Here is a 62,390-nt window from a genome sequence, read left to right as displayed (position 1 = left end):
TGTAAAAATTTAATTGTCATCCCCTCAGTTTCAGTCTCCAAATGTACTTTAGAATCACACTTTCAAATTTCATGAAAAATTGTTTTAGAATAATTTTTTTGATCACACTGAATTTATATACTAATTTGAGAAAATTGAAATCTTTTCTAATATTCAGTTTTCTCATTCATGATTTGATATATCTCTATTAATTTGTTTTAAAATTATTTTAAATTCACAATTTTGCAATTGCTTTTTCCCTGAATGATCTTATGCATCTCTAGTTGAGGCTATTATTAATACTTTCTTATTCATTGAATTTTTAAAAATTATTATTACTGTTTTTAATAGTTTTGACTACTGTATAGGATTATAATTGAAGTAGATCATGAATGTTTGATCAAGCCACATTACAGAACTTTTACCATTGCTAACAGTAAAGGCATTCTTTTTATGTGTAACTCTCTTAAGATTAAACCTCCAAACATCCAAATAGTTTTATCTTTATCAAAGACTCATATGCAAACAGTTTACAAGTCCAATAGTTCTACATATGAAGTTATACATATGAAAACGGGAGTCTCTAAATTCGTGCCATTTCTACTTCTGAGAGGAAGCCAGCTTCAACTCTTTCAACTAATTATTTTAGCCACCTGTCATAAAACATGCTTATTGCTATGTCTTGAAATCTCACTGTTAGGCATTATTCATAGACATCTCAGTATGGAAGCCAGGGAGGTAATATTCTGTTACTCCTGACCTCATGTCACACATGCACATCTTATTCTTTATCACTCTAATATAATTATAATCTTGAATATGTTAATAGACAGTGTCTATGCAATGGCATCCCACTCCAGTACTCTTGCCTGGAAAATCCCATGGACGGAGGACCCTGGTAGGCTGCAGTCCGTGGGTTCACGAAGAGTCAGACATGACTGAGCAACTTCACTTTCACTTTTCACTTTCATGCATTGAAGAAGGAAATGGCAAGCCACTCCAGTGTTCTTGCCTGGAGAACCCCAGGGATGGAGGAGCCTGGTGGGCTGCCGTCTAAGGGGTCACACAGAGTCGGACGACTGAAGTGACTTAGCAGCAGCAGCAGCAGCATGTTATGACTATGAAATTTTTTTTTATATTATAGCTGAGTTTGTTACATTCTTAGCTTTAGCTTATGTTGATCCTGTCTTGTGTATGTTTGTGTAACCACTAGCATGGTCAGATGCAGAATATTTCATAAGCACCAAGTCTCCTATGTGCTAGCCCTTTAAAATAACAAATATCCCCACCAAATCAAAACTCTTGCAAATGCCTTTCTGTTTTCTATATATATATATAATTTGGGGAATGTTATACAAGTAGAGTTAATATTTTGAGACTGGTTTTGCTCACTCAACATAATGCCTTTAAGAGATTTATAATTGCCACACCCATACACAGCTCATTCCTTTGGCTTGCTGAGTAGTATATCCTCATACGGAAAGGTTGTTCACTTATTTTTAAATATTTTGATTTCTTCCACTTTTCTGCTTCAAAGTAAATCTTTTATAACATTTGTACACAGGTTTTGTATGGACACTGTTTTCATTTCTCTGGAATAAATGCCTTAGAGTGTAATTTCTGGGTCATGCAATCTACTTCCTCTCTGTAAAGTGGAAAATTATTCCTTTTTTTTTTGGATTCAGGCCATAGCCTGAATAGTTGTGAGGTCCACATTGCACTGTTCATTTGGGCTAAGTTTTGCCAGTTACATTGATAAAATGTTGGAATAAGAAATCATTTCAAAAGTACATCTGGTTCCATCCCAAAGTTGAGAAGGCCCTGGTGAGCCCCCTTCCTTTATCCAGGTCAGTCAGTAGATCTTCACTGAGGCAGGTGCAGAATGAGACTGAAATCCAGCTACAACCTAGGGTCCTAGAATTGGGACTTCGGAACTCAGCCCCCAGCCACATATCCTTCCTGGGGTCTGTGAGTTTGCCTGGGGCTCCCATTTGGGAGTCACCATAAATGTGGAGAGGAACCCAGGGGAGGCAACAGAGGCCCGGGGTGGGGCCAGAGTTTTATTTCTGCTAGGCCTGTTCAGTCTCTGAAAATGTAAGATGAGTAACTAGCTATATTTTCTGCCTGATTTCTATTTCACATCTGAAGCAGGAACTGTCTTGAACCTAGAAATATATTGCAATCTCATAGCCATTTGACCCTATCATAGGCACTTCCTCTTATACCATAGTGGGTGGGGCTTCTTTCCTTTCCACAGAGCACAGAAGTTCATGTTCTCCCAGCTCACACATTTGGACAGAGCAGATTCCTCAGGCCTCCACGATGCCCATCCTTGCCTCCTCATTACACACTCCTCCTTGCCTGCTAATGATTCTACTGCTGGGATTCATAGGTGAGCATTTCTTGGGATAGAATCCCTTTCCCTGCCCTCTGGACCTCCCCACTGCCCTGCACTTTTAGAGTTTCCATGTAAACATGGGTGTGCCACCAAGGACAGCCGCAGAAGGCCAAAGACTGGGCATTATCTGAAAGCATGAAATCAGGGATTTGAGTGTTTTCTCTGCGGATCCATCACCTCCAGCTGCTTAGCAGAGGTATCCAAATGGATGATGCTTCAAATACCAGCAATGACAAATTTATGTGCATTAACTTGTATAATCCTCACAACATCCCATATGATAAATGACCATTACTCCTGATTTGCAGATGAGGAGATTGAGGCAGAGAGTAACTTGCCCGATATTAACTGACCTAAGGCATTGGCAGCATGAGATTCAAATCTAGAGTGTCCAGCTCAAGCTGATTCTTTTAATCATATCATGCAACTCAGCTTCTCAGAGAATCCTAATGGCAGAAAAATCAGAAGATACTGAGAAATAAACAATAGATTAGTCTTCACCCATCATGCTACTAAGAGAACAGAAGCATTCAAATCGTGCATTGTGTACTCCCAAGTTTTGGTCAATGATGTGTTGAATGGTTCCCATGCGTTGAAGTTTGCACTAAGTCTTTAACAGGTATTGTAATTTCATTTGATTCTCAAAACAACCTGTATACTACAATGCTAGGCTATTCTCTAATACATGTTTGTGGATGCATGTATTTATGTGTGTGTGTGTGTGTGAGTATGAGGAAGTCTTTTCAGACACATGGGATTTCAAAAAGACTTCTTTAATTTTTAAGTCTATATGAAATGATATAAATATATGTTAAGTTTTTGCTTTCAACAACAAAAAAAGTGTTTGCTTTCTACTTCTCTATAAACCTCTCTCACCCAAACAGTTACTTAAGACAAGAATACTTTTCTCCTGGTAAATGAGCAGAATTTTATGCATTGCTATCTTAGAGTCCCCTCTTTCGTGCTGGTTAAGGATGAGGAGGAATGGAGGCTAAAAAGAACTCAGAGACTCTTACCTATATGATCTGTATATCCATATCTATATCTGTAATTATAACCACATCCCTGTCTATAACTTTATCTATATCACCTAATGCTAGTTGAAGCTTCCATTCCTCAGGATATCTAATGAGTAATAACAATTCATTTTCTTAAACATTCATCATGGGCCAGAGTTGGAAATTCCCATGGTTGCTAACTCATGTGATCATTATATCCAAGGTGGATCCTCTTGTCATCCCTACCTTACAGATAATAAAACTGAGCAAGGAGAAGTTCAAGAACACTCAGTGTTACCTGATATGGTTTGAACTCAAGACATCTGATAGTAGAGCGCGTGGGTTTAACCATTGCTCTTCTAGATACTGTGACCCTTCTTCCATCCCAAGATACTTCTGTGGCTTCTGCCAGTGGGTCTGATGAAGGGGAAGGGTGGAGTAGAGGGTTTGTGGTTTTCTTCTCCTTGGCCCTTTTTTTTGCTTCCTCATACAAGCAAGTTCCTTTTTTTCACCAAGTTATTTACATGGAAAACTCAACTTCTGACATAATTTCTACGGAGATTAACTGCTTAAAATAGAGCTCATTGTCTTGGGGAGTTGTCACACTGGGCAGTTCACATATCATACATATATTACTTTGATATTTAGTATATGGCAGGAAGGAACTTGGGGTAAATTGTTGAATCAAAGAGACAAACTAATTGCCCGCATTGATGTTTATCTTAGTGAAAGAAATGACAATAAACAATAGACTTATAATTCAGCAAATAATACAGAATATTAGAAAATGCTACATGTTAGGAAAGAGTAGCTGACATGTAAAAAATGAAATTAGTTTGTTCTTTAACTTCATACCCAAAAATAAGCTCAAAATGCATTAAAGACCTAAATTTGAGACTTGACACTATAAAGCTCCTAGAGAAAAATATAATCGGAACACTCTTTGACATAAATCAGAACAATATCTTTTTTGATCTATCTCCCAGAATGGAAATAAAAACAAAAATAAACAAATGAGACCTACTTAAACTCAAAAGTTTTTGCATAATAAAGAAACAACAAACAAAATGAAGGGCAACCCACAGATTGAGAGAAAATATTTGCAAATGATGTGACTGAAAATGGGCTAGTCTCCAAAATTTACAAACAGCTCATGACACTTCATAGAACCAAAGCAAAAAAAACACTCAAAAAATTAGCAGAAGACCTAAATAGACATCTCTCCAAAGAAGACATACAGTTGGCCAATAGGTACTTGAAAAGATGTCAATGTAATAAAATGCAAATCAAAACTAAAGTGAGATATCACTTCATATTGGTGAATGGCTTTCATCAAAAACCCACAAACAATAAATTCTGGAGCCAGTGTGGGGAGATGGGAACCCTCCTGCACTGTTGGTAGGAATGTAAATTGGCACCGCTACTACAGAGAACAGTATTCACTCAGTTGCTCAGTGATGTCTGGCTCTTTGTGACTCTTGGACTATAGCCCACCAGGCTCCTCTGTCCATGGAATTTTTCAGGCAAGAATACAGGAGTTGGTTGCCATTCCCTACTCATGGGATCTTCCTGACCCAGAGATTGAACCCATGTCTCTTGGGTCTCTTGTGTTGGCCTTTACCACTGTGCCACCTGGGAAGCCCCAGAGAACAGTATGGAGGTTCCTTAGAAAACTAAAAATAGAGCTACCACCCTGCAATCCCAGTCCTGGGCATATATCCGGACATGAGCTACCATATGACCCTGCAATCCCAGTCCTGGACATGATCTGAAAAGATACATGCACCCCAGTGTTCACTGCAGCACTGTTTACAATAGCCAAGACATGGAAGCAAGCTAAACATCCATCAGCAGAGGAATGGATAAAGATGTGGTATGTATATATGGTCGAATAGTCCTCAGCCATAAAAGGAATGAAATAATGCCATTTGGAACAACATGGATGGACCTAGAGAGTATCATACTGAATGAAGTAAGTCAGAGAAGGAGAAATATCATGACATCTCTTATATGTGGAATCCATAAAGACATGATACAAATGAACTACAAAACAGAAACATACAGACTTCAAGAATGAGCTTACGGTTGTGGGAAGAAGAGTGGGGGGAAGGGATAGTGGTACAGTTTGGGATGGACATGTACAGTCTGCTGTACTTAAAACGTAAAATCAGCTGTATAGCACATGGAACTCTGCTCAATGTTATGGGGAAGCCTGTATGAGAGGGGAGGTTGGAGGTGAATATATGCATATGCATATATGGTATATACATATACATATATATGCATATGTATGGCTGAGTCCCTTCACTGTTCACCTGAAACTATTACAGCATTGTTTTTTAATTGGCTGTACCCCAATACAAAATAAAAAATTAAAAAGAAAACAAAACAAAGAATAATTGGATAACTGAATTGGGAGAATTTGTTGGGTGGGATGTATTTTAAACCTGGTAGTCTTGCATGGGCATCACAGAGATGGGGCAGTTTGAAAGAAAGTTCTGGGATGAGCATTGTGGTTATCTCGGGGAGGAGCCTTCCTGACAGGGAGCAGCATGTGCAGAGGCCCTGAGAATAGAATCATCCTCCTGTGCTGAAGGATTTGGGCTTTTGCTCTGAGTGAAAGTATTGCCATTGTGGCTTTGAAGAGAGAAGTGACTTGATCTGACATGAGTTTTAATTTATTTGAGCATTTGATTGAGAATAGACACAGGGAGCTTCCCTGTAGCTCAGCTGGTGAAGAATCCACCCACAATGCAAGAGACTCTGGTTCAATTCCTGGGACAGAAGATCCCCTGGAGAAGGGATAAGCTACCCACTCCAGTATTCTTAGGCTTCCCTGGTGGCTCAGAAGGTAAAGAATCCACCTGCAATGAGGGAGCCCTGGGTTGGGAAGATGCCCTGGAATCGCATGGCAACCTGCTCCAGTATTCTTGCCTGGAGAATCCCCATGGACAGAGGAACCTGGCGGGCTACAGTCAATAGGGTCGCAAAGAATTGCACACAACTGAGCGATGAAGCACAGCACAGCACAGCAGAGACTATGCAGGACGTTGATAGAAGCAACTAGAGCATTTGAAGTCATAACATTCATTCAAAAAAAGTAAAAATGGCTTGCACTGAACAGTAGCTAGTAGAGATAAGAGAAAGAGGTCAGATACTGGATGCACACTGAAGAGGAGGCAATAGGATTTTCTGATGCATGGGACTTGGAATGGGAGAGAAAAACTTCAAGGTTTTGATAACTGGGCATCTGAAAGAAAAACTGTGGCTCAGCTGAAATATAGAGGGTAGGGGGGAAATTCACCTCAGTGTTAGACGTGTTAACTGTGAGATGTTTATTTCTGTCCAGAAAGTATGACAAGTTGATAGTTGGACATGCAAGTTCAGAGTTCTGGAAAAATGCCTGGACCAGAGAGGTAATTGGAGAGTTGCTGACATACAGTTGGCAGAATGTTTGCAATCTCCTGGCGCCTCTCACCCTTCTGACCCCTAGTCTCTTCTACCTCTTCCTGTCCCTCCATTTCTCCCTCCAAAGTTCTCTCACGTTTCTTCCCACTTTTGTCTTAGCAGTTCAACTTCCCCAACCTCACTTCTTCTCTCCAGACTTAACAATCTAAATCATCTGAAGCTGTTGGCACATCATAAGACCTGCCCTGTAATAGTATGTCCCCTCCTTGGGAGGTATGACTGGTTACAAGTAGTGCTGAGTGCATGGGTTTATCAGCTCAACTCTGCAAAGTTGAACTACAAAGGAATAGGGAAGAAATAGAAAAGAACCCAGAGTTTGTTTTGGGGCCAAGCAGCCTGCTCCTCTTATTTACATCCCTGGAATGAAACCCATGCTTGCTTAATACAACATTTCAGATAAGAGGGATTGTGTTTGTATTTCTCTATATCTTCAGAAATTGGATAGTCAATGAGGCAGAGAAATCAAGTGGATAGCTTGAACCTGTAGTGAAATAATTGGCCCAATGGTGACTCCTGGCTATTCAACTCATAACTTGCTGTCCAATCATAATCAATCACCCAGATTCTTTTTTTAAACGTTTGTTTTGTATTGGAATATACTCAATTAACAATACTATGATAGTTTCAGGTAGACAGTATAGGGACTTAGCCATATGTACATTTGTATCCATTCTCACACTAATTCTCCTCCCATCCAGACTGGTGTATAACATTGGCCAGAGTTCCTTGTGCTATACACTTGCATATATACAATGCAATACATTGCATTAACTCTATAAATTACTTTGGGTCAGTCAGTGAGTTCAGTCACTCAGTCATGTCCGACTCTTTCCAACCCCATGGATTGCAGCATTTGAGGCTTCCCTGTCCATCAACAACTCCCGGAGCTTGCATGAACTCATATCCATTGAGTTGGTGATGCCATCCATTTTATCTTCTGTTGTCCCCTTCTCCTCCTGCTTTCAATCTTTCCCAGCATCAGGGTCTTTCCAGTCAGTGAGTTTTTTGCATCAGGTGGCCAAAGTATTGGAGTTTCAGCTTCAGTATCAGTCCTTCCAATGAATATTCAGGACTGATTTCCTTTAGGATTGACTGCTTTGATCTCCTTGCAGTCCAAGGGACTCTCAAGAGTCTTCTCCCACACCACAGTTCAAAAGCATCAGTTCTTCCTCACTCAGCTTTCTTTATAGTCCAACTCTCACATCCATACGTGACCACTGGAAAAACCATAGCTTTGACTAGATGGACCTTTGTTGGTAAAGTAATGTCTCTGCTTTTTAATATGCTGTCTAGGCTTGTCATAGCTATTCTTGCAAGGAGCAAGCACCTTTTAATTTCATGGCTGCAGTCACCATCTGCAGTGATTTTGGAGCCCAAGAAAGTAAACTCTGTCACTGTTTCCATTGTTTCCCTATCTATTTGCCTAAAGTGATGGGACCAGTAGCCCTGATCTTAGTTTTTTGAATGTTGAGTTTTAAGTCAACTTTTTCACTCTCCTCTTTCATTTTCATCAAGAGGTTCTTTAGTTCTTCTTCACTTCTTGCCTTAAGGGTGATGTCTTCTGCCTATCTGAGATTATTGATATTTATCCCCGCTATTTTGGTTTCAGCTTGTGCTTCATCCAGCCTGGCATTTTGCATGATGTACTCTGCATATAAGTTAAATAAGCAGGGTGACAATATACAGCTTTGACGTGCTCTTTTCTCAATTTGGAACCAGTCTGTTGTTCCATATTCAGGTCTAACTATTGCTTCTTGACCTGCACACAGATTTCTCATGAGGCAGGTCAGGTGGTCTGGTATTCCCATCTCTTTCAGAATTTTCCACAGTTTATTGTGATCCGCACAGTCAAAAGGCTTGACATAGTCAATAAAGCAGAAGTAGATGTTTGTCTGGAACTCTTTTTCTTTTTGATGATCCACCAGATATTGGCAATTTGATCTCTGGTTACTCTGCCTTTTCTAAATCCAACTTGAACATCTATAAGTTCACAGTTCATGTACCATTGAAGCCTGGCTTGGAGAAGTTTGAGTATTACTTTGCTAGCATGTGAGATGTGGAGAAGGAAATGGCAACCTACTCCAGTGTTCTTGCCTGGAGAATCCCAGGAACAGGGGAGCCTGGTTGGCTGCCATCTATGGGGTCGCACAGAGTCGGACACGACTGAAGCGACTTAGCAGCAGCAGCAGCAGCGTGTGAGATGAGTGCAATTGTGTGGTAGTTCGAGCACTCTTTGTCATTGCCTTTCTTTGACATTGGAATGAAAACTGACCTTTTCCAGCCCTGTGGCCACTGCTGAGTTTTCCAAATTTGCTGGCATATTGAGTACAGCACTTTCACAGCATCATCTTTTAGGATTTGAAATAGCTCAACTGGAATTCCATCACCTCCACTAGCTTTGTTCATAGTGATGCTTCCTAAGGCCCACTTGACTTCACATTCCAGGATGTCTGGCTCTAGATGAGTGATCACACCATCGTGCTTATCTGGGTCATGAAGATCTTTTTTGTATAGTTCTTCTGTGTATTCTTGCCACCTCTTCTTAATATCTTCTGCTTCTGTTACGTCCATACCATTTCTATCCTTTATTGAGGTCATCTTTTCATGAAATGTTAACTTAGTATCTCTAATGATCTTGAAAAGATCTCTACAGTCTTTCTCATTCTGTTGTTGTCCTCTATTTCTTTGCATTGATCACTAAGGAAGGTTTTCTTATCTCTCCTTGATAGTCTTTGGAACTCTGCATTCAAATGGGTATATCTTTCCTGTTCTCCTTTGCCTTAAGCTTCTCTTCTTTTCTCAACTATCTGTAAGGCCTCCTCAGACAACCATTTTGCCTTATTTCATTTCTTTTTCTTGGGGGTGGTCTTGATCACTGCTCCTTGTACAATGTCATGAAACTCTGTCCATAATTCTTCAGGCACTCTGCCTATCAGATCTTATCCCTGGAATCTATTTGTCACTTCCACTGTATAATTGTAAGGGATCTGATTTAGGTCATACCTGAATGGTCTAGTGGTTTTCCCTATTTTCTTCCATTTAAGTCTGAATCTAAGCGACAGTCAGCTCCCAGTCTTATTTTTGCTGACTGTATAGAGCTTCTCCATCTTTGGCTGCAAATAATATAATCAATCTGATTTCAATATTGACCATCTGGTGATGTCCATGTGTAGAGTCTTCTCTTGTGTTGTCGGAAGAAGGTGTTTGCTATGACCAGTGCATTCTCTTGGGAAAATTTTGTTAGCCTTTGCCCTCTTCATTTTGTACTCCAAGGCCAAATTTGCCTGTTACTCCAGGTATCTCTTGACTTCCTACTTTTGCATTCCAGTCTCCCATGATGACAAGGACATCTTTTGGGGTGTTAGTTCTAGAAAGTCTTGTATTCAGACCTTAGTGGCTTTGTATTCAGACCTTTAGCATTAGTGTTTGGGACATAGACTTGGATTACTGTGATATTGAATGGCTTGCCTTGAGAATGAACAGAGATCATTCTGTCATTTTTGAGATTGCACCCAAGTACTGCATTTTGGCCTCTTTTGTTTACTCTAAGGGCTACTCCATTTCTTCTAAGATATTCTTGCCCACAGTAGTAGATATAATGATCATCTGAATTAGATTCACCTATTCCAGTCCATTTTAGTTCACTGGTTCCTCAAATGTCAATGTTCACTCTTGCCATCTCCTGTATGACCACTTCCAATTTACCTTGATTTGTGGACCTAACATACCAGGTTCCTATGCAATATTGTTCTTTATAGCATCAGACTTTACTTCCATCACCAGTCACATCCACAACTGTTCATTGTTTTTGCTTTGGCTCTGTCTTTTCTTTCTGGAGTTATTTCCCCACTCTTCCCCAGTAGCAATATTGGGCACCTACCAACTGGGGGAGTTCAGCTTTCAGTGTCATATCTTTTTGCCTTTTCATACTGTTCATGAAGTTCTCAAGGGACGAATACTGAAGTGGTTTGTCATTCCCTTCTCCAGTGGACCACATTTTGTCAGAACTCTCCACCATGACCCATCCACCTTGGATGGCCCTACATGGCATGGCTCATAGTTCACTGAGTTAGACAAAGCTATGGTCCATGTGATCAGTTTGATTAGTTTTCTGTGATTGCGGTTTTCATTCTGTCTGCCCTCTGAAGGATAAAGATAAGAACCTTATGGAAGCTTCCTGATGGGAGAACTGACTGTGGGGAAAAACTGGGTCTTGTTCTGATGGGTGGGGCCACGCTCAGTAAATCTTTAGTCCAATTTTCTGTTGTTGTGCCCTCCCTGTTATTTGACCTGAGACCAAACTATGGTGGGAGTAATGAAGATAATGGTGACCTGCTTCAAAAGGTCTTTTGCAGGCACTGTTGTATTCAGTGCCCCTGACGCTGCAGCAGGCCACTGTCAACTCACACCTCTGCTGGAAACTCTTCTACACTCACAGGCAAGTCTGGATCAGTCTCTTGTGGGGTCACTGCTCCTTTCTCCTGGGTTCTGGTGCATGCAAGGTTTAGTTTGTGCCAAGAGTCTGTTTCCCCAGTCCTGTGGAAGTTCTGTAATCAAATCCTGCTGGCCTCCAAAGTCAAATTCCCTGGGGATTCTCTGTCCCTTTGCCAGATCCCCAGGTTGGGGAATCTGTTGTGGGTCCTAGAACTTAACAGTGTGAGAATTTACTTGGCATAATTGTTCTGCAGTTTGTGGGTCATCTGCTCAGTGGCTCTATGGTGGGGTTAAGGGTAGTATAGTCACTTAAACAATATTCATCCTTCCAATCTGAGAATGTGGTATATCTTTCCTTATGTGAAGAACCAGAGATCAAATTGCTAGCATTCATTGAATCATAGAGAAAGCAAGGAAATTCCAGAAAAACATCTACTTCTGTTTCATCAACTAGCCTAAAGCCATTGACTGTGTGGATCACAACAAACTGTGGAAAATTCTTAAAGGGATGGGAATACCATACACCTTAATTGTCCTCTGAGAAACCTGTATGTGTCTCCAGAAGCAACAGTTAGAACTGAACATGGAACAACAGACTGATTCCAAATTGGGAAAGGAGTACGTCAAGGCTGTATATTGTCACCCTGCTCATTTAACTTGTATGCAGAGTACATCATGTGAAATTCTGGGCTGGATGAATCACAAGCTGGAATCAAGACTGTTGGGAGAAATATCAACAGCCTCAGATATGCAGATAATAGCACTCTAATGGCAGAAAGTGAAAAGGAAGTAAAGAGCCTCTTGATGAGGGTAAAAGAGGAGAGTGAAAAAGCTGACTTGAAACTCTAAATTCAAAAAACTAAGATCATGACATCTGATCCCATCACTTCAGGACAAACACAATGGGAGAAAGGTGGAAGCAGTGATAGATTTTATTTTCTTGGGCTCCAAAGTCACCATGGATGGTGACAGCAACCATGACATTAAAATATGCTCTTTGGAAGAAAAGACAGCATATTAAAAACCAAAAGCATCATTTTGCTGACAAAGATCTGTATAGTCAAAGCTGTGACTTTTCCATTAGTCATGCACAGATGTGAGAGTTGGACCATAAAGAAGGCTGAGCACTGAAGAACTGATGCTCTGAATTGTGGTCCTAGAGAAGACTCTTGAGAGTCCCTTGGACTGCAAGGAGATCAAAGCAGTCAATCCTAAAGGAAATCAACTCTGAATATTCATTAAAAGGACTGATGCTGAAGCTGAAACTCCAGTCCTAGATCCTGATGCTGGGAAAGATTGAAGGCAAAAGAAGAAGGGGGCAGCAGAAGATGAGATAGTTAGCATCACTGACTCAATGGACATGAATTTGAGAAAACTCTGGGAGATAGTGAAAGGGGAGCTTGGCATGCTGCAGTCTGTGGGTTTGCAAAGAATTGGACACAAATTAGCATCTCAATGACATGTGCCTTCTTTGGTTTCTTTCAACAGCATCTTATAGTTTTCAGAGTACATGTCTTATATCTCCTTAAGAATGTTGATTTTTTGGTATTGTATTTTTTCTGATGTGATGGTAAATGGGATGGTTTCTTTCATTTTTCTTTCTGATCTTTTGTTGTTGTATAGAAATGTAACAGATTTCTATGTATTAATTTTATATCCTGCAACTTTACCAAATCCATTGATGAATTCTATTAGTTTTCTGGTGGCATCTTTTTGTTCATTTGTTTGTTGTTTTTTCACTTTAATGAAGAGAATTTATTACAGTGAGTTCATTAAAGAGTTATTGAAGGATAAAATGCAAACAAACAAAGCAGTAATATGTTGATCATGAGTGAGTAAAGAAGCTAGTACACCAAGGGCTTGAGAAGTATAAATGGAACAGCTGAGCATTTAGGGCAAAGAGAATTTTACTGACCAGTATTGAGTCAGATGAGTATGGAGTAAGATGAACAGAAGACAGAAAATAGAGCAGTGATTTCACCCCAAAAGCAAAGTATGCAAGTGTGAGTTTGGATCAGAAACAATATTTTAATAGGCTAAGCTCTATAGTGAGGAGAGACTATATGTGAGGAATAATTATCAGAAATAATGGGGAAAACAAGTTGCCTATAGCTACAGTAGGCTTTTCATATCTTTACACCTCTGATCTCTTTAGGTTCTTCGGCATTTGCCCTTGATCACTTAGGGATCATGGCATACACACAGGTCACCTTTGAATGAAAGATCTGACTTAGATCAGAAGTTCTCAACCTTGTAGAGGTAGAAGCAACCTAAGTACTTTTAAAATCCTCATGCTCAGTATATATCCAAGTCTAATTAAATTGGAATCTTTGGTGGTGAGACTCAGTGGTCTATAAACTTTTTTTATATAAACTTTTTAAAATTTATTTATTTATTTTAATTGGAGGCTGATTACTTTACAATATTGTAGTGGTTTTTGCCATACATTGACATGAATCAGCCATGGGTGTACATGTGTCCCCAGTCCTGTACCCCCCTCCCACCTCCCTCCCCATCCCATCCCTCAGGGTTGTCCCAGTGCACTGGCTTTGAGTGCCCTGTTTCATGCATCAACCTTGGACTGGTCATCTATTTCACATATGGTAATATACATGTTTCAATGCTGTTCTCCCAAATCATCCCACCCTCACCTTCTCCCACAGAGTACAAAAGTCTGTTCTTTATATCTGTGTCTCTTTTGCTATCTCACGTATAGGGTCATCATTACCATCTTTCTAAACTCCATATATATATGCTAATATACTATATTGGTGTTTTTCTTTCTGACTTACTTCACTCTGTATAATAGACTCCAGTTTCATCCTCTGGTGGCATCTTTGCTGCTGCTGCTACTGCTGCTAAGTCGCTTCAGTCGTGTCCGACTTTGTGCGATCCCTTTCCTTCTGCCATTTCCTTCTCCTTTTCCATCTTTAGGATTTCCTAGGTACAATATCGTTTTTGTACTTTGTGATGTGCAGGTCTTTCATTTCCATTATGAAATTGACTCCTAGGTACTTTATACTTAGCTAATATGTAGCTATTATAAGTTCTTTTTTGGATTCATTGTCACTAGTATGTAGAAATGGAGAAGGCAATGGCACCCCACTCCAGTACTCTTGCCTGGAAAATCCCATGGACTGAGGAGCCTGGTAGGCTGCAGTCCATGGGGTTGCTAGGAGTCGGACACTACTGAGCGACTTCACTTTCACTTTTCACTTTCATGCATTGGAGAAGGAAATGGCAGCCCACTTCAATGTTCTTGCCAGGAGAATCCCAGGGACGGGGAAGCCTGGTGGGCTGCCGTCTGTGGGGTCGCACAGAGTTGGACACTACTGAAGTGACTTAGCAGTAGCAGTATGTAGGAAAAAAAACTGATTTTTGTGTGTTGACTTTGTATTTCCAAACTTTGCCGAATTTACTTGCTAGATTTACCAGTTTTTAATGTCGGAATCTTTAGAATTGCTACATGGAAATCATGTCACACACAAACAAGATCATTTCACTTCTTTCCATTTTGAATACATTTTATTCATATTACTTAATTAATTGCTTTTCTCTGAATTTCCAGTATTGTGTTGACTAGAAGTGGCAAAAATGCGCATGCCTTGTTCCTGACTTTAGGGGGAAAGCTTTCAGAATTTCACCATAAATGAGGCTGTTAATGTGGGTTTTTCATATACAACTTCATTTATTGGGCAATTTTCCATCTATTCCTAGTTTATTGATTTCTTATCACAAAAAATGTTAACTTTTTTTAAGTGCTTTTTCAGCATCAATTTTTTTCTCTTTATTCTATTAAAGTGGCAAAATATATGGTTTGATTTTCATATTGCTGTTTAGTTGCCACGTCATGCCTGATTCTTTGTGACCCCATGGACTGCAACACACCAGTGCATATATTTTCATATGCTGAACCATTTTTATATTCCAGCAATATATCCCAGTTTGTCCTGGTGCATAATTCTTTTAATATGTTATTGAATTGGATTTTCTAACATTTTATTGAGGATTGCTGCATCAACAGTCATGTGAGTTATTGGTCTGTGTCCATTCTTCTATCAATAGAGATTTACATTACTTCCACGTCTTGGCTATTGTGGATAGTGCTACTATGAACACTGCAGCACATATATCCTTTTGGATCATGTTTTTCTGCAGATTTATGCCCAGAAGTGGATCATATGATAGCTCTATTTTTAGTTTTCCAAGGAACTTTCATACTATTCTCCACAGTGGCTGTACCAGTTTACATTCCCACCAGCAGTGTAGGAGGTTCCCTTCTCTCCACACCCTCTCCAGCATTTATTGTTTGTGGATTTTTTGATGATGACCATTCGAACTGATATGAGGTGATATCTCATTGTAGTTTTGATTTGCATTTCTCTAGCAATGTTGAGCAGCTTTTTATGTGCTTTTTGGTCATCTGTATGTCTTCTTTGGAGAAATGTCTATTTAGGTTTTTTCTCCATTTTTTGTTTGGGTTGTTTGTTTGTTTTGGTTACTGAACTGTATGACCTGTCTGTAAATTTTGGATTCTAATCCTTTTTTGGTCACATTATGTGCAATTATTTTCTTCCAAAATGTGGTTATCTTTTCATTTTGTTTATTGTTTCTTTGCTGCACAAAAGCTTTTGAGAGTGATTATGTCTAATTTGTTTATCTTTGTTTTTACTTCTTGGAGATGGATGGGAAAAGATATTGATGCTTTTAATTCAAGGAATGTTTTGTCTTTATTTTGCTGTGTTTTATTGTGTCTGGTATTAAATTTATGTCTTTAAACTAGTTTGAGTTTATTTTTGTTTATGGTATTAGAGAATGTTCTAATTTCATTTTTTTTAACATGTAGCTATCCTGTTTTCCCTGCACCATTTACTGAAGAGACTGTCTATCCTCCACTGTACAGTCTTAGTACATATATGCAATGGATCATTACTCATTCATTAAAAAGAATGAAATAATGCCATTTGAAGCAATATGAGTGGCCCAAGAAATTGTCATACTGAGTGAAGTGAGTCAGAGAGAGAAAGAGAAATATAAGATAACACTAATGTATGGGATAAAATATGAGACAAATGAACTTATTTACAAAACATAAACCTTATGTTTCTTTCAGACTTAGAGAATAAATTTATGGTTATGAGGGCAGAAGGGTTAGGGAGAGGGATAGATAGGGAGCTTGGGACTGACATATACAGACTGTTGTGTCTAAAATGGATAACTAATGAAGAACTACTGTATAGCATATGAAAATCTGCTCAATATTATGTAGCAGCCTAAATGAGAAAAGAATTTGAAAAAGGGAGATATTGGTCTGTACTTTCTTGTTATGCCTTTATGTCACTGTGATATCTGGAAAATGCCAATAGAACTCTGAAAAAGTTGAGAACTCCTCCCACCTCTTAAGACTTTTTTGAAGAGTTTGAAGAATACTGTTAGTTTTCTTTAAAAGTTTGGAAGCATTCACTGGAGAAGACAAGTAATTTGGGGCCTTTCTTTGTTGGGAGGTTTTTTTTTTTTATTAATTGAATCTGATTGCTAGTTACAGGTCTACTCTAATTTTTTATTTCTTCATAATTCAGCTTCAGTATTGTGTCCTTACAAGAATTTGTCCAATTTATCTATGTTATCCAATTTTTTGGTGTTTAATCATTCATAGAACTGTTTTAAAATCCCTTTTATTTCTTTGACATTATTAGTATGTTTTTTATTTCTGATTTTAATTATTTGGGTTGCCACACTCTGCTTTTTTCCCTTAGGCAATCTAGCTAAATTTGCTTAATTCTGTTGATCTTTCTGAAGAACCCCTCTTGGCTTGTGGATTTTCTCTGCTATACTATTCACATTTTACTTTTCTCTTCAATAATCTCAGCTATTTTCTTTCATTTGCAAACTTTCAGTTTAGGGTTTATTTTCCTCTTCTTTCTCTAGTTTCTTGCAATGTAAAGTTCTTCAATGCCTGCATTTTCAGCTATAAATTTCCCATTAGGGCTGCTTTCTGTGCATCTCATATGTATTCATAGTATGTATTTGTTTTCATTTGTCTCCAAGTGTTTTTTAATTTCTCTTGTGATTTCTTCCTTGACATGTTGATTTTTGAAGAGAATGTTGTTTGATTTCTATGTGCCTGTGACTATTTTATTTCCTCTTCTGTCACTGACCTAGTTTAATTTTACACAGTTTGAAGAGCATTTCTTTCAATTTCAATAAGTTGCCTTGTCATTCTTCGTGTGTGACAATGACACATATATAGATTTTTTGTTATGGCAACTGGTTTATGTAACTTGAGACACAAAATAGCCCCCTGACATAAGAGGAACATCAAAATTGCTGAGTGCTAGGATGTGAAGCTCACCTCCTCCCACAAATACATCAAAAACACATCTACATGTGGAATGATTCTCACAGAATGTCTACTGAATGCTGGCAGAGGATCTCAGACATCTGAAAGGGCAATAAAATCTCTTTGTATCTGGGTAAGACAAAAGAGAAGAAAAGAAGAAAGAAAGGAATCAGGATGGGACCTGTACACTTGGGAGGGAGCTATGAAAGAGGAAAGTTTCCTGTAACCTGGGAAGTACCCCCAATGGCAAGGAGATCAGCTGGGATATGGGGAACCTCAGAGCCTTGAAGGAGAGTGTAGCAACCAGTTTGCAGCAGCTAGAACATTGAGAGATACGCACAGATGGTCACTGCAACTGCCCTACGCTTCCCAGCCTGTTTGTCTGCTGGTAAGGACGGGGCAGGGTTTGAAGCTCACCCCCACTTTGGAACAGTTGTTTTGCCCCTGTCAATCCCGGACTCCAGGTGGAGTCATGAGCTGCTTCTACTCCCATCGAGTGCTCTGGGGGCACGCGTGAGCCACCACTGCCACCAAGAACTCCAAACTGGGTATCAGACACCACATGGGCACACCCCCATAAGGGAATAATAGCCAGCTCATGCTGAGGAAAGAGGTGACAGGTATATGTACTAAAAACAGCCCTTGCACCAGAAATATTAAACCCACACAATCTACACATGGATGTTCCCATGTATAAACAGCCCTCCAAGACCACAGGAGATAATTGTTTCTCCTAAACTTCCAGAATAAGAGAAATATAAGTAAAATGAAGAAGCAGAGGAACCATGCCCAGTTAAAAGACAAGACCAAGAAAATTCACCTGAGAAAGAAAATGAAATAGACCTCTTTAGTCTAATAGACAATAATTTCAAAAAGAAGATACTGAAAATGCTGAAGAAAACAAGAGAGAACTCAAATAAACAAAATAAGAAATGAAAAAGGAGACATAAGACCAGTATTACACAAGTATAAGAAAAAATAAGGAAATCTATGAACAGTTAAATTTGAACAAATTCAACAACCTAAAAGAAATGGAAGTTTCTAGAAAAATGCAGTCGACAAGCTGCATATTGTGGCCAAAGAGAGATAGAGAGACAGGTGTACCTATGTATGAGACAGAAACAGATTCACGGACAAAGAGAACGGAGTTTGAGTTGTCCAGGTAGGTGGGGTAGGGGTTAGGTAAGCTATTATATATGGAAAGGATAAAAAACAAGATCCTGCTGTACAGCACAGAGAAGTATATTCAGTATCACGTGATAAAAATAACAGAAGAGAATATATTAAAAATGTGTATGTATAACTGAGTCACTTTCTATACTGCAAAATTAACACAGCATGGTAAATCAATACACTTCGATTAAAGCAAGTTATAAATCAAGTAAACAAAACATAGACCACCAAAGAGCTCTATGTCCTAATACTCACCAGTGAATGTTTTACTTTACATGGCAAAAAAATTTTGTAAAAGCGATTAAGAATCTTGCTATGGGAAGAATATTCTTAATTATCAATGTAAGCCTAGTATAATCTTATAAGAAGGAGGCAGGAAAGCCAAAGTTAAAGGACAAGTGACAATGGAAGCACAATTGGAGCCATAAGAAGATAGAAACCTTGAGAAAAAGAATGTAGATAGTCTCAAGAATTTGGAGAGGCAATGATCAGAGCCTCTAGATGGAATGTAGCCCAGTTGACTCCTTGATTTTAGTCCAGTAATTCTGTTTTTGGTCCCTTCATATCCAGAATCAAAAGACAGTAAAACTGTCATTTTTAGTCACTAAATTTTCTATAATTTATTACAGCTGCCTTAGGTAACTAATATAACATGACTGTGTCATGGGAAAAAAATCCCAAGGAGTTGAAACAAAGTTTTACTTTCTTCATAAGCTAAGCATTCATTGTATGTTGGGAGCTCTGAACATCACTGCCACTCAAGTATCCAGGCTGTCGGAGCAATTTTATCATAAGTATGTGGATCTCTGGGAAGGAGAGAAGCTGGCCCATAAAGGTACTTGCAGTTTAATGAATAACATACAAAATACATGCATCACTTCTCCTCACAACTCGGTGATCTAAGAGGTCACGTGGTCCCACCTAATGCAAAGGACAGAATGCAGCACTCCCTGAAGGCACAGTGAACACCCAGGAATATTGGGTCAATCATGACACTTTCAGAGAGGGCTCAAGTATTCAGTCCCAGTCTCTGCCACATCACTGACCTCTGTGCCTCGGTTCCCCTCTTGGATTAGTGTCTTACATTACAGGCTCATTGTGCAAGCTTCATGCAATGTACATGCAGTGTGCTGAGTTTAAGGCCCATTCATGGTGCATTCAGACAATGAAAGCTATTATTGATCGTTGATATACATTTGAGAGAACCTACAGGATCACATGAGGATGAATAAATAACTGCTTTGTGTTTTCCTCCAGGAGTGGCAGGTGAGGGGGAGCTGCAGGTGATTCAGCCTGAGAGGTCAGTGTCAGTTGCAGCAGGAGAGACGGCCACTCTGCACTGCACCGTGACCTCCCTGAGCCCTGTGGGGCCCATCAAGTGGTTCAGGGGAACTGGGCCAGGTCGGGAGTTAATCTACAGTCAAAAAGAAGTCCCCTTCCCCAGAGTAACAAATGTTGCAGATTACACAAAGAGAAACAACATGGACTTTTCCATCCGCATCAGTAACATCACCCCAGCAGACACTGGTGTCTACTACTGTGTGAAGTTCCGGAAAGGAGAACGTGGTGACGTGGAGTTTAAGTCTGGACCAGGCACTCATCTCACTGTGAGTGGTGAGTATGGCCAGGGTGTCCTTCGTCTCCCAGTCTCTGACAAGTCAACAAGAATGCCCTTCACTCTTTGAGCAAAAAAAGGTATCCGGTACAACAGTGATCTGGACATGAACTGATTTTACTCCCTTCTACAAATCAGAGTATTTGAGGCCATGACGGTTGTGCTATTTGCTCCAGGCCCCACAGCTGGTAAATGTGGGAGAAGTCTGGATCCCCCATCTACCTGGTTCCACAGTCCTTGTCTTTTCCATCACATTCAGTCCTTTGATTCCAGGGATAAAAGGAATGAAAGTCTGAGTGACTTGCTCCTTGACAGGCCAAGCCTCACTTCTTATCTCTGGAGAGTGCACCCTCAGTGTGGCTGAGTCTTCTCTTTATTCAGCACTTACTGAGCACCTCCTGTGTGCCAGGCCCTGCCCTGGATGCTGTGGAAGCAGCAGTGAACAAAGCAGGCGAGGGCTCCTCTCCCGTGAAGCTTATGTCCTCTTCCTCCCAAAGAGGAGAAGTCCATCCAGGGCAGGGAGGGGTTTCTTTATTTTCTATTCAGACTATCGCACTGAAAAGAGATTCTAAGAGACACAGTTTCAGTGTTTATTCTGATGGCCCTGATTGAAGACTATGCCGAGAGGTTCGGTGTTTCCAGAGGATCTGTTGAAAAAATTCTTCGGTCATTCACGCGTTGACTCACATAATCACTGAAGTCTCCCAGCATCTCGGAATGTCCCTCCTCAAGGAAACAATTCTCCATGTGGGTGACTTAGGAGCTGGAGCAGCCCTATAGAGGCAGAAAAGGTGTTTATTTAGATTTTTTCTGACAAAGACCCTGAATCCTGGACTCTCAGAACAGGATGGGTCTCTAGACACCATCCTCCCAAACCCCCATGTATAGATGGTGGCTGAGGCCAGGAGATGACAGCGGTCCAGACCACAGTCACATAGACAACGAGAGGATCCATTAAGAACCCAAACTGATTCCAAGCCAGTCTCTTTCCTGCACCAGCATTGGAACTCCTTTCATGAAAGAGACTTGCACACACAAGTTGCAGAATAAAAGTTCCTTGAGTTAACCATGAAACAGGCTCTTTTCATTGCTTTCCCAAAGGTCCAGAAGGTCCCTCACATTCAGACCCTGAGCCTGAGGTGACTGGAAAACTGTCCATACTTTCACCCGCATGATCCCAAATCCCTCATTCCGTATCAGCACCTAGAGCTGCCCTGTTTTTCAACAGCTACTTAACACTCAGCATATGGCAACACCATCATTCATCTTCGAGTCTTCTGTTGATGGACATTAAGTTGTTCCTAACCTTGGGCTACTGAAACAGTGCTGAAGGGATAACTTTCCACGTGTCACTCTCCTCAGAGAAGAAATATCCACTGGAAATGGCATTGCTAGTTTAGACAGTATAAGGATTTTAATTTGTGTGACAGTATTGCCAACTTTCCCTTCTAGTCATGGTAGCAAATGAATCTCCCCAAACCTCCAGACATCAGCAGGCCAGGTGGCTTTATCATGATTTTGCAGATATTACTAAACTTCCCAGATGGTGGGTCCCCTGCTCAGTCTCAATACAGCTAGTAAGTGGCTCCCCCACCTCTCAGATCTGCTGGCTCCCAGAGTTGTTCATCCTCTTCTGCAGGCTGCCTGCCAGATGATCCCCTGGATGAGAAAGGAGGGAGGGGAGGGGAGGAGCAGCCTGTCAGATGGTGAATCCTCCTTAGGCATTTACTCATTTTAAACAGTGTTCAGAAGGAAAGGTTGTCTGTTTTCCATTTTACAGATGAGGACCCTGAGGTTCAGAGAGGGGACTTGATTTGTGAATAGCTAAAGGAGCCAAGATTGAACCCTAAACACTCACAGTGTCATGGCCCTGCTCTCTGCACACCCCACTGTGCTTGTCAAAGTACGGAGGAAGCTCCAACTTCATCCTCTTAAAATCTTGCTTTGTCCTCTCCTTTAGAAATAAACACTTTAACAAGTCCTGTAAGAGAGGCAAGTCCAGTTTTACAACCCAGATGAGATAGATCATTCAGTGTTGTGTGATGTGCTAAAATGTTCCTCAATGACAGGGATCAACACTCTTAAAAGCATCAGGAGATTTTTTCCACATTGTTGTGATGTTGCCCCTTTGCTAGGCCTCCTGCGGAGCAGGTCTGGGAAGGGTGGTGTGGACAGAGTCCAGAGGGGCCACTGCGACCCCAGCAGCACCGGGCACGCCCATTCCTGGTTCTGCAGACTGAGGATGAGGAGAGGGAGGTGTTTTCTAGAGGGAGTGGGGCCCCGTGTGAGCAAGAGTTGCTAGTCTAGACTTAGGTGTCAGGAGTCCATGTCTTCCCTGTGGCTTCAAGGTCCCCAGGCCTGGGCCCTCAGAGGCCTCTCCTCCCTGTAGTCTTTCGAAGTCAAGAATCTGAGGGGAAAGGGGAGGGTGGTGGTCAGTCTGGGGGCTCCTGAAGATGGGCACCTGCTCTGCTAATGAACCTGAAGCATGATTCCGGTTCACTTTCATGGAAAGTGAAAGTCGCTCAGCTGTGTCCAACTGTTGCGACCCCATGGACTATACAATCCATGGAATTCTCCAGGCCAGTGGGTAGCCTTCCCCCTCTCCAGGTGATCTTTTCAACCCAGGGATCGAACCCAGGTCTCCCTCATTGCAGGTGGATTCTTTACCAGCGGAGCTACAAGTGAAGCATGGAGGTGACAGGAAATTCTGGGACACAGTGGGGAGTGAGAGGAGACAGTCTCTTCATTTCTCTCAGCGTCAGTTTTCTCTTCGTAGAATAGTGGTCCTCGTGGTCTCCTTTCAGGAGAATTAGAAGTGTTTGAGGTGCTCTGTCTAAATCACCAGCACAGAGTAGGTTCTCCTAATTGAGGTGTTATATCAAAGCTGAGACCCAGTTCCCTGTGCTTGTCCCCGTTCCTCACCTGTAGAAAAAGGATAATCACACAACCTTTGCAGGGTGTCCTGAGGGCACAATGACTTGGTGACCACACCACCCCTCAGAGAGCGATGGTGCTGCCCATCCCAGGAGGGCAGTGCGATCCTGGGAAAGTCTCAGTTTCCCTATCTGTGAAATAGTTGTAATTACATTACCATTCAAGAATCTGTGATGACTGGAGAGGGTCTAGAAAGCCCTGGGCTCAGGGCACTGTGGTTGAGAGCCTGGACCATACCCCTGCCTGGGCCCCCATCGCAGCTCTGCCCCGTCCCGGCTCTGGGACCTCTGATGAGTCCTTCCCCACACTGCATCAGAGTCCTTGTCCCTCAGTGACAGCCCCATCCTAACAGAGTAGCTGCAGGGATTGAATGAGGGACGCATGTCAAGTGATTAGAGCAGAGCCTGGCATGTCTTCCACCAACATGAGCTCTGACATGCCAAAACCAGAGGATGTTCTATGGGCCACTTTCCCTCTCAGACTAAGTACAACTAGGGTTGGTGTGGAACCAGGTGCCTTTCAACTTCAACCATTCATGGCATCACTGGGAAATGGTGAAAAGATCTCCAGACCCTAGAAATTCTGATTTGAGTGCACAGACATGGCCTAAGCAGCTGAGTGTCTTAATTCCTGCAGAGGATGCTGGTGCCCAGTCAGGGCACAGGAGCCCAGAGCTACGTGTTTTCTGGGGTCACAGAGGGAGAGCTGCAGTATTTCCCTGATGGACATGGACCCTTCTAGTGCCTGGATTGAAAGAACAGCTGTCCCGGGGTGGGTGCTTCAGAATAGGCTGTGATGTTGACAGATCTTAGGAGGCCCAAGAAAATCAGCCCAAGTGGAGTGACAGGAACAAATCCCACCTCCAACCAAGCTCTCCTGATCTGAGAGGATATTCTTCCCCACTCAGATCACCCTGTGCAGACCTGAGCTTCATCCCTGGGGAAACCTTCCCGACTTTAAACACAGGAGTCTAAACAGGTGCTGGAATCCCTGCAAACACTCTGCTCAGCCAGGAGCCCTCCTGCCTCAAACACCAGAGAGGATCTGATGAAATCCATCCTCCTTCCTTTCAACTTGCTTGCAGATTCTGTAATGAGTTGATCTGCAGGAAAAGTGCCTGTGGTCTCTTATGTGTTTTGAAAGCCAATTTCCCAAACTTACCTCTTGAGGGGATTATGTTTTTTAAAGGGGTCAGACTCATAATTTGGTGTTCCTACTATTTCTTTTCATGTTGATTTTTGCAAGGCAGCTGTAGGGAGCAAGACTTGAGACTCTCTTTGGTGCTTCTATTGTGCTTTTGTTTTGCTTTCTTTTGCCTAAAAATGTAGTTTCAGAACTAGAACTATCAGATCATAGGATAACAATCACAGGTGTTACTAATTAAGCCTACTGTATGCTAGGCTCTATATCTTACATACATCCTCACTCATCTTACAGATGGTGTTTGTACCCACTTTGTCCAGGAACAGTGAGGCTCCAGGATAAAAAAACAACGACACTAAAATCAGTATGTCCTGTGTACAGTGAGGTGAGCTCTGACCTTACCTGCTGGGTGCCCTAAGCCAGCTGCATCCTTCCTGAGCCTCATCCCACATATAGGGCCACTCTCAGGCCCCTCCTCAGGGCTGGTGGGAAGATTAGAGAGCTGAGGGTGGTCAAGAGTTCAGCCCATCTTTAAGCTCTGAACAACTCTGGACAAGTGGCATCTGATCACAGTACTTTAAGGGGCATCCATGATGCTGGTGTTTGTTGGATTTGACATATTAAGGTAACTCCTAACTATGTCCTCAAATGTTTGAGTTTTAGGAAGCAAGTTAGATGTTTAGAAATGAAAATGTTTGTTACATTTGCTGTCTGACAACATATAAGGGGATGTTGCATAATAATGAACAATTAGAGACACCCTACAGCACCTATCAACAGAGAAACCACCCTCACATTTGATTTGCTGATTTGTGTATATACAGATTTAATAACAGTTTAAAAATTAACCAGGCTTCCCTGGATGCTCAGACAGTAAAGAATTTGCCTGCAGTGCAGGAGACTGGGCTTCCATCCCTGGGTCAGGAAGATCCCCTGCAAAGGAAATGGCTACCTACTCCAGTATTCTTGCCTGGAGAATTACATGGACAGAGGAGCCGGGCAGGCTACAGTCCATGGGGTCATAAAGAATCAGAGACAACTGAGCAACTAACACACACACATATATGAGAAATTAACCACCACTGGTTTCTCAGCACTCAGTAATCTTTCTTTGCAATCCAGTACTAACCCAACATAAAAATCGAGACTCAGAAAAAACACCTTTTTGCACCATTCCTTTGAAATTCAGGGATTTATACATTGGTCCTATTGGAATATTCATGGAAAGAAAGACAACTGTGAAGGAAACTCATAAATTCCTGAGAGGAGATTTCTGCATATAAATACATTCTGGGTTAAACAGAGGTCTGTGTTTCTTTAGTTTTGTGAAGCACCTGACATTTTTCTCCCTGAAAAAAAATGCTTCCAGTGCATTTAACCTTCTCTGCAACCATGAATTTAAAAATAATGTATTTGCAATTTCTTAACATTGTCACGAGTTTTTTGTAATGATGATAATCACAATCATGTTCTTCATTTATAAATGTTTCTTTTGTAGCCAAGCCCTCTCCTCCGGTGGTATCCGGCCCTGCAGTGAGGGCTACACCTGAGCAGACAGTGAGCTTCACCTGCACATCCCACGGCTTCTCCCCCAGAAACATCTCCCTGAAATGGTTCAAAAATGGCAATGAGCTCTCAGCCTCCCAAACCAGTGTGGACCCAGAGGACGACAACGTTTCCTACAGTATCAACAGCACAACCAAGGTGCTGCTGGCCACGGGAGACATTCACTCCCAGGTCATCTGTGAGGTGGCCCATGTCACCCTGCAGGGGGGCCCTCCTCTCCGTGGGACTGCCAACTTGTCCGAGACCATCCGAGGTAGATGTCCCTTATGTCAGCCCAAGCCCACGCCTGCCTCCCAAGACCCCAGCCTACTCCTCCTTCCCCCCAGTCTGCTCCTCCTCCCTGCCTTTTGCTTCAGGCCTTGAATTGCCTGAAATCTACTTCCTGACAGTCCTGTCCAATCTAGCCCTTCTAGAAAGGTCTCCTAGAAGAGGTGGTCACTCTATTTTAATGAAAGTGCCAAATGTACAACTGCCATGTGCCAAGCACTATGATAAGTAGTTTTCTTTATTAATGAAAGTGAAAATGAAGTCACTCAGTTGTGTCCGATTCTTTGCAACCCCATGGACTGTAGCCTACCAGGCTCCTCCGTCTATGGAATTTTCCAGGCAAGAGTACTGGAGTAGGTAGCCATTTCCTTCTCCAGGGGATCTTCCTGACCCAGGGATCGAACCCAGGTCTCCTGCATTGCAACCAGACACTTTACCATCTGAGTATCTCCAATTACTGAGCACCTATGCTAAGCCCAGGACCCTATGTGCTTGGTGATTTCGTTTATTTTGCTGCAGTCTTATATTCCAACTGCATGCCAGAGGCTGAGCTTGTTGATTTCACACATTATAACCCTAATAGGAGGTCCCTGTCCTTGAGCAGTGTACTTTCACTGTATTCAGTGACTTCATTCATATGCAAATAGACCCTCAGTGTTTGAGCACCTACTGCATGCCTGGCTCTGTCCTGGGTGACCCCTGCTGTGCTGGGAGCTGTTCTCCAGCCCCTCTCCCATGGTGATGTGTGTTATAAGGTCAGAGCTTCTTCCTGTGCTGTTTCAGTTCCACCCACCCTGGAGCTTACTGCATACCCCACAACGGACAACCAGGTGAACGTCACCTGCCAGGTGAACAAGTTCTACCCCCGGCACCTACAGCTGACCTGGCTGGAGAACGGAAACATGTTCCGAACAGAAGCAGCCTCAGTCCTCGTAGAGAACAAGGACGGGACCTTTAACCAGACGAGCTGGCTCCTGGTGAACTCCTTTGCCCACAGGGATGCTGTGGTGCTCACCTGCCAGGTGGAGCACGACGGGCAGCCGGCGGTCTCCAGAAACCATACCCTGGAGGTCTCTGCTCCCCAGAAGGATCAGGGCACCCATGAACTTCCTGGTGAGGCTTCCATTACATCTCACAGGGCTTTTCAAATTTTATCTTTTTTACTTATTAAGAATAGTAATTCAAGTTTATTATAAAAGAGTGTAAAAGTCTATAAATAAAAAGTAGAATTTTGAAGTGAGCGCCTCTCCCCCAGATTTCATACTCCAACAGTCACAATTTAAAACAGGTTGGTACATTGTTTATATGACTTTTGACATAAATATAATTAAAGAATGAAATAAGATATGGAAGGAGATCATCTCATTCATACTGTCCTGCTTCTCGCTTTCTTCAGCTATTAGTAATTATGTTCACCATTCCATGTTCGCCCACTTCCCTCCTCCCTGTCCTTTCTAACCTCTGCCTAGTCTGTCTCCCGCCTAGACTTTCCATCCACATCAGGAACATCATCCCAGTAGACGTCGGCATCTACTACTCTGTGAAATTCTGGAAGAGGAGCCCTGAGGACACGAAGTTTGAGTCTGGTTTTGGCACACAGTTGACCGTGAGTGGTCATTGCGCAGGGCTCCTTTGTCCTTTGGTTTCTGACAGTGGACCAGCAGTGATCACAGTCACTCACTGCACGTTTACTAAATGTAGCTCTCAGTTCATTTCCTGCTTTAGCCACCCAAAGCGTTTGGACTTTACAGAAGGGACTCATGGAGAAGTAGGGAGGGGGTGATGTTGTTGAAAATGTGTCACTTTTAGTCCAGATGACTGGGCTAAGACAATCAAGGTGAATCTGAGTCTCTGAGGACAGGGACCACCAGTCTATATAATAAATATGTGCTAATTAGAGACAGGTTCCCCCCTCAGCTGGGGCTTGTCTCAAGGACAGTCCCCCTTTCTATCAATAAAACATCTTGTAGGCTTTCAGGTAACATCAAGAGAGGGTCAAGTCAGGTTCCAGGAATTGTTACTCCAGAAGACCTAACAAAGGCCCACTTTTCTTCCGACATACTCTATGGTGTTGTCCTCATCTGCTGGGTCAATACTGGGTCACCGAGTGTCCATGTGCCTGCCTGCTGGAAGGATAAAGAGAGGTAGGGGAGAATAAAAAACTTCCCTTGAATAATAGATATAGAACAGTTTCATAATAACATCCACTTTAACTTAGTCCTGTGTGCACAACCAGTCAATGGTGTCCACAATAGTGTGGTTATCTGGTGAAGTATATTGACTTTCTATAAAAATCATACAAGTGCACACTTAATATAATCAATTCTAATTGACTAACACCATTTCAAATGGAGCATAAATTCAAATTCCAAAATACTATTATTGTTTTCTGTGCACCAAAATTATTTTCATTTGTAAGTTCTTGGCAAAATTTTCCCATGAAACCATCTGGCCTTGAGAATCTTTTGAAAATTAATTTGAATCAAATATTTAAGAGTATTCAGATTATTCATTTCATATTGAATGAGCTGAGGTAATTTTTTTTTTTTGAGGTATTTGTTCCATCATCTCTGAGTTGTCAAATGTCTTTCTGTACAGTTGTTCATGACATTTTTTTTATCCTTTTGTCTCCAGTATCTGTAGTGACATCCTTGGTTTCATCCTAATACTGGAAATGTGCCATTACTCCTTTTTTATTTGTCAGTTGTACTGGAAATTTTTCAATGTTATTGGTCTTTTAAAAAGAACACCCTCTTTCTTCCAGTGATTTTTCTTTATTGCTTCTCTGTTTCCAATTTCATTGGCTTTTCTTTATTTATTATTTTCTTCCTTCCACTTGCCTTGGGTTTATTTTGCTCCTCCTTTTCTCATTTCTTGAGGCAGGAATTTAGGTAATTGGTTTAGACTTCTTTTTTCTAGTGCCACTCCTGAGTCTCCTCTTGTACTGCGGAGTTAGGAGAGTGAGCCTGGATAACTGACTACTGTGTTCTTCCTCCAGATCTCAGATCCCTAGACAGTCTTCCTCCTCTCCCACCTCAGAGTCCTCCTATGCTTGTTTCTTGTGCTCTTTCTAGGGTTCAAGTTGTACTTAACAGGGAGCATAGGAGAGAAAAGCCCATGCCATTTTGTCTGCAGTGGCTTGGAAATGCTTTTAGTCTTCAATCTCCTGATGGGCTCAACCAGGGCTGCTGTAGGGTGCCTGACTCAGCAGGCCTGCTAGTGTGTTTTTTGGGGCATCTAGGTTATCAGGCTGAAGAGAAGGGTAAGATGCTGATGTTACTTTCCTACCGAGACCCAAAACCTACCCTGGGCATCTGAGGACTCCAACCGCTGCAGTGCTGGGTCCAGTCAGTCTGGCGGGAGGATGGACATCTTATTGTTTGTTTTTATGGTATTGGGGTGTTTTACAATAAATTCCTATCCTAATGGACTTCTCTTCCCACAGTGTAGAACAAACCATACAGTAATGGAGTTTTTGGCTGGTTGGCTGGTTGGTTTGATAGAAAAAGGTTCTGAGTCTTCTAATTCTTTGGTTCTCTTTTATCTTTCAGGAACCAGTATCTGAAATCCCTTCTCCCTACCCTTTTCTTTTTCTCTTTACCACTCAATTGCCAAATAGCACTTCTTTTCTCTTTCTGCCTTTTCTACACAGAGGGTATGCATTTTAAATCATGCCTGTCCATAGAGTCAAATCTGTCTTCCTTAAATTATGTTCCTATAGTCACTGTGAGTAATTAATATGTTTAGTGATACAAGATAAATATATTATCATATAGTTGTAGAGGTCAGACATTATAATGGGTGAATAGGCTGTGTTCCTTCTGAAGATTCTAGAGAAGAATCCATTTCCTTGCCTTTTCCAGCTTCCAAGGGTGCCCACACTCCTTGGTAAAGGGCCCCACATTACTCTGACCTCTGCTTCTGATCACATCCGCTTCTCCAAATGACCTGCCTCCAGCTTTTACTTACAAGAATCTTCGTAACTACATTGGCTCTGCTTGGAAAATCTAATTTAGTGTGCCCATCTCAAGATCCTTAACAAATCACTACTGCTAATCCTTCTTGACATGTAAGGTAACATATGCATAGAACCTGGGAATTCTATGCCAATCCTTTAAAATCAGGCTTACCTTGAATCCCTTTCCTATAGTCTGTGCTCTTAGGAAATTTTCCCAATATTTTCAAAGTTTAGATATATTTAATATTGATGATAATAATTCCAAATAACTCTAGGCACCTGTTCTAGCTGCCTTGCCTGTTTCTCCTGCATTTTCCTGATGATTTGCCAAGGATGGAATTACAGCCTAATGAGAGATTGTGCACAAAGATTTGCTGAATTTTTCTTGTCTCACAGTTATTTTCAATCCTGGTATTTTCTTTTCAAATAATAGGACCGTTGAAGCCTGAGAAAAGAAAGAGGAAAAATGAGGGGATTCTGTACCCTAATTTCTGCCTTGAGCCTTAGCTCAGGTTGCAGGTCAAAGCCATAGCATGTTGATGGGCCTAGGCAGCCTCAGATGGAGTAAGTGGAGGCCCCTGGGAATGGCTCCTGTGTGGCGCATCTAACCACTCCCCTTGTCCCCTGATTTCCAGGTCCAGAGCTGTCTTCTCTTTGGGCAGTTGCCTTCCTAGTCCCTAAGGTGCTGCTACTGCTCAGTGTCTCTGTCATCTTTGTCCACAGGAAGTGTCGAGCCTGACTGTAAGTTATGGATGAGGGAGGGACAAAATCTAGAAGACACACGGTCATTAGGGGGGCCACCCACAGGCCACACAGGGGCAGGGCTCACACGCAGTTAAGAGAAGGAGGCACACCTCCCTCGGTACCCTCAGGAGTATCATGTTTCCCTCTAAGAGGTGCCCAGCTCCCAGGAGATGGTGAGGTCCTGGAGGGGGTGGACTGCATCAGGGATTTCGAAGGGTTTCTCCTGGTGTTTCTGTGGAGGAGGTAGGCAGAGTGTGCTGAATGAGGAGCAGCTGAGTGGGTGGCTCCCTTGGAGACCATTTCTAGATCACTGAACTCAGGCGCTCTCTGGGACAACAGGTATCCACACTTAAGGTAATATTGATTAGTCCCAGATCAGCTCCTCTGAAGGCTGCTCCAACTGTGACCTCTGTGTGACAGAGTGGAAGGCCTGAGGAGGGAGTATGAGGACCTGGGGAGGAGGCTGAGGGGTCACAGTCCTAACTCAGGGGCTGTCCATCCCTTCAGGCCTGGCATCCCAGGAAGAGAATACCTGGGCATGTGGGAAGCATGCAGAGAACTTTTCCTGAATGATGAGCAGATAATTAAGTATGAAAATGTTTCCCACAGCTCCTTCCTTCCTCCCTGCTAGGTGTCACCGCCAGCCTCTATTGTCTCCTTCCCTCACTGAGGGCCCAGCCCACAAGAAGGACCCAGCTGAAAGTTTCCACAACTCTGCTCCAAAAGTCTTCTGTCCATGGAGATCTGCCTGCCCACATGTTCATGAAACCCCCAGAGCTGAATCTTCATATGTGATCCTGAGCAGAGATCATGGGGAGTAGCTCTGGAGACTGACTCACAACATCTCCCTTGGACATGAGAATTCAGTTCAGTTCAGTCACTCAGTCATGTCTGACTCTTTGCAACCCCAGGAACTGCAGCACACCAAGCCTCCCTGTCCATCACCAACTCCCAGAGTCGACCCAAACCCACGTCCATTGAGTCGGTGATGCCATCCAACCATCTCATCCTCTGTTGTCCCCTTCTCCTCCTGCCCCCAATCTTTCCCAGCATCAGGGTCTTTTCAGATGAGTCAGCTCTTCCCATCAGGTGGCCAAATATTGGAGTTTCAGCTTCAACATCAGTCCTACCAATGAACACCCAGGACTGATTTCCTTTAGGATGGACTGGTTGGATCTCCTTGAGTCCAACTAATACAGATCATCCATCACCTTGGACTTAGCCATGGACTATACACTGATACCCTGTTGAGAAATTATTCTGTCTTCTGGATTCTTGCCTTCACTTAACTCCCCACCATTGAAGTGCCTCTTTAGTTTTAAACCAAGTGCCATCTTGGTTTTAAGAAAAAATTTTCTCCTTCTCCATTTGTCTAGATAGCCTACTTCTCAAACCCAGAAATTAGTGTTTTGTTCTCTTTCTGCAATGGAAAGAGTAGTTTTCCATCAACTTGAATCTTTCACAATCCTTATGAATTGCTCATGGGAAATATGCTGTGTCCAGAAGCTTTGAATTCATCCTTGATTTCTCTTTCTTTTATGCTGTTGTTGTTGTTCAATCATTCAATCATATCTGACTCTTTCCAAACCCATGGACTGCAGCATGCCAGGCATCCCTGTCCTTCACTGTCTCCCAGAGTTTGCTCAAACTCATGTCCATTGATTTGATGATGTCAACTAACTCATCCTCTGTCACCCCCTTCTCCAGCTGCCCTTAATCTTTTCCAGCATCAGGGTCTTTTCCAATGAGTCAGCTCCCCCCAATAGGTAGTCAAAGTTTTGGAGCTTCAGCAACAGCACAGTCCTTCCAATTAATAATTAGGGTTGATTTCTTTTAGGAATGACTGGTTTGATCTCTTCGCTGTCCAAGGGACTCTCAAGAGTCTTCTCCAGCACCACAGCTCAGAAGCATCAATTCTTCGGCACTAAGCCTTTTTTACGGTCCAGCTCTCACATTGGTACATGACTACTGGAAAAGCCATAGGTTTGACTAGTAGGATCTTTGCTGGAAAAGAGATGTCTCCACTTCTTAATATGCTGTCTAGGTTGGTTATAGCTTTTCTTCCAAGGAGCAAGAATCTTTTAATTTTCTGATTGCAGTCTCTGTCCACATTGATTTTGGAGCCCAAAAAAGTAAAGTCTGTCACTGTTTCCATTTTTATCCCATCTATTTGCCATGCAGTGATGTGACCGGATGCCATGATCTTCGTTTTTTGAATGTTGAGTTTTAAGTCAGAGTTTTCACTTTCCTCTTTCACCTTCATCAGGAGGCTCCTTAGTTCCTCTTTACTTTCTGCCATTAGGGTGATGTCATCTGCATATCTAAGGTTGTTGATATTTCTCTTGGCAATATCTTGATTCCAGCTAGTGCTTCAGCCATTTCACATGATTTTTCTCTGCATATAAGTTAAATAAGCAAGGTGACAATATACAGCTTTAATGTACTCCTTTCCCAGTTTGGAACCAGTCTGTTGTTCCATGTCCAGTTCTAACTGTTGCTTCTTGACCTGCATACAGATTTCTCAGGAGGTAGGTAATATGGTCTGATATTTACATCTCGTTAAGAATTTTCCACAGTTTATAACTCATTTTTCAATTCTGCCTTCAAAACGGTAAAGTCCAGTGGTGAGATAGTAAACCTTTAACAACTGATTCTTTTTTTAAATTAATTAATATATTTTAATAGGAGGCTAATTACTTTACAATATTGTAGTGTTTTTTGCCATACATTGACATGAATCAGCCATGGGTGTACATGTGTTCCCCATCCTGAACCCCCTCCCACCTCCCTCCCCATCCCATCCCTCAGGGTCATCCCAGTGCTCCAGCCCTGAGCACCCTGTCTCATGCATCGAATCTGGACTGGCGATCTATTTCACATATGATAATATACATGTTTCAATGCTATTCTCTCAAATCATCCCACCCAACAACTGACTCCAAAAAAAGAAAGAAAAGCCTGATTGGTAATACATGCCAATTCTTTCTGTAAATACCCCCAATGTGGTCAATTTTAGGTTACCATCAGTTTAACAACTTGCTTGCAAAATTCCTCAAAATATCAATTCTCATGAGCCAGTCCAAGCCTCTTCCAGCACACCACTGAACTCTCCATAATGTGCACATTCTCATCCCACCATCACTCCCTCGTCTCAGCCATCATCATCTCTTCCTGTATCATTGCTATGATCTCTAACTGGCTTTCCTGTTTCAGGCACAGTGAATTTTGGGGAATGTCAGTCAAATCTTACCACTCCTCTGCTCCCCACCCCCACACATATGCACCTCTCTCTCTCTTCTTTCCAACCTCTGCTCAAATTTCACTTTATCCAAGGCACCTTTCATACACTACCCTGTATAAAATGTCAGTGGTTCTCTTACCCTGGCATTCCACGAGCCCTTAACCTGGTTGATTTGTTTCTTAAGTACTTATTGTCTTGATGGTCTGTACAGAAGTTGGAAAAGAATTTCTAAACACAGAATATTTCAGAAAGGAATGAGTTGACTAAGAATAAAGATCAGAGATAATGAGAATACTGGAAGCAAAGGGGCCAACTTCCTGACAGACCACAGAGAGATGACTGTTAAAACAGTGGGCCGGCTCAAGGAGAGCCATGCCTTTCATGGGTCAGTAATCAACTTTTAACAGCCTCAGGGAAAATAAAATTCCTGCTGAAAGGATGGCAGTAGGTGATTGGTTAGGATAGGTATTTTTACCTAATGTGGGGTCAGGGAGAAGGCCAGTTTAGATCAGGAGTGGGGATGGGAGTCAAGGTAAAGGTTGGCAAGAGGGTCAGTCGGTTCTAGAGACGACTTTTATGCTGGGTTCTGCATCTGTGGCATTGGTACAAGACCTCCCACCTGCAATACTGGTATATGGCTCCCTGCATATTACCATCTGACGTACAAAGCGTATGCAGTCCTCACTTTGCATGGTAGAAAAGGACTATAAAAATTACTGAATAAACTGACAGTGAGCTCAGTAATCAATAGGAAAGATAATGTTCATTCTATGATGTTTTAAATTTGTTTCAAAACATTATAAACTCTCTGTCAGCTATTACTACTTGTACTTTGACAAATTAGAAACATTGAGAATTTAAGTAATTTATTAACATTTCTTTGTAAAAACATATAAAAAATGCTAGCACCCTATTTACATTCTTCTTGTATAATTTACAACATTGTTGGTGTTGTTCAGTTGCTATTTGTGTCCAACTCTTTTCAACCCCTTGAACTGCAGCATGCCAGACTTCTCTGTCCTTCACTCTCTCCTGGAGTTTGCTTAAACTCATGTCCACCGAGTTAGTGATGCCATCAAACTATCTCAGTCTTTGTCACCCCCTTCTCATCCTGCCTTCAATCTTTCCCAGCATCAGGGTTTTCAGCATCAGGGTCTCTTCCAATGAGTTGGCTCTTCCCATCATGTGGCCAAAGAATTGGAGCTTCAGCTGCAGCATCAGTCTATCCAAACAATATTCAGGATTTATTTCCTTTAGGATTGACTGGTTTGATCTCCTTGCTGTCCAAGGGACTCTCAAGAGTCTTCTCCAACACCACAGGTTGAAAGCATCAATTCTTTGGGGCTCAGCCTTCTTAATGGTCCAACTCTCACATCTATACATGACTACTGGAAAAACCATAGCTTTGACTATATGGCCTTTGTAGGCAAAGTGATATCTCTGCTTTTTAATACACTGTCTGGGTTTGTCATTGAAAGAAAGTTACGTGGCTCAAAATAGCCTGGAGTTAAAACTCCCCTCCAGGTCCTCCCCACCATTCTATGCAAAACAAAGAACTCTCTCACCCAAAGGGAAAAAAAAAAAACTGGATTTTTTTACTTTTTGAGGTTGATTACACCCAGTTCCCAGGCAGTCCAACCTCTGGCCGATCTCCAGAATTCCTTGCCCCAGCCATTTAAGAGATAACTACTCTAAACAACCTTGGAGAAGAACAGGCCCCCTTCAGACAATAGCTTTCCACATACGTGCCTATATATACTTACTCTTTTCTTGGGTTAGTGCAGCAGCTCACTAATCTGACTGCTGCCCTTTCTCACTTCATTAAGGGTGCTCTGTTCCTGTAAAGTGCCAGTCTCGTTCTTTTTCCAAACCTCGCTTTCTCTAACTCCCTAACAGTCATACCTTTTCTTTCAAGGAGCAAGTGCCTTTTAATTTTGTGGCTATAGTCACTGTCTGCATTGATTTAGGAGCCCAAGAAAATAAAGTCTGTCACTGTTTCCATTTTTCCCCCATCTATTCATCATGAGGTGATGGAACCAGATGCCATGATCTTTGTTTTTTGAATGCTGAATTTCACTTTCCTCTTTCACCTTCATCAAGAGGCTCTTTAGTTCCTCTGCGCATTCTGCCATTAAATTGGTATCATCTGCATATCTGAAGTTGCTGATATTTCCCCTGGCAAACTTGATTCCAGCTTCTAGGTCATCCATCCCAGCATTTCATGCATGTAAGTTAAATTAATAGGGTGACAATACACAACCTTAACGTACTGCCTTCCCAATTTTGAATCAGTCTGTTGTTCCTTGTCCAGTTCTAAATATTGCTTCTTGCCCTACATACAGGATTCTCAGGAGACAGGTAATGTGGTTCAATAGTCCCATCTCTTTAAGAATTTTCCACAGTTTTTTGTGATCCACACAGTCAAAGGCTTTAGCATATTCAAGGAAGCAGAAGTAGATGTATGGGTTTGTTTTCTTTTTCAATTCCCTTGGTTTTTCTATGATCCAGTGTATGTTGGCAATTTAAAATTCAAGAAGGCAAAATGGTTGTCTGAGGAGGCCTTACAAATAACTGAGAAAACAAGAGAAGTGAAAGGCAAAAGAGAAAGGGAAAGATATACCCAACTGAATGCAGAGTTGCAGAGAATAGCATGGAGAGAAAAAACAGCTTTCTTAAATGAACAGTGCAAAGAAACAGAGGAAAACAATAGAATGGGAAAGACTAGATATCTCTTCAAGAAAATTAGAGATACCAAGGGAACATTTCATGCAAAGATAGGCACAATAAAGGACAAAAAGGGCAAGGACCTAACAGAAGCAGAAGAGGTTAAGAAGTGGCAAGAATACATAGAAAAACTGTACAAAAAAGCTCTTAATGATCCAGATCACCATGATGGTGTGGTCACTCACCTAGATCCAGATATCCTGGATTGTGAAGTCAAGTGGGCCTTAGGAAGCATTACTATGAACAAAGCTAGAGGAGGTGATGGAATTCCAGCTGAGCTATTTCAAATCCTAAAAGATGATGGTGTTAAAGTGCTGCACTCAATATGGCAGCAAATTTGGAAAACTCCGCAGTGGCCACAGGCCTGGAAAAGTTCAGTTTTCATTCCAATCCCAAAGAAAGGCAATGTCAAAGAATGTTCAAATTACCATGCAATTGCACTCATTTCACATGCTAGCAAGATTATGCTCAAAATCCCTCAAGCTAGGCTTCAGCAGTATGTGAACCAAGGACTTCCAGGTGTACAAGCTGTATGTTAAAAAGGCAGATTAATTTACAATATAAGAGTATCTTTTTTACAACCCGGTGACTTATGCTCCTTTGGATCAGTTTCCAACATTTTATGCCTTGTACTCTCAATGTTGTGAAATCTTTTCAAAACTTTCTTTAATTTGAAGTATTTGCTGCTGTCACTTCTTCTGAGAAAACTTCACCCTTTTCCTCACCACCACTTTCCTCATTTATGTTATAAGTTTGCCTTCACTAAGTTCTTCTGATTGTATATCTGGAATCTTTCCAACAGTATCAAGTTACCACTCCATGGTCAGCTATTTCTTCTGTAATCCATTTATTTTCCTCTTGAATATAACTTCCAGTCCCATCATTGTTTCCCAATGCACTTTCATCCTTGATGCCAATTCCCTATTACAATTACTCATTTTGTAAATGTCATGTGGGTTCATCACTGGAAGAGAGGAGACAACACAACTACACATCCTGCTGTTTCTGCCTAAACTGAGTAACAGAGTCACAGTGACCAAACTATAGACTTTCAGAGAATTGATATGAATGTTTATTGATCATGATGAGCATCTGTTATTACACAGTGATTTGTGGGCTAAAGTAGAGTAAGCAGCTTTATGCAATTATTAGTCATACTTTATGCAATTATTCAGTTTTCTGTGGTAACTGAAATCTGAACTGTGTGTTGCAAGACTGATGTTATTTAACTAGACTGAAAGTCTTGCATGATGAAAAATGAACCCCGATGTATGTGTTGTCTCTTCCTCAAACAAGATGCAAATTCTATCAGTTCTATGAGAAGAGGCTGAATCCGCAGTTGCCAGATCACTTACTGCCACATATCAGGCCATTAATGTTTAATTTAATCAGTGAGTGAATTAGTCTTTACTAAATGCTTTATTTCAAAATAAAAATGATTTAATTCAATCACCTGGCTCTTCTGTTCTAAAGGCCTTTCATTAAAGGCTAATCTTTCTTCTTTGTGTTTAGAAATCCTATCAAAAATTCAATATCCTTCAGAAAATAAGGAAGTGAAAAACTAAAAGAAAAAAAAATGAAAAAGCGAAAACCATTGATAGGAGTTTGTCAAAGAGGCTCAGGAACCAACAGAAAGATCTCCCAATGGAGAAAGCTGAAACAATTTGAGCAACAAATATATCAAATGTTAGAGATATATTTTTATACACACACACATATGTACATATATTTCTGAATGTTTTTGTCCCTTCAAAATTCACATTTCAGAATATTAATGCTCAAGATGACCATGTTAGAAGTTGGAGCATTTGGAACACTACTAGTTCATGGGGAATTTTCTGTTATGAATGGGATTAGTACCCTTGCAAAAGAGAACCCCAAGATCTTCCTAGTTCCTTCTGCCATGTGAGATTACATGAAATTAATGAGGTTACATAAGAAATCTACAGTCCAAAACAAGACCCTCACACCATCATGCTGCCACAGTCATAGTGGAATTCAAGCCTCCAGAACTGTGAGCAATAAATTTCCAAGTCACCCAGTCTGTGATATTTTGTTATAGCATCCCAAATAGACCAAGACAGATTATAACCTCAAATAAAATAAATATCTATGACTTCCTATTGATGTAAACAAGTAACTGAATACATTAATAAATGGAGGAGAATATGTAAATATCTTTTGTACGGGAAAGTTCCAAATAATTTGTATAGACAGTTCACTCTAAAGAAGGGGAAACCCAGTTCAACACTCCTGAACTAAGGGCTGCACACTGTGACCCCCTTCCAGAGAGGACAAAATGGAAGAAGGAAAAGAGAGTAACTTTACAGTGGAGAAACCTGACAAATACAAGTGAGCCACTTTTTCAATAACCATAAACCAACATTATTAGGCATAAATTATTCTGTTGATGTGATGAACATGGAACTTTCCCTCTAAGACCATTTTTCCCAAAATATCCATAACTTCACTTTAGTTACTGGAAGAGCATCAGAAAAACTATAATCTAGGGACATACTAAAATATACTGGTATTCATCAAATTTGTTGAAATCATCAAAAGCAAGGAAAATCAGAGAAAATTCACAGCTGAGAGGAGCCTTAGGAGACATGGCAAGTAAATGTACGCAGTATCCCGCGTGGGATCTTGGAAAGGACAAGAACTTTGTATAAAACTTAAGGAAGTCTGTCGTGGAATGAATGTTTGCGTTCCTCCAAACTTCATCTGTTCAAGTTTAATCTCCGAAGTGATGATATTTGGAGGGGGTCTTTGGGAAGAAATCAGGTCATGAGGGTAAAGCCTTTTCCCAGAATGTCACATAGATGGAATTATGCAGCATGTAGATTTTTGCTTTCAATTATTAGTAGCATTTAAGATTCCTCCACATTTTCTCAGTGCTTGAGAGCTCCTTTCATTTTAGTTTTGAACAGTATTTGACTACCTGCATCTAGCAGTTTCTTTTCCAGTTCACCTACTGAAGGTCATTGTGGTTGTTTTCAAGTTTTTGCAAGAATAAATAAAGGTGCTATGAACTTCAGGAGAATCTTTTCCAGGCCTCTCTCCCAGCTCCTGATACCTCAAATATTCCTTGGATTATAGATGGCATTCTCCTGTGTCTTCACACCATCTTCTTTCTGTGAATGACAGCTAAATTAAGCTGGGCCTTAACTCCTGATTCATGCACAAAGTTTGAAATAACAGACTTGTTTTTTTTTTTTTTTTTTAATCCCCTAATACATTATTCAGCAATAGAATACAAATGCACCAAGTTTGAGAAATCTGTCAGGAGAAATTCCTCCATAGATTTTAAGTCCTGCCCCAAGGCCACAAATGTGAGGTCTAGTACAAAGGCCACAGAAGTAGAGCCCAGAACCAAGGTCACCTCTGAAGCTGACTGAAATCCTTTGTAACCATTACCAAAATCCTCCTGATAATCACCAGCAGGCTTCCTGACCCAAATTAGGCAAAAATGTTCCTTCAGTAGTCACTCAATAGTGCCCTAACCAATCATCTAGCGCCAACATTCCAGCAGGAATTTTCTTGTCTTGAGACTATAACAATTGGCTGCTGCTGATGCTGCTGCTGCTAAGTCGCTTCAGTCGTGTCCGACTCTGTGCGACCCCAGAGACGGCCACCAGGCTCCCCCGTCCCTGGGATTCAAGAACACTGGAGTGGGTTGCCATTTCCTGGCTAACAATCCACAAAAACTGTTGACTCTCCCTGATCTGTCAAGAGGTTGGCCTGCTACACTCACAGCGCCTACATTGTCTCTACTTTTTGCTCTTACTAAACTCATTCCCATCTGAAAAGCTCTGTGTCTGGCAATTCTTTTCCAGCTGGCACTCGAACAGCCTCAACATTTGGTGGCCCATTCAGGGACTCTTATGGGGCTCTCCCTCTCTCTCTTTTCCTCTCTTGCTTCTTTTTCCCCGAACTCTCTGTGAACAGGCAAGTGATTATGGAACCAATTGAGAAACTCTGGCCAGGGTTACTCTCTGGCATGTTGCAAAGGCCCTACATCACACTGCACCCCAATAACTGGCACCCAAGTGGATGAGGGTGCCTTTCCTCCTTGTCTTTTAAGCTGAGGACCAGACCAATTAAAATTGCATGTTCATTGTACTGTGCTGTGCTCAGTCATGTCTAACTCTCTGCAGCTTCATGGACTGTAGCCCACCAGGCTCCTCTGTCCATGGGAATTCTCCAGGCAAGAATACTGGAGTGGATTGCCAGGCCCTCCTCCAGGGGATCATCCCGCCCCAGGGATCAAAACCAGTTCTCCCACATTGTAGGTGGATTCTTTACCGGCTGAGCCACCAAAGAAGTTGTCAGGAACTTAAAAGCTGTTAGGGTGACCACCACTTATCCCATGACAGGATAAGGGGATTATGGAATGGGCCAGGCTATTAGAAGGTCTGTTACTAGCAAGAAAACTTCTGTGCAATGTCAGACGCATATTGGTTCAAGCAAGCACTGAGCCCACTTCCCTTGGCCATTGCCTTCCAGGTAGGACTACAAGGCAGATTCCTCAGCCTGTCTTCCCGCTACTTTCACTTTGCCTTCCTCATTCCAAATTTAGCCTAGGAGTTGTTTCTGAGTCATCGCAAAGAGTGCCTTCCACATTTCAGGAAATCACCATACACCAAGTCACGCTGGTCTGGGAACCTCTTTTCTGTCCTTGCCTGCCCCACCCCGCAGATGCATTTTCACACTGTTTGTGCCTAGGGGTGTGCCTAGTCTAGTTTGTGCCGCTCCCTGTCGTATGCTCGGGCAGCACCTCTCACTGTGCCGCTCCCTGTCGTATGCTCGGGCAGCACCTCTCACTGTGCCGCTCCCTGTCGTATGCTCGGGCAGCACCTCTCACGTCGGATGTGACTGTTGGGACGGTTGGTCATTTGTGCCATTAGACGTACAGGGTCTCAGTTGCACACAGAGGGTATATTGGGACAGTTGGGACGTCTTCTGTGGCCAGTGAACTCTCAGTACCCCCATCTTAAGAATGGGCTTAGGTACATCTCAAGAACCTCCCTCAGGCTCCCCTCTAGGCTGTATTCTCAGGAACTGGAAAAAAATTGACCCTGAAAGTCTTAAAAAGAAGAGACTTGTAGTCTTTTGCAATGAAACTTGGAGTCGGTACGAATTGGGGAACCAAGAAAAATGGACTCTTAAATTACAACACAATCCTCCAACTTGATTTCTTCTGTCATTCCTTATGCTCAAACCCTATGACACTCAGTCAGAATCCAAATCTGAGGGACTCACGTTGCCTGTGTCTTTCTATTGCCACCCTATCCCCTCAACCCTCCTTCTTTCTCCCTCTCCTTCATCCCTTTGGCCCAGGACTTTTTCCTGTAATCAAAAGCCTGAAAAAACTCTCCTAAACATTCTAAAAAATCCCCTTCTAACTTCCCTATCTCTCAGGGAGGTAGAGGGATAGAAAATGGGAAGAAAACCAAGCTTCCCCAACTTTTGCAAGTTCCCTTATTCCTTCAGAGTCTTCTGATCAAACTAAGACCTCAGTTCCCGCAAGGGACAATCTCTGCTGGGACATCTTATCAGTCAGTCTGTCCTTGTCATCAAAGCCAATTTGAGCACTATTTGGTCTATATTTTAGCTATAGAACTATGAATATAAAAAAGGGAGATGAATTATTTGACACTGGATGGCCATGACGCTCTTTAGATTCGGGAGAAAACTGGTAAAAATGAAATCCTTTTAAAATTGCAAAACCTGTTCTTTTTGCTTGTGCAGTTAGAAAAAGCTGACTTGTTAAATTCTTTTCTGGACTAGGAAATAGCCTGAAATTGACTCATCGTATCCTTGAGATACCCAACCCACTCTGCCCGAGTCTTCAGCCTTGGGCAAATTGGTAGAACTTCAAGCCAAGAAACAAAAAATAAAAACAAAGGGACATTTTAAATCTCAAGTGGAAAACTACGTGATATCTGTCTATCCGGATTTATATATGTCTCAGCGTGTGTCTTTGTCTTTGGATACTACTGCTAAGGTTAATTTGTAGACAAGCTCTAATTTAATTGACCTAAAGAAAGTAAGCACTTGCAAATCAAACAATTCTAAATTCAAGAGAAATTAAACTAAATGAATTTCAGGTTCACATGAACTGGGAAATAATCAGTATTAAATTAATACCTGGTATTAATGCTTGTCTGTTAATCTAATTAATATAGACATGTCTTAAGGTTCATCAACATTGAGTAATACTTTTATTGTGCTTAGGTTTAATGTAGACTAAATATGATCTTATTGTATCTGTTACAAATTTGTCAGCAAAGGAAGTAACTCAGTGTGAAGCAACTTTTAAAGAAAGAAAATGTAAATGAGATAAGAACTTTGGGTGATTTTTGTTTCCCAATCTACAGAGTGCTGGCATAAAGGACAGTTCATGTTTGCTTAAGGAAAGTAAGATGTATGTTTTTAATAAAGAGGTATAAGAAATGGAGTTACATTTTATTAAGGGCAAAGGAAGTAAGTCTCACAGGTGGCTGTCTCTGAATGGACAAAGTGGTGGATACAGAAACTGAAAAAAAAAAGTTTGTGGAATGTGGACCCCGAGAAAAGTTTTCTAATATATTGAACTGCCTTTGAATATTTTTATTGCAAATAACTACTATTTCACTGTGAATATAAGCTTGTAACAGACTGGAATTTGGTTTTCTCTCTTTGTTAAGAGAACAAAATTTTCTTGGAATGCAGCTTTTGATAATAGACTATGTGAATTTCTTTGCCTTTAAGTGATTTCTATTTGTTTTTTTAAATCTTTTGTTTGGTAAAATAAATATCATTTCATAATGATCTATGAATACTATGGCACAGATAAAACTCATTCTGCTTCTACAAACATTAACCCCTCTTTGTCAGTCTTTTGCTATCCTGATATCCTTGAAACATGGCCACAGTCTGTTCCTAAATCAGGGAATTTAGAATCAATAAAAAATGGCTGTGATTAAATAGTCAGGGCTATTGTTGTAGCCACACGTTCTGGGAAACAAACTCACTCAGAAGGACAATGCAGATACTGGAGTGCAGTTTATTACACAGGCAGGGCCAAGGCAGAGTCTCCTCTTAGCCAAGGACCCCGACCAGCATTTGTGAAAATCTTTTATACCCCATGTGTACGTGTCTGAACCCACCACTCCAAATTCCTTGAGACTTACATAAACCAAGGAAAATACAATCCCAATAACCCCATCATTCACGTGCTATGTGCTCATGTGCTCAGTCAAACAGTTAGCCAATAATCAATAAACCCGAGGTTACACTCCGATTGACACAGAAAAATTTATTGCCTGTCTGGAGGAAGGTGTGATTAATGTACGTTTTCTCTTAGGCGATGAGTAACTTAGATACGATCTTCAAGGTTCCCCTGTCTGGAGGGGGTCTTATCCTTCCTTCTGTCGTTGTTTTCATAGGCACTAAACACAGAGTTCAGAGTCCATTGGAAAGGTGGCTGAGCATGATCAGCATGAACAGGCCTAAGATGGAGTCCAGGCCCTATGAATTCCTTCTTCACTATCGGAAATCCAAGAAAGTTATTTGGCTTTCCCTAGCTCCCTGACAAACTTCATTTTTTTATTTGATGAAATAAAGCCTTTCCTGACTTCAGGATGTCATAAAAGAAAACATGTTAATAACTATTTGTGATACATCAGCAGAGTGGAGGCATTTTTGCCTTTAAGCCATGAAGTTATTCTTTAGAGCTGACACCCATGGGGGAGTTTACTCTGTGCCCTGCTGGGTGGAAGAACCACAGGCTTAGGTTGCAGATAGATCCAGATTCAAATCCTGTCTCCAAGTTACTGTGTGGCCTTGGGAAACTTACCTAAGCTCTCTGAGTCTCAGTTTTCTTAACTGCTGAGTGTAAGAAGTAACAACTATCACGAAGAATTATGAGGGTTTGCTGAGATATGTTACGGAGTCCAAGTTCATACCACTCACTGCATGTTGTTCAGTCACTAAGTTGTATCTGACTCTTGTGACCCCATGGACTGCAGCACACCCAGGTTCCTCTGTCTTCTACTATCTCCCAGAGTTATCTCAAGTTCATATCTGTTGAGTTGGTGATGCTATTCAACCATATCATTTCTCATCCTTCCCTGTCGGAATGGCAGGCCAATAAATAGATGAGTACTGGGGCAAGGAATAGCAACTTTATTCAGAAAGCCAGCAGATCAAGGAGAGGGCAGACTCCTATCCCAAAGAACTATCTTGTCTGAATTAGAATTCAGACTTCTTTTATACTCAGAGGGGAGGCGCTAAAGTTGAAAATTTCCGGGTTCCAGTTACCTCCTATGTGTGTGCGTATGTTAGTTGCTCATTTGTGTCCGACTTTTGCAACCCCGTGGACTGTAGCCTGCCAGGCTCCTCTGTCCATGGAGTTCTCCACGCAAGAATACTGCAGTGGGTAGTCATTTGGGCTGTGTTAATTTCTTCCTTCCGGCAGCTATTCACAAGTAGGCCTGGTCAAGATGTTTCCTATGAGTTAAACAAAGGTATTTTAGCTTAATGCTCATTCCTTTGGAGGCAGGGTTCCCAGAGATGTGCCATTATGCATAATTTAAGCTTACAGACCATATCCCTTTAATGATTAACTTGTAATAGAATACAAAGATTCTTCCTGTTACAGGTATTACACTTAAAGCTTCCAGTCCAGTGTCCCCAGCTTTCCTTTTACCTTTCCCTCTTTTCTTTAAGGTCATCAGCTCTTGCTGAATTCCTAGTCTTCTGCTCTGTTATTGTCTGGTAACAGGAAATGTATGTTACAAAAGCATCTCCTTCCTATGCTCCACAGGGGCCTTGGAAAAGATGGTCAGGCAGAGGAGTTCTGAGTTTTCTCCTGCTGAATAAGAGTCTGCCTTTGTTCTGCTGGTCCTTTATTAATTTCAACAATTTCTATCGAATGCCTGTTCTAGACCAGGCTCTTTACCAGGCTCTGGGCTACAGTGGGAACAGGGCACCCAGGTTGATTCTTGGAGGTGTGTCAGCTAGGGTTCCTGTTCGCTGGGCTGGGTATCTTCCATTTCCCCTCCAGATCCATCTTCATCTCTCTGTCTGTTCTGAAAGGCTGACCACATCACAGGCTCCCTTGCTGTCTGGCATCTTATTGGACTCAGCTGTTGGCCCACTGGGGAGAGTTCAGAGACAGGGAGATGAGTGAGGTTGGAGGTTTGGATTCTTCTGGACTGCCTCCCACCCCCCAGAAAGCCACAGCTCCTTATAAATCATCTTTCTCTAATTTCTGCACTTTTAACCATTTGAGCCTCATCTCCTCTTGGGTTTAGGGTCTTGAGTTACTGCACCATCCCCTGTGCTTTCTTCACATCTACACTTTTGAATAAAACCTTTTCAAGTACCTCCCATTGATATTTGAGTCATCGTGATTTGAGAAGTCCCTCTGTTTTCTGCTGGAGTCTGACTCAGTTGCAAATAATAAACATCCACGCTGGCTCTGATGTACATTAAGAAAGGAGAATTGCTCACATTCAAAACATTCACTGAATTTCTATTCTGTGTGAAATTCATGGTGGTATCTATTGAGAGTTGAATTGTAGTTAAAGGTTTCTCCATGTTGATTACATTCAAAAGAATTTTTTCCAATATAAAGTCTCTGATATACCATGAGGTGTATAACTTTTTTTTTTGAAAAAGGTTGTCCATGGTGATTACATTCATAAGGTTTCTGCCCTGTATGAATGCTATGACACTCATGAGATGTGACTTCTGGCTCTAGGCTTCTCACTTTGATGGTGTTCACAGGACTTCTCATTCTGGTATGGATCCTTGTTTGGTTAAGAGGTGAGCTATCATTGATTCCTCCCCAACCCCAGATTCATTACGTTCAGAGCAGATGTCTTCACAGGGAATTCCAAGGTGTATGATGAAGTTTGAATTTTGACTGGAAGCTCTCACTCAGTGGGTATATTCAGGGTTTTAATCCAACATGAATGAACCAGGACAGAACCATCTTTCATCTTTGTTACAAGCAGATGACTTCATCCACGTATAATTTGCCTCATGATCCACCACATCTAGATTATGATTCAAATTCATTCTAAGTGCATCACATTGATGGGGGATTTATTTTTTAGAGAAGTAAGTATGGAGGTTAAACCAACAGGTGCATGCGTGTGTGCTCAGTCACTTCAGTTGTGTCTGACTCTTTACAACCCTATATGCCAGAGTCCAGCTCCAGCAGCCAGGGATTCAACCTGAAGGGGTAAGCGGTGTCGGCGAGAGAGAAACTGAGGCAGCCTCTCAGTTTTCTTGGACTGCCTGTTTATTTCAAGCTTATGATTCTCTTTTATACTTTTACAAAAGCATTAGGTCAGAGGTTTGATATTTTAGTTCCCATGGACCTAGATTTATTTTTCTCCAAAAATCATTGTTGCCCCTCAAAAGGAGTTCCTTCCTCAGTGATTCCCTTATCTACTTTTTCTCATGTGTCCTTGTGAATACACTGTAACTCATGCCAGTGTCTGGGCTGCATACCACATTCCTCAGTTTAATTCTTGTCTTTCTAAGTCCTGTTTGCCCCTAGTATCCTAAGCTCACTATTTCTTAGAAGGGGCTTCTACCTAATAATATCTCTAAAGTCCCTAATTTCTATAAGCTATAGTAGAATATGCTAACACTACAGCAATCCTTAAATCTTTAGCTTCTAACTATTTTAATTATTCCTAAGCCCTAAATTCAGCAAACTCCTTTGCCACAAACTTTTCTCACAAATGGGCTTCAGATAGCAATCCCTCCCATAGCCTCAAGCTGCGGCCTGTGTGCTCACCCTGGAACACTTTTTTGTAAAAGTCCTTGAACAAATGTCAGTGATTAACTTTATGGATAATTCTTTGAGCACAGCTGCAGAAGGCTTTATGCCTTCTCATGCTCCTCTCAAAAACAATAAGCACCTTAATATTCTCTTCAGTCAACTCAGCCGAGGAAAGGGAAAAACAAGTCAGAATCACAAAGCCTAACTCCTTCATTCCGGGTCCGTGCCTACAGAACAAAGGGAGAGGGTTTAGGGCCGTGCCTCTATTTTGTCAGTAATGCCTAACGCGGCTCCCAACACCTATGGACTGTAGCCTTCCAGGCTCCTCAGTCCATGGGATTCTCCAGGCAAGAATACTGGAATGGATTACTATGCCCCTCTTCAGGGGATCTTCCCAACCCAGGAATTGAACCTGCATCTCTTGCATTGCAGGCAGATTCTTTACTAACTGAGCCACCAGGGAAGCCCTCACACCAACATGTTTTCCAACATTCTCACCTTGGTCTGGATTTTCCTGTAAGAGAACATTTCTGGGGTGGAAAGCTCACCTGTTCTATTGTCAGTCTGTCAAGTCATCATCTTTTCAAAAAAAGTCATAAGCTGTTCTTTATGAGTCTTTCAATGTTATGAAGGAATAGACACATCTTCATAAACGTTTTACCAGAAGGTGGGCTCCTTAGTTTTGCCATAAGGTGAGCTCTTTATATTACAGAAATCTCACATGCAAATCTTTTCCCTCTCAGGTTCTGGGAGGGAACCTGCCAGTTAGCACCTACCTCACATTTCTCAGTCCTTTGTCCATAGCTCTCCTCCTTGTTTCAACTTACAGATCACATCTGGTTTGCTGTTTTTTTGTTTGTTTGTTTTTTGGATGAGCCACTTGACTTGCAGGATGTTAGTTCCCCCGACCAGGGATCGAACCTGTGCCCCTGCATGGAGTTCTAACCACTGGATCACCAGGAAAGTCCTTGGTTTGCTATCTTGGTGCTCAGTGGAGAGTAGGGTCTATAAGTCCCCAGCATCGTGCCCCTGTGGTCAGCCATCTGTCAGTCCCTGCTGCCCCAGGTAAAATTCATGGCCACTTCTGTAAATGTTGCCAATGCCTTCTATTTGGTCCTTTCAAAGTCTTCTTGGGAAAAATCAGAGAAGGTGGATTATTTTGCAATTTATTTATTTTTGCTTATCTTGTAGTTCTTTCTGTGTTAGTTCACATTTCTTATTAATGACTATGGGCATTTCATAGCATTGATATGTCATAATTTATTCAAGCACTTGCTGTGGTATCTCAATCACTTCATAATAAAAAACAATCATTTTATAATAAAAATAATCTGTTAAGGATTTTAAAGTTTAAGCCATTTCCAAAGGAAAAGCTAGCATTTGTTTTTAAAAAAAGAAAATTACTAATCCTCAAAGTCTAAAACGTTTAAGAATAGATTTTGATAAGATGGACATACCTCTTTAATGGAAAAATCCAAACTTCTGAAAATCTAAAATTTCTTTTTCTGAAAAGAAAAAGACCAAAGTCTGTCTGAGTGTACATTTCTATGACTGGATAATAATTAGATGCTCAGTACACCAAAAACTTAACTAATGAAATTAAATGGGACAAGACATGATTGTTGCTGTCTGGGGAAAAAATTCCGGTAATTATTCATTCTCCACCCAAACAAAAGGTCAGGCTGTCCTACACTGTGAAGCCATCACATGGGCCATTAGCTTAACATTAAGCCAGAGAAGTTCTGCCTTCAGTGTTTTGATCCATTTCAAAAGCTACTCTGAGCACCTGGCACCTTCTTCTGCCACGTCCTGTACACACTATGCAGGGAATGGACCTCAGGAGCGTACAAACCAATGGAGCAAGTGAGCCCTTTATGAGTAAAGATGCGAAATCTGAAACACATGGTCCTTTTATCACTTGGAATCTGCAGCTTCCGCCTCTTGTCAGGTGCCTGAAAAGCTGCCTGAAGCAAAACTTGCCAACTGAAAGCGTTCTTGGAGATGGGTTTAAGTGAAACTGGTCCTCTGTCCCTGACACCAATGAAAGTGTAGGTGCTCCAGTATCTTCTGGGGGTGCTTTAGACTCTCGCTCATCCAGGTGGCTGGGTCGTTGGGCAGTGCACCTGGGACGGTGTGCATCACACCCTATTTACACGTCTATTCTTTTTGCAGGCTTCCCGTTTTCAACAACTTTGTTGTTGTTTAGTCACTAAGTCATGTCCGACTCTTTGCAACCCCATGGACTGTAGCCCACCAGGCTTCTCTGTCCATGGAATTTCCCAGGCAAGAATACTGGAGTGGATTGCCATTTCCCTCTCCAGGGGATCTTCCCCACCCAAGGACTGAACCCACATCTCTTGCATTGGCAGGCAGATTCTTTACTGCTGAGCCATCAGGGAAACCAGTTTTAACAATTTTATCTAGATAAAATCTACATACCATAAAATTCACCCATTCTAAGTGGGTCACTGAGTTTTAGTCATTTTGCTGAGTTGTGCAATGAGCTGTTTTTACTTGTAACAGATACGTGGGTTTTCTCCCCACACCAATCAGTTCTCCCACTTACTAGAAACCAATCAGTTCAGTCGCTTAGTCGTGTCGGCGGACTCTTTGCGACTCCATGGACTGCAGCACACCAGGCCTCCCTGTCCATCACCAACTCCGGAGTTTACTCAAAGTCACGTCCATTGAGTCGGTGATGCCATCCAACCATTTCATTCTCTGTCGTCCCCTTCCCCTCCTGCCTTCAATCTTTCCCAGCATCAGAGTCTTTTCAAATGAGTCAGTTCTTCACATCAGCTGGCCAAAGTATTGGAGTTTCAGCTTCAGCGTCAGTCCTTCCAATGAATATTCAGGACTGATTTCCTTTAGGATGGACTGGTTGGATCTCCTTGCAGTCCAAGGGACTCTCAAGAGTCTTCTCCAGCACCACAGTTCAAAAGCATCAATCCTTCGGCGCTCAGCGCCAATAGGGTGTCCTGCAAATCAATTCAATTTGTAGTTTGGCGCCTCGCCCGGCCCGCTGGGCCACTGCTGACCTACCCCGGCTCCTAGCGCCACGCCCGCCGGGCCAGCCCCGCCTCCCCGCACCCCCGCGCGCCCCGGGCCCTCCCCACGCCTCCTCCAGCCGCACGCGCCCGCCCTCCCTCGCTTCCCAGCTGGGCCTGCCTGCCTGCCTGCTATGCAGGCGGCGGCGCGCTCCAGCCGCCCCAATGCCGGAGCCAGGCCCTAGAATGAACGGCTTTTCGCTGGGCTAGCTGTGCTGGCTCTTCTGCTGCCCGCCCTGCCCGAGCCCCATCGCCGCCAAGCTGGCCTTCCTGCCGCCCGAGCAGAGCGGCCCCGGCACTCCCGCTCCCGCCTCGGCCGCTTCCACTCCTCCACCTCCGCCGCTGGCAGCAGTTCGAGGAGGAGGGCGCGGGGCCCGGCGCGTGCAGCCTGCACCTGAGCAAGCGAGCCGACTGCTCGCAGCGCTAGCTGGAAGCGGTCGAGGTCTTCTCGTGCACCGCCGGGAACAACCAGCTAAGCTGCATGTTCGTGCGCTGCGCGCTCTCCAGCCACTACACGCTGCTCTTCTCGCACGGCAACGCCGTGGACCTGAGCCAGATGTGCAACTTCTACATCGGTCTGGGCTCGTGCATCAACTGCAACATCTCCTACTACCTACTCCGGCTACGGCGTCAGCTCCGTCAAGCCCCCCGAAGAAGAACCTTTATGCCGACATCGACGCCACGTGGCAGGCGCTGCGCACCCGGAAAAATCTGCATCATTGAAATGCACAAAACTTAGCTGTCTGCCTCCCAGCAACATCTTCTTGCTGTCTTTATCAGCCTGTGATGAGCTAGCTGCAGACACTAGCTTTTCCTGGTGTGCTCTGGTATCTTACTATCTTTGGAGCATGGATTGCCATATACGGCGTTAAGTCCCGAGAACGTCATCTTGTACGGCCAGAGCGTTGGGACGGCCCCCACGGTAGACCTGGCCTCCAGGTACGAGTATGCTGCCGTGATTCTCCATTCGCCTCTGCATGGCGTGTGGCTTTTCCTGACGGCAGGAAAACGTACTGCTTTGACGCGTTCCCCAGCATTGAAAAGATCTCCAAAGTCACCTCTCCCGTGTTAGTTATTCACGGCACAGAGGACGAGGTCATTGACTTCTCCCACCGCCTGGCCATGTACGAGCTCTGTCCCCAGGCCGTGGAGCCGCCCGGGGTCGAACGGGCCGGGCATAGTGACATAGAGCTTTACGCACAGTACCTAGGGAGACTAAAACTTCATTTCTCACAAACTTCCCAATTCCTGAAGACGACGACTTGACATTACCTCATTGACTGTAAGCACGAGTCCTCCGTGTTACATATACTTTCACTGGACGGCGGTCATGGCATGATCACCACAAGGAAGCACCCAGCTTTTCCGGCATCCTCATCAGACAGCCGAGGACTTCTCGGTCTTTCGTATCCAGAGAGTCTACCGACTCACACATCATGTTAAACGGAATAGTTGTAACTTCCAGCTTCATTGCCTTGCAGGGCGGGAATGAGAGCTGAGTGGGGGGACCACTTTCTCATGCTGTAAGAAAGGATGCTCACACCCCTTTCTCCACCTTAGCCGTCATGTAGAATTCATTTATGCAGGACTCAACCTCTCTCCTTGGTGGCTCTCCCTGGTGGCTCAGAGGAGAAAGCATCTGCCTGCAATGCAAGAAACCCGGGTTCGATCCCTGGGTTGGGAAGATCCCCTGGAGAAGGAAATGGCAACCCACTTCAGTATTCTTGCCTGGAGAATCCCATGGACAGAGGAGCCTGGCGGGCTACAGTCCACGGGGTCGCAAAGAGTCGAACACAACTGAGCAACTTCACTTTTTCGCTTTCAACCTCTCGCCTCCCGTGTTCTCAGTATTTGACCTGCAGCTCTCTTTCAGCCACTGGATTCATGGGTTCAGTCTATTTGTGAAGCTGTGATTAGTTTAACTGGAAACCATTGTGATGAAAATTCCTTCATTTTTATTGACATGCCAATCTTTTCCCCCAAACAAATCAATTAAAGGGTAATTTACTGGAACTATGGTGATTGGCCATGGTTCTTTCAGCCACTGGATCCATGGGTTCACGGGGTCACAAAGAGTCGGACACGACTGAGCGACTTCACTTTTTCACTTTCAACCTCTCGCCTCCCGTGTTCTCAGTATTTGACCTGCAGCTGTCTTTCAGCCACTGGATTAATGGGTTCAGTCTATTTGTGAAGCTGTGATTAGTTTAACTGGAAACCATTGTGATGAAAATTCCTTCATTTTTATTGACATGCCAATCTTCCCCCAAACAAATCAATTAAAGGGTAATTTACTGGAACTATGGTGATTGGCTTCATCAACTGGAACCATATAAATATAACTGGAATATTCTTAAACAAAATGAAACTTTTTTAAAGTGTGAGTTTAATACACTAGTCCACAGTTTTAATATTTGGATTGTCTGGTTGGTTTAACAAAGAACCTAGCCAACTTTCCTCTTTTGTAGGCTTTTTTAAAGTACTGTACATATTTGCAATCACATTGTGCATAGATTCCTATTGAGTAATTTTCTTCTGTCAGGCCACAGAATCTGTGACTGCAGATTCCTTGTTTGTAATGTAAGTGATTGAATACATTTTGTTAATATGTTTTTATTCCTGTGTTTTGCTGTTAAATTTTTTATAACATTTCCAAGACAAAAAAAAATGACAAGTTTATGCTTTGAAAAATTTATGTAATTAAAATTTCACAAAACTAATCTTTTTAATTTAGGAGTTATTTGGGTTTTGACACTGGGGTTGCACCACCAGAAATGTAAGATGCTTAAAATTGTTACACTACTTCTGTTGGTTGGGGATTTGGGTTTGAGAGTTCTTCGGTTTTATTTAAAAACCTTTTTTTTTCCCCCCAAATTTAAAAGCCTTAAATGTACTGTAAGCCTCCGATTGTTGTACAGCTGGGTTGCGGGTGACTGCCTGTTTGTGTGGTGTTGCCTGGATGCAACACAGTGGTTGGTCATGGAATAAAGGATACATGGATCTGAAATAAAAAAAAAAAAATTTGTAAGAGTTTGTGCAGACCCCACAGATGCCAGGGCTCAGCCCCACAGACAGTCCTCATGTCAGACATCAGTCTCAAATCTCAGGTTGTCACTTGTACTTCTCACTGACAAGCTATACTTTGGGACTTCCAGAGAACACAGGAAAATACTTACTATGACTGGTTTATGGTAAAGGGTGCAACTCAGGAGCGATCATGTGGGCATAGGGGCAAGGTATGCAGGAGGGGTGCTGAGTTCCCAACCTCTCTCTGGGCATGTCACTCTCTCAACATCTTGGTGTTTTCACCAGTCTGGAAGCTCCCTGAGCCTTGACATTTGGGGTTTTATGGAGCATCCATTACGTAGTTCTGATCGAGTAAATCAATAGCCAGTACTAACTCACTGTTAGCTCCTCTGTCCTCTCTGGAGGTCAGCACAACCCTCTAGTCATGCTTACTAGCCTCCTTCATAAAGCCATCTAGGGGCCCCCAACATGAGTCATTTGGCTACTAGACTCCTTCCTGAAGCCATGTAGACCTCTCATCACCCCAGAGACTCCAAGGATTTTAGGAATCATGTCCCAGGAACCAGGGATGAAGACCAAATATTGATTTCTTATATCATATCCAATAACACCACAATCCAGTGTTAGGGTATTTCTGTCACCCCAGTGAGATCTCTTGTGTCTTTTACAGTTAATCCTCATCCCTAGCTCCAGCTCCAGGTAACCATGGATCTACTTTCCATCTCTATGAATTTTCCTTTTCTGGATATTTTTGTATTAATGGAGTAATACAAAATCTCATGTTTTGTGTCTGGCTTCTTTCACTTGGTATACTATTTTTGAGGTCATCCATGTTATAAATGTAGTTCATCCCTTATTATGGCTAATATTTCATTGTGTGAATGGGCTGCATTTTTGTTTATCCCTCTATTAGTTGATGGACATTTGGGTTTTTCCACTTTTTGTTGTTGTTCAGTCCCCCAGTCAATGTCCAACTCTTTGTGACCCTATGGACTGCAGCAAGCCAGGCCTCTCTGTGCCTCACCATCTCCCAAAGTTTGCCCAAGTTCATGTCCATTACATCGGTGATGCCATCCAGCCACCTCTTCCTCTGATGCCCTTTTCTCCTTCTGCCCTTGATCTTTCCCAGCATCAGGGACTTATCCAGTGAATCAGCTATTCGAATCATATGATCAAAATACTAGAGTTTCAGGTCCAGCATCAGTTCTTCCAGAGAGTATTCACAGTTGACTGAATCCAGAGACTGACTGGTTTGAGCTCCTTGCTGTCCAAGGGACTCTCCAGCACCACAGTTTGAAGGCGTCAATTCTTTGGCACTCTGCCTTCTTTATGGTCCAGCTTTCACAACCGTACATGACCACTGGGAAGACCATAGCTTGACTATACAGACCTTTGTCAGCAGAGTAATGTCACTGCTTTTCAACACACTGTCTAGGTTTGTTATAGCTTTCCTACAAAGAGGCAAATGTCTTCTGATTTCATGACTACAGTCACCATCTGCAGTGATTTTAGAGCCCAAGAAGAGAAAACCTGTCATTACTTCTACTTTCCCCCCTCTATTTGCCATGAAGTAATGAGACTGGATGCCATGATATTAGTTGTTTTTTTTTTAATATTTAGTTTTAAGCCAGCTCTTTCACTCTCCTCCTTCACCTTCATCAAGAAGCTCTTTAGTTCCTCTTCGCTTTCTGCCATTAGAGTGATATCATACACATAACTGAGGTTGTTGATGTTTCTCCTGCCTACCTTTATTCTAGCTTATAACTCATTCAGCCCAGCATTTCTCATGATGTACTCAGCATATAGATTAAACAAACAGGGTGACAACAGACAGCCCTGTTATACTCCTTTCTCAATCTTGAAGCAATTAGTTGTTCCATACAGGATTCTAATTGGTTCTTTTCCACTTTTGGGCTACACTAAACAAGGCTGCTAGAATATTTACATGAATAATATTTATTTTTAATAATAATAATCTGTACAGAGGAGAAAAGTTTCAAATGAAAGTGATATTTAGGTCATGATTCTTTGTTTTTTTTTAATTATTTTAATTGGAGAATGTTGTGGTCCTTTAATGGACCGGAACCTGGTGGTCCGGAGTTGACGGTAAGAAAGCAAAAGAGAGAAAGAGGCTAATATTCCCTGGGTTATGCACAGAACCAATAAAGCCCTAGGACAGGGCTTGTACCACTCACGTAGGCACAGGGTGTCCTCTTGAAGAGGTCTTGAAAGCCCGGGCAGGAAAGTGAGCTCAGCAGGCTTCCACGCTCCAGAGAATTAGCCAGAGGGTGAGAGAGAGAGACAAAGAGAGAAAGAATGACACAGGGACCCAAGTCTCTGGTGGAGCCAGGGCACTTTAATGATCTTTCAGTATGTATATATAGGCTGTTGTACAAGGAATTTCTTTTGACAATGATAGAGATCAGAAAACCAAATGTACAGCAACTGCTACCAAGGAATTAACAATGGTCATAAGGTCAGAAGACAATCCATACCTCAGGAAAGAGGGTCATGGCTAGGCAGTTTTGTCATAAGGAGAAGTTTACTGAAGGAAATCCATGCATGCATTCCATCCCATGACCTCAGTCCTGGGAGCAGCGTGCAGCTCCACTCATTCCTGTTACCAGGAACTGATAAGGAACAGAGGATTTGTGAGAGACAGATAACAGCACACAGGAATCCTCCTGTTAAACGTTCCCTGACAGGAGAATCATTACTTTACAATATTGTGACAGTTTTTGCAATATATCAGCATGAATCAGCCACAGGTATATATGTGTCCCCCCTATCCTGAGCCCCCCTCTCGCTTCCTTCCCTACCCTATCCCTCTGGGTTGTCCCTGAGTGCTGACTTGGCTTGCTCTGCTTGATGTGTCAGTTCACACTACTGTTTTAAGTGTTAAGATGCTATTTACATATATTTCTGTCTGATTCATAATACTCATCCACTCCGTTAGTTCTTAGGAGGGCCATGGCCCAGAAAATTCAAAGCTGCCCCCTCTTGGTAATACGAAACCAAAGACAAGACTAGGGATAAGAGACAAGCAATTCAGCAAATTAGCTTATGCAAGCCCTGAATGTTAGAAGCAAAGGACTAGAAAAAGCAAACTGTAGGTTGGCCTGATACAAAATGAAGTCTCTTTTCTGGCATGTATATTTGTGTTTTTGCATAAGGTCTTTTAAGGATATTTGAGAAGTTTAGAATGAATGTGCTAAGAGTCACTTGAAAATGTGTTGCTGTTGTTTAGTCACTAAGTCATGTCAGACTCTTTTGTGACCCCATCAACTGTAGCCCACCAGGCTCCTCTGTCCATGGGATTTCCCAAGCAACAATACTGGAGAAGGGCCATTTCCTTCTCCAGGGGACCTTCTGGACCCAGGGATTGAACCTGTGTCTCCTACATTGCAAGTGGACTCTTTACCACTGAGCCACCTGGGAATGGCAACCAACTCCAGTAGTCTTGCCTGGAGAATCCCATAGACAGAGGAGCCTAGTGGGCTACAGTCTATGAGGTCACAAAGAGTTGGACATGACTGAGTGACTAGGCAGGCAGGCATATAGGCACCTGGGAAGCCCAGAAATGTATTGAGTTACCTAGAAATGATCAAGTATGTATATATTTAAAACATTTATTTGGCTGTGCTGGGTCTTAGTTGTGGCATGCAGGATCTTTATTTGCAGCATGGAGACTCTTAGCTGCAGCATGTGGGATCCAGTTCCTTAACCAGGGTTTGAACCCAAGATTCCTACAGTGGGAGTGTGGAACCCCAGCCACTGGACCACCAGGAAAATCTCTGTCAAGTGTATCTTAAGGGAAGGACAAGAATCCAGGAAACTGGCAAGAATGAGTGGATTCTGCAAATCAAGCCTACAAAAGTACTGGGGACAGGGCTGGAGGGTGAGTGGGGAGTGGACAGTGCCTGATTTTGGAAACAGCACTCAGGCGTCCGGTGTGGGACCTCCTCCCGCACTCTCACCTCCTACACAGCTGATGGCCCTGCCCCAGCTCCCAGGTGGGAGTTTCATCCAAGCCTGAGCACATGCAGTTGCCACAGTGATTAGCTTAGAGATGGGGTGGGCCTATAATTTAATTTAGCTGGTCTGAAGTTTTTCTCTTTTGAGTGGTGGCGCATGGATAGGGAGAGGATTGGGACAGAGAAGCCGGTTTTCTACTGGAGTCAGTGATTTGATAGAAGTCTGGTGCTATTGGGTCCACACTGTGGAAGAAAAAAAAAAAAAGCTGCCCAAGAAAGAAGCCAAAGGTGAGGAAATTAGTCTCATGAGACAGAGATTTCTGATGGTACCTCTTCAGTCCCCAGATGTAGGAGGACAAATATTAATAAATTCTTCCCTCTTTTTTTAAAAAAGCCAGTTAGAGATGGGTTTTTGTTGTCAGCAATTCAGTCTTGACTCTCCTCTTGCTTGGAATACATTGAGGTCATCAGAATTCGATTTAAAAACACGGGAGTAACAAGCTGTCTCTTGTTCCTAAGAGAGGTGAAGCAGATTCTTATTTGTTCAAGTGTTTTCTAGCTGAGTCTTTGAATGCAGGGAGAGGTTTGTTTGTCTTTTCCCTGGATCTTTGCTTCCTTCTCTCTTCCTCTGCTGAAGAGGTGAACTGAGGTTGGGATGGAAGTCCGAGCAATTTAAAATCTACTTGGTGAAGAGTTCCTTACCCCCTCACGGAAGCTGATAAGAACAAGACCCCCTCCTGTAACACAGATGAGAAAAACTGGCTTGGGATAGTGAGATAATTAGATCAAAGAGACACTGAAAAGATCGATCTGCCCAGAGCTATCTGTTTCTTTCCCTGCAGTCTGTTTCTTTCCCTGCAGTCTCTCACTTTGAAAGGAGATCCAGACCTTGCTTGTCCAGGGCAGTCTCTTCACCTGCCCCCTAGGCTTCCTGAGGACGTGGCCTCCCCTGCCCCTGGCATACAGTATGTGGTCTACATTAAACACTGGACAGATACTTGTGATGACAGAAGAGAAGACTGAGGAAGTGAGATGTGAAGAAGAAAAGGTAGACTTTGAAGCGAGTACATATTTTATGTGCTGAGTGGGATATTTGAGGCCTAACATCTTTTTTAAAATTAATTTTATTTGTTTATTGTGGGCTGTGCTGCATGGCCTACATCTAGCTGCCCATCATCCGCTGACAAAGGCACATCTTTCCCTCCGGACGAGACTACCCAGAAAACCCAAATTGTGTTAGCATCCTTGCATTCTCTAGTTATGGAATCAGACCAAAGTGCTCAATCTGGGTTCATCTAAAGATCAAGGGGTCAAGGAGGGGGTGAGCGACACACAGCACTGGAAATGTTGATTTCGTTGTCTAGATTTCTGCTTCTTTTCATACCCTAATTAAGAAACATTTCCAGGGAGTTCTGCTTGCCTTATCCTCAGTAGAACAGGAAGGCAAATCTCAAGTTCCCTTGAATTATCTCCTCTAGTGGTTTTTGTTTTCACTTCTAGCTAATTCTTTTTGATGTTAACATAACATCTTATATGTAAACCCAATATGTAAGCCAAATCATAGGAGAATCTGTCTCCCTGAGCTCGAAGCCCTTCTCTCTTCTCAGTCTCTGCCCCTCTTTTCTCCCCTTCCCCCACCCGCCTCCCCTTCGTGTTCCACCCCACCCGCATGGACCTCTGTATTTGTCACGATGATATTGTTTACAAATGACAGTAGCTCCTAACAGAAAGTCCAGGCATAGGACTAGCTTCAGGCATAGCTGGAGGCAGGTGCGCAAATGAGAACAGCTGGCATCCTGTCTCTTTCGTCTGCCTCCTGCTTTCTCTGATGATGGCTTCATCCTCAGATACCACTCCTACAGCCCCGCGGAACTTGGTACCCAGTGGTCCATGGGAAGGGTGACCGCTCTTTCTCAGTAGTTCAAGTTCTGAGAGTCTCCCTGGGCTGCTTTGGGTCACATGTGGCTGCTGTTCCCCAGATGTGGAGGACTCATGGACCAGGCACCTCCCTGTGGCTGATGTTGAGAGGGGTCTGAGTCACCTGATTCGCAGTCCTGAGGCAGCAGTCACCTGGGACCGCCATGGACAGGGGCAAAGCTGAAAACCTCCCATCGAGTCCAGTTCTGCTAGCTGCAGGGATACATGACTGAAGCCCAGAGACGGTGACAGACTTGCTCACGGCCACACCAGACTAGAGACACACTGGGTCCCAAGCACTGAATTCCAGCTCCGTTTCCTCCGCTGACGCCCCCAGTGTTTTCAGAGAGGGACAAACCATTTTATTTCCTGATAAACAGAGATCTTCAAAGCACCTCTTGTGGCATCCACCCTAAGAGACCATCAGTGACATTGCTATTCTGTTCCGTCTGAGGATGCATGAGAGTGCCAACCTTTTAAAACCCAGCGCATGTCCCACATGAACGGAATACGCATAGGGAAGGATTCTGTCCCTCCTGCACTTAGAAACCAAGAAAGAATCTTCCTTTCTTCTTTGTTTCTCAGTATCTATTTTTCAGGTCAGACCTGTGCTCTATATAACATTCAGGGAAATGAGCCAATTATCCAGGTGTTTCATGGGAAATGCATTTCTTTGGCTTGAGCAACTCACATCATTAGTTGCTTTCCACTTCCACTCAACTGCTGGCTCTGGGGGTAAAGAGGCTTTCTGTGTCACCTGATGAAAAGATGGCAAAAAGGAGAATTTGTAAGGATTTTTCTGTATATTCATTATTAATACTTCCATTAGAAAGTACACAAAGTTCTCTATTGGGTCTGAGAGCTGCTGGCATCCCTTTAAACCTGAAGAGTATCACCACAGGCCACATGCTTCATCACACAACGGGTACCCGGGCGACCCATGGACCTAGGAGCCTGACTGTGGGCTGAGTCCCAGCTCTGCTCCTCGAATTCTGAGTAGCTCGAGTCTGGATGATTAACCTACTTTTTAATAAGTTTCTTTTTCTACAGGACAAGATTTTAATGGTTCTTATTACCTCATAGGGTTTTCATGAGAATTCAATGAGTTAATATACCTAAGTGCTTAGTCCAATGTCTGGCACATAATAATATCAGGTAAGGCATTTTATTATTATTGTCACTTATTTGATTCTCACTTAAGTGTTCTTATGTGAGAAAGGTTGAGTTCTTCATTTGAAGGGTTTGCTTATTTTCTGCGTTTTGTCAACTGTTTCTTTCCAGTTTCTGGATTTATGTTGGTTCTGGGATGTTGTTGCTGTTGTTTAGTTGTTAAGTCATGTCTGACTCTTTGCGACCCCAAGCCCTATAGAAAGTCAACACAATTAAGCTGAAAAGTTCAACTTAAATAAGGACCACAGGTGATGATTTCTAGGGGTGCCATAAGTCAACACCTGCTGTGATTCTGCCTTGGCGAAAGAGGGTGCAAGTGAGCCCAACAAATGAATGAAAATCACAATGTACTTTTATTTCCAAAAATTAAGCATTTTTTGAACCTGACTGTCCCCTTGTTTAAAATGCACAGTGGATTTCCTCATGAAGGTCTGGGAAAGTGGTCATGGAGGAGACAGTGGCAGCATGATGTCCAGGATCATTCACTCCAGAAAAGGTTGCACTCCCAGGGCTACCCACAGACTTTGGAAGAGCAGAGCAAGTAAAATGATGAATTGTTTTCTTGGTTTCTATGACAGCTTGATGGAAGCTCTGTTATGAACATATGGACTCCTGGTTGTAGAAATAGTCCTTAAAGCCTCCCTCCACAGCAGCAATGACCCTCTGGGGCCATTGGGCCACAGTTCAATGATGCTGTTTTCAGGAGAGGTGCTAGGGTGTCCAGGTTGGACTTGGGGATGTGGGTAGGCACCTCAAGTTTGAATCTCCACTTCTCCACTTGTAGCTGAGTTTCTGTAGACTCCTGATGCCTCATCTGTAAAATAAGGATGAACCTCATGTTTGCCTCAAGAGGTCATGCAGAGATCAAAGAAGTGAGTGCCTGCAAGGAACTTAGCCCAATTCCTGGCATGGGGTCAGCCCTGCATGCAGATGTGTATTTTTGGCTGTGCACTATACTTATTTATAAGTGCTCTGTGTCCCTGCTATTTAAAAGGAGGTCCCCAGACGAGCAGCCATATCCTATGGGAGCTTGTCAGAGTCAGAAATTCAGAATCTAGAATAGCATTGACGTATATACACTACCACATGTACAATAGCTAGTGGGAAGCTGCTGTCTAGCACAAGGATGGCACTCTGTGATGACCTGGAGGGCTGGGATGGGAGGGGATGGGGGGAGGCTCAAGAGGGAGGATATAAATATGCTTATAGCGGATTCACGTTGTTGTACAGCAGAAACTAACACAACATCATATAGCAGTTATATTCCAATTAAAAATAAAGGATAAAAAAGAAATTCAGAATCTTAGGCTCCACTCCCAACCCATTGAATGAGCTTCAGCACTTGAACAAGATCCAGGGTGATTCCAGCAGGCATTCCTGTTCAGAAGCACTGTTCTCAGCTAAAATGTATATAGAAAGGGCAGCTGGGTCCGTTTTGATTATGGAAACCTGTTGGCAGCATCATGTTGGTGCAAAAAGACATCAGCTCC

General features: G+C 42.5%; 1 protein-coding gene, 1 long non-coding RNA gene and 2 pseudogenes across 4 annotated transcripts in view; 2 read left to right on the top strand and 2 right to left on the bottom strand.

The window, feature by feature from the left end:
• The first annotated feature begins 2,224 nt into the window (after positions 1-2,224).
• LOC147360639 (tyrosine-protein phosphatase non-receptor type substrate 1-like) lies at positions 2,225-31,787 on the top strand. 2 transcript variants are annotated; one of them, XM_086333070.1, is made up of 6 exons: positions 2,225-2,371; positions 20,048-20,404; positions 25,981-26,301; positions 27,099-27,428; positions 30,909-31,014; positions 31,649-31,787. In XM_086333070.1, exons 1-5 carry the CDS (start codon positions 2,302-2,304, stop codon positions 31,010-31,012), a joined length of 1,182 nt encoding a protein of 393 aa, XP_086189196.1. In that variant the 5' UTR covers positions 2,225-2,301; the 3' UTR covers positions 31,013-31,014; positions 31,649-31,787. The 2 variants fall into 2 exon arrangements, with proteins under 2 accessions (XP_086189196.1, XP_086189195.1); XM_086333069.1 differs by having other exon boundaries at positions 2,234-2,371; positions 31,627-31,756.
• Positions 31,788-44,259: 12,472 nt separating this feature from the next.
• On the bottom strand, positions 44,260-50,776 carry LOC147360638 (uncharacterized). Its single transcript, XR_015139306.1, has 3 exons — positions 50,332-50,776; positions 49,223-49,270; positions 44,260-45,475 (listed from the first exon to the last, which is right to left on the bottom strand). It is a non-coding gene; the product is annotated as an uncharacterized LOC147360638 (long non-coding RNA).
• A 63-nt stretch (positions 50,777-50,839) lies between these two features.
• LOC147360637 (alpha/beta hydrolase domain-containing protein 17C-like) lies at positions 50,840-52,198 on the top strand (annotated as a pseudogene).
• A 9,367-nt stretch (positions 52,199-61,565) lies between these two features.
• The window catches only part of LOC147360636 (melanocortin receptor 3-like), a 6,279-nt pseudogene continuing 5,454 nt past the window's right edge, over positions 61,566-62,390 (bottom strand). The window contains exon 2 of the transcript XR_015139305.1: positions 61,566-62,390. This exon is cut by the window's right edge and continues 2,361 nt beyond it. The product of XR_015139305.1 is annotated as a melanocortin receptor 3-like (transcript).

Source organism: Bos grunniens, chromosome 13 (genome assembly GCF_055505025.1).
Source record: "Bos grunniens cultivar Pamir isolate PY7600 chromosome 13, Bosgru_T2T1.0, whole genome shotgun sequence".
NCBI classification, from domain to species: domain Eukaryota; kingdom Metazoa; phylum Chordata; class Mammalia; order Artiodactyla; family Bovidae; genus Bos; species Bos grunniens.
The sequence above is the reverse complement of the archived record's forward strand: the minus strand, read 5'-3'. Positions and strand labels throughout refer to the sequence as shown.

Bases quoted from the DNA above. Each gene is read 5' to 3' on its own strand.
- LOC147360639 (XM_086333070.1), top strand. From the start codon at position 2,302: ATGCCCATCCTTGCCTCCTCATTACACACTCCTCCTTGCCTGCTAATG. The intron at 2,372-20,047 runs GTGAGCATTTCT...GTTTTCCTCCAG, and splicing joins TCTACTGCTGGGATTCATAG to GAGTGGCAGGTGAGGGGGAG. The intron at 27,429-30,908 runs GTGAGGCTTCCA...CCTGATTTCCAG, and splicing joins GGGCACCCATGAACTTCCTG to GTCCAGAGCTGTCTTCTCTT.